At 42.8% G+C, this 65,069-nt stretch overlaps 3 protein-coding genes and 1 long non-coding RNA gene across 5 annotated transcripts; 3 read left to right on the top strand and 1 right to left on the bottom strand.

Moving 5' to 3' along the window:
• The first annotated feature begins 15,031 nt into the window (after nt 1-15,031).
• GJC3 (gap junction protein gamma 3) lies at nt 15,032-16,663 on the top strand. 2 transcript variants are annotated; one of them, XM_034669872.1, is made up of 2 exons: nt 15,032-16,214; nt 16,527-16,663. In XM_034669872.1, exons 1-2 carry the CDS (start codon nt 15,437-15,439, stop codon nt 16,532-16,534), a joined length of 786 nt encoding a protein of 261 aa, XP_034525763.1. In that variant the 5' UTR covers nt 15,032-15,436; the 3' UTR covers nt 16,535-16,663. The 2 variants fall into 2 exon arrangements, with proteins under 2 accessions (XP_034525763.1, XP_034525762.1); XM_034669871.1 differs by lacking the exon at nt 16,527-16,663 and having other exon boundaries at nt 15,032-16,272.
• Nucleotides 16,664-17,677: 1,014 nt separating this feature from the next.
• Nucleotides 17,678-21,032, bottom strand: LOC117804127. Its single transcript, XR_004628359.1, has 2 exons — nt 20,126-21,032; nt 17,678-19,476 (listed from the first exon to the last, which is right to left on the bottom strand). It is a non-coding gene; the product is annotated as an uncharacterized LOC117804127 (long non-coding RNA).
• Nucleotides 21,033-21,126: 94 nt separating this feature from the next.
• Nucleotides 21,127-42,104, top strand: TRIM4 (tripartite motif containing 4). The gene is made up of 6 exons (XM_019793766.2): nt 21,127-21,675; nt 26,912-27,007; nt 27,855-28,085; nt 32,524-32,546; nt 32,783-32,880; nt 36,829-42,104. The coding sequence occupies exons 1-6, from the start codon at nt 21,283-21,285 to the stop codon at nt 37,410-37,412; spliced, it is 1,425 nt and encodes a 474-aa protein (XP_019649325.2). The 5' UTR covers nt 21,127-21,282; the 3' UTR covers nt 37,413-42,104.
• Nucleotides 42,105-50,244: 8,140 nt separating this feature from the next.
• LOC100477114 (olfactory receptor 2AE1) lies at nt 50,245-56,995 on the top strand. The gene has a single exon (XM_034669870.1). It carries the CDS (start codon nt 55,720-55,722, stop codon nt 56,677-56,679), a length of 960 nt encoding a protein of 319 aa, XP_034525761.1. The 5' UTR covers nt 50,245-55,719; the 3' UTR covers nt 56,680-56,995.
• Nucleotides 56,996-65,069: the final 8,074 nt, after the last annotated feature.

Below are 65,069 nucleotides of genomic sequence, written 5' to 3'. Positions count from 1 at the left end.
ATCCAGCTCAACTCAGGGGACCGGCTGAAAAAGGTGTCCCCTACTCCTCCGCCATCTTAACCTCCCTCCACCTTGTCCTTTCTTTCATTAATGTAGTGTATCACCTTGATTGGTTTCTGAATGCTGAACTACCCTTGCTGCCTAGGAAAAAATCCCACTTGGTTGTGGTGAATAATCCTGTTAATGTACTGTTGGATCCCATTGGCTAGCATCTTGGTGAGGATTTTTGCATCCATATTCATCCGGGATACTGGTCTGTAGTTCTCCTTTCTGGTGGGATGTTTGTCTGGTTTTGGGATCAAGGCAATGCTAGCCTCATAGAAAGAGTATGGAAATTTCCCTTCTATGTCTATTTTTTGAAACAGTTTCAGAAGCATAGGTCTTAATTCTTCTTTAAATATTTGGTAATATTTCCCTGGGAAGCCATCCAGTCCTGGACTCTTGTTTTTTTGGGAGCTTTTGATTAGCTTCAGTGTCCTTGCTGGTTATGGGTCTGCTCAGGTTTTCTATTTCTTTCTGTTTCAATTTTGGTAATTTATACTTTTCTGGGAATGCATCCATTTCTTCCAGATTGTTTAATTTGTTGGCATAAGTTGCTCATAATATGTTCTTATAATTGTTTGTATTTCTTCGGTGTTGGTTGTGATCTCTTTTTCATTCATGATTTTATTTATTTGGGTCCTTTCTCTTTTCTTTTTGATAAGTCTGGCCAGGGGTTTATCGAGCTTATTAATTCTTTCAAAGAACCAGTTCCTAGTTTCGTTGATCTGTTCTATTGTTCTTTCAGTTTCTATTTCCTTGATCTCTGCTCTAATCTTTATTAATTCTTTTCTCCTGCTGGGTTTAGGCTTTATTTGATGTTCTTTCTCCAGCTCCTTTAGGTGTAATGTTATATTGTGTATTTGAGACCTTTCTTGTTTCTTGAGAAAGGCTTGTATTGCTACATACTTCCCCTTAGTACCACCTTTGCTGCACCCCAAAAGTTTTGAACAGTTTGTTTTCATTTTCATTTGTTTCCATGAATTTTTTTAAAAAGATTTTATTTATTTATTTGACAGAGATAGAGACAGCCAGTGAGAGAGGGAACACAAGCAGGGGGAGTGGAAGAGGAAGAAGCAGGCTCATAGTGGAGGAGCCTGACGTGGGGCTCGATCCTTTAACTCCTGGATCATGCCCTGAGCCAAAGGCAGACGCTTAACCGCTCTGCCACCCAGGCGCCCCTGTTTCCATGAATTTTTAAAATTCTTTTTTTTTTTTTTTTTAAAGATTTTTATTTATTTATTTGACAGAGATAGAGACAGCCAGTGAGAGAGGGAACACAAGCAGGGGGAGTGGAAGAGGAAGAAGCAGGCTCATAGTGGAGGAGCCTGACGTGGGGCTCGATCCTTTAACTCCTGGATCATGCCCTGAGCCAAAGGCAGACGCTTAACCGCTCTGCCACCCAGGCGCCCCTGTTTCCATGAATTTTTAAAATTCTTTTTTTTTTTTTTTTAAAGATTTTTATTTATTTATTTGACAGAGATAGAGACAGCCAGTGAGAGAGGGAACACAAGCAGGGGGAGTGGGAGAGGAAGAAGCAGGCTCACAGCAGAGGAGCCTGATGTGGGGGCTCGATCCCATAACGCCGGGATCACGCCCTGAGCCAAAGGCAGACGCTTAACCGCTGTGCCACCCAGGCGCCCCTAAAATTCTTCTTATTGTCCCGGTTGACCCATTCATCCTTTAGTAGGCTGCTCTTTAGCATCATATGAAGATTTTTAAAAAATATATTGGAAAAATTTTGGGAGATTTGCAACAATTTGAAAAAAAGTCACAGATGAACCATGTAGCCTAGAAATATTGAAAAAATTAAGTAAAATGCATGTCATATGTAGATACAATCTATTTTATAATTTACTACTATATAAAATCATGAATCCATTTTATCTTTTATTTTATTATTTTTTTAAAGATTTCATTCTTAAGTAATCTCTACACCCAACATGGGGCTTGAGGTCACAACCCTGATATCAAGAGTCACATGCTCCATTGAGTGAGCCAGCCGGGTGCCCCCACAAATCTTGTTTTGAGAAGTTAAAATTTATCGAAACTTATGCACACACTTACAGACTGGATGTGTGCTATTTGCAGTCGAGAGAAATGTAAACAAATGTAAAGATGTAGTGGTAAACCCTAACTTCACAAAATTAACTGTAGTACATATTGTACTGTAATGATTTCATAACCACTTCCTGTTGCTACTGCGGTGAGCTCAAGTGTGAGTATCTGCTTAAAACATCAGATGCTACTCATCTCCCAGTGAGCAGTTCCTCTCTCCAGTAAACTGCGTATTGCCATAAAAATATCTTGCAGTTCTATTAGTGGTTAAGTTTTTGCAGAGTCAGAAGTTATACATGGATTTTCAACTGCGCAGGGGTCAGTGTCCCTAAACCCTGCGTTGTTCGAGGGTCAAATGTCTGTTGAAAAGGCCAAGTGGACCCTTCTCCCCACAAAATTACACTAGGCCAACATAGTAAATGGAAAACAATATTACATTGTAGGAGAAACAGCAGAAATCAGTGGCATCTTCAAATAATTACGAAATGCATGGGGTGGTCTCCGTCATATTCCCACTGAATTCATCACTAATCTGGGCCCTCGAGAATGGATAACAGAATGGATGATGGTAGATGACGGTGGACCGCTGAAGAATTACCAAGTCGGAGCCCCAATTTTTCACCACTGGGTCAGAAGTAGTATATTTAGCAGAGCAAAGTAACAGCTTTTGTTATGTGGTAAGTAGCTATTGATCTGATTAGTGTACATACTGATTCAATGTTAGAAAAATGTGTAAAATCCTTATAATGAGCACTGACGTATAGCATTGTCAAATCACTATATTGTACACTTGAAACTAATATTAACACTGTATGTTAGTTTTCCTGGAATTAAAATTATATATATATATATAATGTTTAAAATCATTACTATTGATTTGTATTTCAAAAAGTTCAAATTTCTTTTCTTTTCTTTTTTAGATTTTATTTATTTGACACAGAAAGAGAGAGAAAGAGAGAGTGCACAAGCATGGGGAATGGGAGAGGGAGAAGCAGGGAGCCTGATATGGGGCTTGATCCCAGGCCCCTGGGATCATGACCTGAGCCAAACGCAGATGTTTAACTGACTGGGCCACCGAGGTGCCCCAGAACACAAATATTTTCAATATGCTTCATATGGTGGAACAAAACAAAGGGGAAACATCTAGAGAACTGTCCATCGTGATAGAAAATATTTTTTTTTAATTCTATTTTTTTTACTATGTTAGTCACCATACAGTACTTCATTAGTTTTTGATGTAGTTTTTCATGATTCATTGTTTGCATATAACACCCAGTCCTCCATGCAATACGTGCCCTCCTTAATAAAAAAAAATTCTAGCTGAAATTCATTTTTGATAATTGTAAAAGACTACAAAATGTCTATGCTAAGAGCTTGATTTTTTTTTTTGGTTATGACTTGACAACATTAATCATGAGTTTGGAAGTATACTGAGACAAAATGTATCCAAAATATTAATTGGACAGTGTCTCTTACACTGCATGATTCATCTGAGGTTGAAGAAAAGTTCTTACTATTTTTCAATTTTGATTCAGGTGATCTTTGGTATTATTGGAAAGGTCTTGAATTCTATGGGTAATTGTGTGGTGGCTTACTGATCTTAATCTTTGTTTCAGTAAATATCTAGTTTTTAGTTATTTCTTCATAATTTTGTCACAAAATTTCCATATTGAAATAATTTATTTTACCATCTCTCCATCTAAAATTGGTTTCAAAAAAAAAGTGGTTTCCTTTTGTGTGTTTGCAAGAATTCAAGCTATTTTATAGCTAGCCAAAGTTTCTAGTGCAGATCATGTTATAAATGGCTTAAAAGCTTTTGTTGAGCATGTAATTCTGATTTTATTTATTTATTTTTTAAGATTTTATTTATTTGACAGAGAGAGGGAACACAAGCAGAAGGAACACAAGCAGGGGGAGTGGGAGAGGAAGAAGCAGGCTTCCCACTGAGCAGGAAGCCTGATGCGGGGCTCGATCCCAGGACCCTGGGATCATGACCTGAGCTGAAGGCAGACGCTTAAGGACTGAGCCACCCAGGCGCCCAGTAATTCTGATTTTAGGTGGCTAATTTGTTGATACTTTTTTGACTACTGCAAGGAAATTTCCTTTCCTTTCCTTTTCTTTTTTTTAAGATTTTATTTATTTGAGAGACAGAGAGAGTGTGTGTGTGGCCAGGAGAGTGGCAGAGGGAGAGAGAGACTCCCAAGCTGACTGCCTGCTGAGCACAGAGCCCCACCTGTGGATGGATCTCAGGATGCCGAGATCATGACCTGAGCTGAAACCAAGAGTCAGATGTTTATCTGACTGTGCCATCCAGGTGCCCCACAAGGAAATTTCTTACCAAATTCACTATTTGCTGAAAGTGTCCCTTAATACAGTCAATTCTATTACCTTAATTTCTTCATTAGAACAAACGAACAGCTTTTAAATTTTGCTTCACCTCAGGGAATTCCAGCTGCCAATCATTGTGAAATTGAGACATACCTCTTTCCAGTCTTTTTCCCCTTTTCTGGTCACAATGCTAGTTTTTTTTTTACTTATTACTTATTATTATTATTATTATTATTTTACTTATTATTATTATTTTTGCTTTTACTTAAATTCCAGCTAACCAACATACAGTGTTACGTTAGTTTCAGGTGTACAATATAGTGATTTGACACCTCCATACAACACCCGGTGCCCATCCCGACAGACAAATGCGCTCTTTGATCCCCATCACCTGCTTCCCCCATCCCCCCACCTCCTCCCCTCTGGTAACCATCAGTTCATTCTCTATAATTAAGTACAATGTTAGCTAGGTTCTTTATCACCACTTGTTTCTTTTCTTTTTTTTTTTAAGATTTTATTTATTTATTTGACAGAGAGAGACAGCCAGCGAGAGAGGGAACACAAGCAGGGGGAGTGGGAGAGGAAGAAGCAGGCTCCTAGCGGAGGAGCCTGATGTGGGGCTCGATCCCAGAGCACCGGGATCACGCCCTGAGCCGAAGGCAGGTGCTTAACGACTGCTCCACCCAGGCGCCCCTATCTCCACTTGTTTCTGCATCATTAGTGTGGCTTCATTTTAAATTTAAAAATCTATCCCTATTTTTATTGATTGATTGGTTTTATTTTTAGGTAATCCCTACACCCAACGTGGGGCTCAAACTCACAATCCCAAGATTATGCTCCACGGATTGAACCAATCAGGCATCTCCTTATTTTTTTTAAACTAGTAAAATAATTTAATTATATTATAATTAAAATTAAAAAGTACTTCAATTGAATTACCACTGTAATTTACATAAGAATCACTGTAACTCATGCTATCTGCATAAAATATACAACAAATGCATTGTAATGTTACATTGGTAAGTAGGAAATTAAATCATTGAACTGAATCAATCTATTGGCGCTGGCCAGATCAGTAATGGTTTAGGTGAATTACCAGGAACAATGCAGGTGCTTGAGCTGGATACTTGCATTACAATGTAACAATAATATGTTCTGCAATGCATGGTTAAAGGCAATGGTGTCCAACTGAAGCAACAAAGTTGTCAGGATGCCTGGGTGGCTCAGTCAGATGTCTGATTCTTGATTGTGGCTTGGGTCATGCCTTTTGGGTAGTGAGACTGAGTGAGCCCTTTGGCAGGCTCTGCTCCGCCAGAAGTCTGCTTGAGATTTCTCCCTCTGCTTCTCCCCCTGCTCTCTCTCTCTCAAATAAATAAATAAACCTTTAAAAAACCCAAAAGTTGTATTTAACAGAAAAATATTTTAAGGGGTTTCAGTTTTTAAATTTAAATAAAAATTAATTATACTTAGATTAATTTAAAAATAAACTTCTTCAATTGTCCCAGCCACATTTCATGGTGCTCAATAGCCCCATTGTGGCTTATGGTTATGATATTGTATAGTACAGACTTACAGCAAAATACAAGACAATCTAGTGATCTTACAGAGGACACTGTCCTCATAATCAAAGGAAAGCATTATTTTCAAGCATAAATATGGAATATTTAAGAAAACCGAGCAATGTTAGACCATGGAGTAACAAAATTAAAGGGCTGGAACTACAGAAATTATGTTCTTTCAGACCATGATGCAATTAACATAAAGAAGATAAGAAGAAAACTCCCATACGTTTAGACATTTAAAACCGTACTTCTAGGGGCGCCTGGGTGGCACAGCGGTTAAGCGTCTGCCTTCGGCTCAGGGCGTGATCCCGGCGTTATGGGATCGAGCCCCACATCAGGCTCCTCCGCTATGAGCCTGCTTCTTCCTCTCCCACTCCCCCTGCTTGTGTTCCCTCTCTCGCTGGCTGTCTCTGTCTCTGTCAAATAAATAAATAAAATCTTTAAAAAAAAAATAAAAATAAAAAATAAAACCGTACTTCTAAACATGCTATGCAATTGAGATGAAATAATGATGGAAAATAAAAAAAATATTTTAAGCTGAATGATAAAAATTCTACACATCAAAACTATCATATCTGGATAGGAAAGAGTATTTTAAGGCAAAAAGGACACACTATTGAAGAAAAGAATTGGAAGATTTGACTGTGTGAAGAACATTTGTTATTAAAAGCCTCCGTGACAAGAGTGAAAAATCAGATCACTAACTGGGAGAAGATATAACTGACCCAAAAATATCATATACAAAACAGAAAAGCCTCCTACAAATCCTTAAGAAAAAGAAAAGCAACCCACTAAAAATCTGGGCAAGAGTCAAGAACAGGCATCATACTGGTTTCCGATCACTGCTATAACAAATTGCCACAGACTCAGTGGCTTACAATGATACAAATATATTCTCTTACAGTTCTGGAGGTCAGAAGTCTAATTCAAGGTTTTGGTTGCATTTCTTGTGAAAGCTTCAGGGAGAAGTGTTTTTCTTGCCTTTTCTATCCATTTGCATTCTTTGCCTCGTGGCCCCTTCCATGTATCACTCCAGACTCTGGCTTCTGTCCTCACATCTTCTACTGTGTACCTTTTGACCTTCTGCCTCCTTCTTATAAGGACCCCTGTCATGTCATCAGGCTCACTCAGACAATCCACGAGTGTCCCCATCACAGGATCCTTAACTTCATCACATCTGCAGAGTTCCATATCCGATATAAGGCAACATTCACAGGTTCTGGGGATTACAATATGGATAACTTGGGGGGCATTATGTGGTCTACTAGAAGCATTTCACAGAAAAGACTTATAAAACCCACTAGATAGGAGAAGGCAGTTAAATAATATTTTTAAAGTTCTGAAAGAAAATAACCATTTATCGAGAATTCTCTAACCAACTAAGTAACAATTCAAGACTGATGATAAAAATGAAAGCACTTTAAGACCAAAGAGGATGGGGGCGCCTGGGTGGCACAGCGGTTAAGCGTCTGCCTTCAGCTCAGGGCGTGATCCCGGCGTTATGGGATCGAGCCTCACATCAGGCTCTTCTGCTGTGAGCCTGCTTCTTCCTCTCCCACTCCCCCTGCTTGTGTTCCCTCTCTCGCTGGCTGTCTCTATCTCTGTCAAATAAATAAACAAATAAAATCTTAAAAAAAAAAGACCAAAGAGGATGAAAAGAGTTTACCCCCAACAGTTCCCTAGTAGAAAAACTACAGAAGGTTGTGTTTCCAGAGAAGAAAATTTGGTACACCCGTGTTCACAGCAGCACTATTCACAATCAGCAAGAGGTGAAAGCAATCCAGATTCTATCAGCGGACGAATGAATGAACAGAATTTGGTATATACATATATACAGACAATGAATATTAGTTGACCTTAAAAAGGAATAAAGCTCTGATGGATAACTACAATTTGGATGAACCCTGAAGGCATGAAACTAAGCCAGTCACAAAATGACAAATGCTGTATGATTCCACTGACATGAATTCCTGGTAACAGAAGGTAAAATAATGTCGCCAGGGGCTGAGGGGAGGGAGAAATGGTTACAAGGTTTCAGTTTTGCAAGATGACAGAGTTCCAGAGATCTGTTCCACAACGTGAGTACACTCTACACTACTGAACAGCACACTTAAAATGATTCAGATGGTTTAAAAAAAGAGGAAAACTGAACCCAGATGGAAAGTATGGGATTCAAGAAGCAACACTGAGCAAAGAAACTGGTAAATATTGTTAAATCTAATTAAGAATTGAGTTAAGTATTCTGTTTGCAATACACAGAATGAATTGGGGACAAATCAAGAAGTGGGGATACTAGGATGGTGTTGCAGTAATTCACTCTTGAACTTAAAGGCCGCCTTCTTCTTCTTTTTTTTTTTTAATTTTATTTATTTGACAGAAAGAGACAGCGAGAGAGGGAACACAAGCAGGGGGAGTGGGGGAGGGAGAAGCATGCTTCCCGCTGAGCAGGGGGCCAGATGTGCTGCTCAATCCCAGGACCCCGGGATCATGACCTGAGCCTAAGGCAGATGCTTAACGACTGAGCCACCCAGGCGCCCCTAAAAAGCCTTCTTAGTTCAGAATTGGTACCACTGGTCAGTTGAGAAGATGTTGGTCCATGAAGGAGAGGCTGTCAGTGATGACACCCCAGTTTTTGGTAGGGAATGAAGGTGGATGGTGAAGTTAGTCATTGAGGTGTAGAATACGTAAGCAGAGGATTTTAATCTTCGTGAGGGTACGAAATTACAATGGGTTTACAAAGAGAAGCTCTTTCAAAGGTGCTCATTTGAATAATGGGGAAGCTAGTCATACTGTAGCGTTTAAGGGTTTGCCATCTGCAGCCACACTGCCTGTTCAAATCCCAACTTCTCCCACTCACTAGCTGGTCAACCTTGAATAAGTTAAGTCACCTCTCTGTTCTTCACCTCTCTCCTCTGTAAAAGAGGATGATAAAAGACTTACATCATGAGGTTGTCATGGCGGATAAGTAAATTAGTAGCCTTCTAGCACTTAGAATATTTGTCATTTACTTATTAAGTACTGAATAAATGTGACTGTAACAGGATTTAAATTGGAAAACTTGGTATTTTGAGATATAATGTTTTAGAAAATACAACACGTATGACATTCTGAAGTGATTTGGTAGTCTGAGATGAAATATTTCAAGGGGGGAAAAAGCCCCAAATAAATAAATTACGGTGATGTCATTCTTAAGTCCTGTGCCCACATCTCAGTTGTATACTTAAGCACAGTTGTTGGAAATTAGAGAGAGGATATCTTTGGAAAGAGATATGCTGTTCTCCTCAAGGGCAAGGGGTGAGGGTGCCCTCCTGCATCTCAAGCTTAGAGAGGGGACTCAAACATGTTATTGACCCCTGCCTGAAATATGGAAAAGATAAGAGATAGGGTATCCAGCAGATGAATGGAAGGACATGTGGCTGCACTGGAGTTGCCCTGCATGCCCAGAGTTTTTTGGCCCTAAGGGTGCATACATACATCCTGTGGACCAGATGTGAACATGCCAAGGAGAGAGCCAGTGCCAGCTTATCTTATGTCTTGCTTCATGCAATCCCTTGGAGGAGTGAACAGGCTCCAAGAGTTAAAAAAAAAAAAAAAAGTCCATTTGGCAAACTGTCAAGAAGATCAAATCACTTAAAATGTGAAGACTATCAAGGTGGACTTAAACTTCTCCAGAACAACGTCAAATGCTGGAAGATGGTGGAATGATGCCCCGAAGGCCCACGGGGGCAGCATCTGGAACTGAGGGGCCCTCCAGCTCTCCTCCTTGAAGAGTGCAGGGTTGGCTCTGGTCAAGTGTTACTCTCTCACCTGGCACCTGCTGACCCAGCCTCGCCCCTTCCTTCCTCTGGAGGGGCTCCTGGCTCTAGCAGTGGGGACAGGAATGGGTGCAGGCAGGTGTCACAGTTCTTGCAGGGCCTGGTGGAGAGGGACTGGGCTCCCCGAGTTGCTGAGGGACATGGAGCAGATGCCCATCATGCTGAGCGGAAGCCTGTGCTATTTCTCCTAGCCAAGAACACGAACACACACACACACACACACACACACACACACACACACACCCCTTTTGTGAGTAAACTTGTGCTTTGGGTACTTTGCCCAGGAGAGTGGGGGGCCTCATAGAGATTTAAACCTATAGAAATTCTACCTGTTGATGCCTGTGAGCACTGCCCCTCCCCCCACATGCTGAGGCCATTGCTCTCCTTTCAGATGATTTCCAAAATCCCTGTTTCAGTGCTCTTAGAAGAGGTACCCCTCACCCCCAACAACAGAGGGTTATTCTCCAGAGCCCATGCTTCACTAGCTGGGCTGCCTGCTCCTCCAGCCGCCACTCTCTTACCCTTCACTAGGGCTGCCAGGAATGAAGAGGGGAGGGGGAAGATGTGGGTGGTGGCTGGAGGCAGGGCCAGGGGGAGATCTGGGACCCTGCTGGCTCCAGCCTGAGGACTCTGTCCTGCCTCTTTCCCCTGTTGTTGGTGCTCCTGCTCGGTGCTGCCAGGTGAGTGCTGGGCAGAGAGCAGTTGGGCTGGCGCAGGGCCCTGGGGGTAGTGGGGGTGGGGCTGCCCGGGTGCTAGACTGAGATTCTCTAACTCAGATGCACACGCCAGGGACCTGGGGGGTATTATTACAATTCAGATTTGATTTGCTAAGCCTGGATGCAGCCTGAGATTCTGGACTCCTGGTGATACCAGGGCGTCCAGGGATCATATTTTGGGTAAAAGAATCTAGAATGTTTTCCAGGCCAGATGGGGTGACATGGGAGCAGTGAGCCGGGTCCAGTACTGCCCTAGGGGGACACCCCTTCCTCATGTCTTACTTGGCTGAGAGGGCTTCTGACACCAATGGAATCCTGAAATTTTTCTCCCAAAGAATAGAGATGCTTGGAAAAATTCTTAGCAAAATCATGATGGAATTTAACAAACTTTTTTTTACATATTTGAAAATCCCCTCACACTCTGGGCTTTCCACCGCCCCCACCCCCCCCAATCTTGAGCTCATGGGTATTGCTTCATCAACTAAAATCTCAACAGAGTTCAGATCCTGCCAACTCCTTCCCAAAAGATTTATTTTCAAACTATTTCTCCACTCTTAGAAACAGAGTGGTGTCCCTTGAGCTGAGCTTTGAAAACAATGCTAAGCCCTCAGCTCGCCTGGCCTGACTCTAGCTTGGGGGCTCTGGCCCCGTGGGCAAAGCTGCACATGTGTTTGTGGGAGGCGGATGTGGGTCTCAAGAGAATGAAACAAGAGGGCTGGGGACGGCTGGAACAGATGGGGGAGACCACAGGCTCCCAAGAAAGCAGGGGATGAGGGTGGAGGAAGGCCTGTGTTTAGGCCGTTTTGTTTGTTTGTTTGTTTTTAAAGAAATTGCCTTTGGTCTGAAGACTTTGGGAGATGGAGCACAATTTTGCGTGAACCTTCCAGGAGGTGCTGAAATTTGTGCTGTTTTGGTGGTAATAGCCACAGGGCGGAGGATCAGAAGGGTGCTCGGAATTAGATATGGGAGCTCCACACCAAGGGGTTCTCAGGCAAGTCCTTTTGTCCTGCTTTTTCCACTCTCTCTCTCCCAAATCTCTAAAACTCTGTGGTGAGCTCTGGAGACCCCAGTTCTTAGAGCCTCTCAGGGGATGTTAGGTATCTGGCTATGGCTCTAGGGTGGGCACAGGAGAGAAACAGAGATAGGGTCTCTGAGAATTACTCAAATTCCTGGGGTGCCTGGGTGGCTTAGTTGGTAGAGCGTCTGCCTTTGGTTCAGGTCATGATCCCAGGGTTCTGGGATCTAGCCCCCCGCTGGGCTCCCTGCTCAGCAGAGAGTCTGTTTCTCCTTCTCCCTCTGACCCTCCACCTCCCCTTGCTTGTGTTCTCTCTCTCTAATAAATAAAATCTTAAAAAAAAAAAAAAGAATTACTAAAGTTCCCAACATTGGAATATGCCAAGCCTGCTGTATGTTAAATCCCAGGTCTGCGGGGAATGTGCTGGAACTGCGTTTAGAGCGTGCTGGGCCTGCACTTTGAAGTGAGGTGAGGCTGAGAGCCAGACTTGAGAATTTACCAAATTAGTCTTTCGTCTGGCAACGCTCCAGGAGAACCAGGACAGAAGCCCCCGGAGCCCAGGGCTGCCTCCCCTAAGTGCAAGGATTCAGGCAGGGAGGGGCTGCAGGCTTCCTCACAGATGGGGCGACGGGGCTTGTGGAGGGAGGATGTGCGAGCAGCCTGCAAATGGGCTGATCATCATGTCCCAGCAAATTTAAAACCCTCTGAGATGCTCCAGGACAGATGTGTTGCTTTACAGAGCTGGAGCGGTGACGGGCCAGTGCCACCGTAAGGCGGTGGTTCTCAACCAGGGGTGAATCTGACCCCAGGGAACATTCAACAGTGTCTGGAGACATGTGGGGGTTGGAGGGGAGAAGTGAGTTCCTGGCATCCAGCAGACCGAGGCCAGGAATGCCACCAAACATCTCACGACGCACCCAAACAAAATGATCAGGCCCCAGATATCACTGGTGCCAAGGCTGAGACCCGGGGCCAGCATGGGAAGCTGACCTTCCTCCTGGTCCTCTGTGGAACTCAGGATCTCTCCAAGCAAAACTTAGTGAAACCTTTATGGAGAAACTGCTCTTTCTCCCAGGCACGTCACCAAGTGTTTTCTCATCCCAATAAACAAGCTAATGATTTTGCTTTATTGTGGTCCTGATTTTTCAAATTAGGAAACAGATTTCCCTTAATCTATTTACCTTTTCTTATTTTCAATGATTCATTTTCTTCCACTGAATTCTGGAAGAATTACTTGGTGTGCTGGCCAGCACCACAATCTGATTTGCCTTCAAAGTGGATTTTTGTTGTGCTACTGGTGATCTTTCTCCCCCGTTTGTAGTGGGTTTAAACACTTAAATATCCATCTACTCTCATCTTTGAGGAGTCTCGGGAATGGTGGGATAAATCTCTATCTTCGGTCTGCCATCTTTAATCTTTAAGAGGCCAATTTTGTCTCTCTCTCTCTCTCTTTTTTTAAAGATTTTATTTATTTATTCAACAGAGATAGAGACAGCCAGCGAGAGAGGGAACACAAGCAGGGGGAGTGGGAGAGGAAGAAGCAGGCTCATAGCAGAGGAGCCTGATGTGGGGCTCGATCCCACAACACCAGGATCATGCCCTGAGCCAAAGGCACACGCTCAACCGCTGTGCCACCCAGGTGCTCCCAATTTTGTCTCTTTTTAAGGACTGAAAATAGATTTCTTTTAAAAATTTTAACCCAATTTTATGGAGAAGAGTTTCCAGTGGCCTGATAATACTTCTGATTCTTCAGTCTGTGATGGAGGTAGGGACTGAGAGGCAGGTAGGAGAGGTTCAAACTCTTGACTGCTAGTGGGTCCAAATATGGTTTCTCACAGTTGGTGGCTGGTGACATGGTTCTCTGGTCAATGAAGCTCGTTTTAACAGTCCCTTGGAAGCAACTCAATCCATCCCTTCCTACTGCACAGAAGTGACCATTCTGCCTAAGCTCTGGCATAATGGCCTGTTCTTATCTATAAGAACAGATTTGAACCCTGCTGGTCCACTTATATGTGGATTTTTTTTAAGTAATGTCTATGCCCAATGTGGGACTCAAACTCATGACCCTGAGATCAAGAGTGGCATGCTCCATGGACTTAACCAGCCAGGTGCCCCAGCGGAATTTTTTTTTTTTTTAAAGGAGTTGACAGCAGCAGCCACGAGGCATTGATTTACAACTGCCCACGCCGTCCTCACGGGATTGAACGGAAGGCTGCTGGGGTAGGAGCTGAGCCCACTGCCCCGAGTTCCCCGGGGAGGACTGCCGAGCACGTCAGTAGTTGCTGGGGACCCTGGGCTGAGCAGGGCTGCAGATCGTGGCGTGTGCTGTTGGGGTGGTCAGGTTGAACACCTGGGTCTTGGGGCTGCGACAGGGTAGCCGGGTGCCTTGGGCTCCTCCCTGCCGGGCACGGACACCCCCTCAAGGCAGCTTTCTGGAGGCGGGCACATTCGTGAGTGGCTGCAGCTGGCAGTGGCCACAGGCCTGCGGTGCACCTCCAGGCAGGTGGGGCGGCTGTCCTGTGCTTCTGGGCTGCGATGCCACCTGGCAGCTGCCTCCTTCCCTATCCTCCTGCCCATACATGGGTTTCTTTTTCAATATACATACGCTACTGTGAATGCATTTTCTCTTCCTTATGATTTTCTCAGTAACATTTTCTTTTCTGCAGTTAATTTTTCCTGTAAGAATGCAGTATATGGTAGCCATAACATAAAAAATGCATGTCAGCTGACTGTTTATGCTGTTGGTAAGGCTTTTGCTCAACAGAGGCTTAAATACTTAAGTTTTGGGGGAAGTCAAAAGTTATATGCAGAGTTTTGACTGTGGAGGGGTCAGTGCCCCAACCCCCGTGCTGTTCAAGGGTCAACTGCTGTTTATAACACGAGAGCCCATTTAAATGGCCTTTGTGCGTCTTTCTGGGTATTTTAATTGGGAAGCTGATATGAGGCAAAGTAGGCACGTCTCATTTGCTGCCATGTCAAAAAGTTAGAAATCCAGGTTATTATTACCGGAGTTGAAAGGGAGACGCCTAAGCAAGTGCAGAGAGGAAACAAGGGTGGGTAAGTCCTTGACGCAGCTGGTGGGGCCCAAGGACGCAGGTCTGGGAGGGAGAGTGGCCTCTGGGAGGGAGAGTGGCCTCGGGCAAGTGCAGTCACTTCTCTAAGATGCTACAGAAGGAAGCGGTGCAAGAGGGGGGTGCTGTGCGGTTCCCCATCAAAGAGTCTCTAGTTTCCCTGTGGAATAAAAGGTTTGCAGGATCTTCCGAGACTGAGGGGATCCAGTGTAAGAGTCTGGGCTGCACAGGGATGGTGAGAAACAGTGGCTGCGCATTGAGGAGGGCTCCCTGTTGTGACAAAGGTAAAGACGGCCCATGGGCTTGCAGCAGGATGCTCCTCTGTCCTGAGAAGTGAGGGATTTCTGAAGTCTGTTCCTGACCATGGTCACCTCTCGCCATGCAGGAGAGATGAGCCCAGGGAACAATGACAAAGCAGGGTGGAATTTTGAATTTTTATCCAGTCAGCTCTGGCTTTGGCCCCACACCTTGTGACATTCACTTAGTAGATGCTGCTGGGTTTTCGGAGGGCTCTGAACTGACTAGCCTTTGGGAAAGAGACAGAGAGAGGGAGGGAAGAGAGAGACACAGAGCCTGGGCTTCTACCACATGGGACAGAACGGGCAGAAGAGAGCGCCAGTCCCACATCCACTCACTGTTTTACAGAGACGACTCCATGACCTAGAATTAGGAGCCATCAGTCTTGGTGATAAATCAACCAGCTCCTTGGAGAGGAGCAAGACGCTTCGCTTTCTCCATCCCTGGACTGACAGTGAAGAGGTGGCCTTGCCCTCCTCCCAGAGGACAGGGAGCAACACACCCACGCTCATTATGGTCCTCTGCTCCTCACAGGATGTGTGGCAGGTTCCTGAGGCAGCTCTTGGCTGAAGAGAGCAGGCACTCCACCGCTGTGGGGCGCCTCCTGCTGCCCGTGCTCCTGGGATTCCGCCTCGTGCTGCTGGCGGCCAGTGGGACGAGGATCTACAGCGATGAGCAGAGTGAATTCGTGTGTCACACTCAGCAGGCAGGCTGCAGGGCCGCCTGCTACGATGCCTTCCACCCCTTCTCCCCGCTGCACTTCTGGGCCTTCCAGGTCATCTTGGTGGCTGTGCCCAGCACCCTCTACGTGGGTTTTACCCTGTACCACGTGATCTGGCAGTGGGAAGAATCAGGAAAGGTGAAGGAGGAGACGCCGATCCACCAAGGGGCGAAGAGCAGAGACACCGCAGGGGCGGGAAGCCCTAGGCTGCTCTGGGCCTATGTGGCTCAGCTGGGGGTGCGGCTGGTCCTTGAGGGGGCAGCCCTGGGGGTGCAGTACCATCTGTATGGGTTCAATGTGCCCAGCTCCTTTGCATGTCGTCGGGAGCCTTGCCTTGGTAGCATAACCTGTTACCCGTCCCGCCCATTCGAGAAGACCATCTTCCTAAAGACCACGTTTGGGGTCAGTGGGCTCTGCCTCTCGTTCACTCTTCTGGAGCTTGTGCTGCTGGGCCTGGGGAGATGGTGGAGGACCTGGAAGCACAAATCTCCTCCTTCTAACTCCTCCCCAACTTCAGAGGGCACCAAAAAACACAAGGAACCGACTGATCACTTCCCAGCGGCGGAAGCAAAAGAGCAGTTCCGAGAAGCAGGTGAGAAGGGCACTGATGTGCCTCCTTCTTCCTGCTTCTGATGTCTCTGTCCTCACGGTCCCCCATGGCAGGTCCCCCTACCTCTGCGAGGTGCCACTCCCACGTGTTACAAAACAGAAGACCAGGTTCTAAGCAGACGTCTTCTGACCCCTGCTCCCAGCCCATCCCCTAACCCCCAACCCCAGCAGTTTGACGATTCCTTGCAGTGCACCAGGACCAGGGCGCTCAGTCAGTTGTACCTCCTGCCTTTCCACTTAGGCCTCTTCCTACTTAGAAAACGTCTCAGCTCCAGCTCGATTCTCTCCTTTGCAGAGTTATGAAGCCACCTGCCTCACCTCTGAGGGAACCCTACGACCGGATCTTCTTCTGCACATCCAGTGAGTGGGGATTTACTTCCGTGACCAAGTAGAGGCCGTTGAAGCATCTCCAAGGGCCATGGCAGGCCATGCTGCCTGAAGCATTTCCCGGGAGCACTCCCACTTGTGCCTTCCCTCCAGAATCTTCTGGTGTCAGCAGCACACTTTTCACAGGCTTGGTTCAGCCAGCGGAGGCCTCCGTAAAACTGTGCTTCTCCCGTCCTGCACAATAAATACCACTGCGGTTGGCATTCCTGTTGCTGAATACAATCTTCCTGTCACGGTGACTCTACTTACCTCTCCTCTGTGGTTCCACATTCTCTGCTCCCCTCAGCTTCAAAGTCCTGTAACCTATGGATGTCCCAGCCCCACAGTGTTTGTCATATTCAGACTGACCTTCCATGCATCTATAACCCGATGTCCTTTAACATTCAGATTTGATTTATTCAAACACCCGGCCACATCCTTTAGGTAGAGTACTGTGAACTCGGAGGCTTATGTGCCTGGGGCCACTGCCAGCTCCGACTTCTGCTCAGTTCATGTTCTCCACTCAGCGCACAGCAGCCGTCCCCTTGTCTCCAGCCTGGCAGCAACTCACATGAAGGGCCAAATTCCTATTTTAACTCATACCCCACATTTCCACCCAGAAAAGACCGGAGAGTTTTGCTGGTTCAAGGGTAACAGGAAGAGAGTATGATCACGTCACAGTATGATTTGGCAAGTAATTTAAAGCTAAATATCAAGCTTCTCTGTTGAGTCTCGCCGTCTCACCTGAGGGTGTCTCAGCCCCCCACCTTCCTGCAGAAACATCTTCCCCCCTCAGTTCTTCCTTGCCCTCAAATTTACAACAAACAGCAACTACCCGATTTTGTCTTCTCCTTCTGAATCCCAAATTATCCCAGGGTAAATCAGGATGGCTCGTTCCTAAGGAAAGACATTTGGTCTTCCAAGGCACCAACAACTAGAAAATCAATAATTTTTCTTTTTGCTACACAAGTGTTTTTATAAAGAATCCCTCATCTACTGTAACCAGAGAGAGTCCAGCCAAGCGACCAAGGATTAAAAAAAAAAAAAAAGCAAATGTCATCATTCAGAATTCCCTCTTGATAATCCTTTTAAAACAGCTTTATTGAGATACAGTTCACATCGCATAATTCACCCAATAAAAGCATACTATTCTCACAGAGTTGTGCATTTGTTAATATAATCAGGACATTTTCATCAACTTAAAAGAAGCCCTACAACCCTTAGTTTTTACCCCCAAACCTCTGTGCCCCCCCAAACATAAGCAACCATTGATGACATACTTTCTCTTTCTATATTTCTCTTTACATAGATTTTCCTATTCTGGACCTTTCATATAAATGGAATCAATCATGCAATATGTAGTCTTTGTGACTGGCTTCTTTCTTGTAGCATAATGTTTTTGAAGTTTATGTTGTAGCACATATCAGGACTTCATTCCTATTTATGGTTTAATGATTTCATTGTATGGCTCACTACACATTTTGGTCCATTTCTCAGTTAATGGACATTTGGACTGTTTCTACTTGTTGGCTATTATGAAAAATGGTGCTATGAACATTCAGACACTAGTTTTTGTGTGGATATGTGTCTTTAACTCTCTTGTGTAAATATCATTATGAGTGGAATTGCTGGGGCATATAGTAACTCTTTTTAACTGTTTTCCGCAGTAGCTGTACTATTTACATTCCCAGCAGCAACGTATAAATGGGTTCCAATTTATCCACATCCTTGCCAACACTTGGTTACCTCCTTCCTACTTTCCTTTTCTCTTTTCTTTCTTCTTTTCTTCCTTCCTTTTTTTTTAAATTGAGGCCATCCTAGTGGAGTGAAGTGGTATCTCACTGTGGTATGATTCACATTTCCCTAATGATGTTGAGTATCTTTTCATGTGCTTATTAACTACTGCTATATTGTCTTTGCAAAAATGGCTACTAAGATCTTTTGCCCATTTTTTAATTGGGTTGTTTGTACCTTTGTTGTTGAGTTCTTTACATATTCTGGTTCTAGGTCCTTATCCAATATATGATTTTCAAATATTTTCACCCATTCAGTGGGTTTCTTTCACTTCACTGATTGCGTCCTTTGATGCACAAGTTTTTATTTTGAGGAAATTCAATTTACCAATTTTTCTTTTGCTGCTTGTGATTTTGGTGTTATATTTAAGCAAGTGACACCTAATCCATGGCGGTGAAGATTGACACATATGTTTCCTTTTAAGAGTTTTATGGTTTCAGCTTTACATTTAGGTCTAATTGATTTTGAATTAATTTTTATGTTATAAGGGTTCAACTTCATTCTTGTGCATGTGGATTACCTAGTTGTCCCAACACCATTTGCTGAAAAGCCCATTTTTCTTCCATAGAATGATTTTCGGCATCCTTGTTGCAAATTCATTGCCTGTCAATGTATAGCACTATTTCTGGACTCTCAATTCTATTCCATCCATCTATATGTTTATCCCTACCCCAGTACCACGTTTTGATTGCTGAAGCTTTGTAATAAGGTTTGAAATTGGGAAGTGTGAATCCTCTTACTTTGTTCTTCTTTCTCAAGGTTTGGCTATTTGGGGCCTCTTGAAATTCCATATGAATAAAATGGGGACTTAGCAGTTCTCAATATTTTCAGTGAAGAAGGAAGTTCATCTCAGGAGTATGGCAGGATAGAAACCATAAGGACTTTAAGGTGTCATGGGACCTTATGTTTGCCACTCAATACATAGGCAGACATACAGACACATACATGCTTGCATCACATTCATGGCAAAAATCAGTAACTGATGACAGTACTTCTTCCTGCTTGGTCCATATTAAGACTCAGATTCCTTCTCAATACGGCATTCCAAGTTTCAAAGAAAATGCATTTCTTCGTTGTATAAACATCTAAAAATGTAGATATTCTGTCAAACTTTTGTCAAAAACCCCAACACAGAGATCACAGGAACCCCCTTTTCAAGTCATTTAATCGGACATTCAGTAACTACTTACTGAGCATATGATGGGAAAGGCAGTATCTGATATTGGGACACAAGAAGAATTTAAAATTTTCATTAATAAGTAAAGGAGTAAAGTGAGAAGTTAATAAAATGAAAAAATCCAATGAAGGGAAACAGATAATTTCCTGAAATAGACAAGCATATTGTTTGCTGAAAGTCTCAATGGATGTTTCTTGAGATAGCAAAATGGTTGCTGTTCAAGTTGGGTACCAAAAAGGATGTACCCATGCTTCCGAATCTTAACCCCACTTAAAAAAACTGATTTCCGGGGCGCCTGGGTGGCACAGCGGTTAAGCATCTGCCTTCGGCTCAGGGCGTGATCCCGGCGTTCTGGGATCGAGCCCCACGTCGGGCTCTTCTGCTGTGAGCCTGCTTCTTCCTCTCCCACTTCCCCTGCTTGTGTTCCCTCTCTCGCTGGCTGTCTCTATCTCTGTCAAATAAATAAAAAAAAAAAAAAACAAAAAAAACCTGATTTCCTTTCCACCCACTCTCTGGTCCCATCAGATTATTCATAATATCCTCCTTCAGACACTTACGGCTCCATTCTCCAGGCTTTGTTCTGGTCTCGACTCCTCAGGTAGGAGGGTCAGGAACTGCTCCAGCAGCTGGGGCTGAAGCTGCAGGATATGCTCCTTTCTAGCATCTTAGATAATAGCCATTCAGTAGATCACCCCGAGCTGGCTTAGAGCATCCCATACCCACAGACCTCCCGCGAGCTGAACCACCTAAGACACTGGTGGAAAGTCTCCTATCCAGGTAAGATCATTTAACCCTAGATTAACTTTACCCTGACGTAACTGTTAGAAAGCCCTATCTGCGCTGGGTGAGTATGACCCATGCTCTAAGAACGAACTTCTTTTACGTCTGTCTCCTGTGTTTGGAAAGAAAGAGAGGGAAATCAAGGTGGCAGGGTGAACAGCCATCTCCCCACTACCTCGTGGGAGCTAAACACTCCCTTTCCTGCTCGCCTCTCCGAATACTGGCTCTTCAATTCACCCAGCTCCTCCGACACCAGAATACGGGGGCGAAGTAAAAATCCTACTTTTCCAAGAACTCAACTAGCCCTTGGGGTTGAAGGCTGAATGAAAAGAACGGACTTAGGGAGAGCAAGCTTAACACGCCCAGCGCCTTCTTTGCCCCCCACCCCAGGCCCAGCTGCACAGTCCCTCTAGTCCTCCTGGTCGTCCAGGCCCTGGGGCCGCTGCAGGCCCAGAACGCCCGCCCCGGTTGCAGCTCGCCGAGGCCCGCCGAACTTAAGTAGCCCCGACCCGCGAGCGGACGCGGACCTCACCTCCCCCGCGTGAAGGACAAGCCGGACTCGTTAGCGCCTACCCGCTTTGCTCCTCCAGGGGCGGCTGGCGAGGGCTCCTCGCGTCCTCTCTAGGCGTCCCGGAGAAAGTTCCGCATCTCTATTGTTGGCCCGAAGGGCAGTCCGCGTCCCGTCGTGCCCCGCGGCCAGGTCCGGGCCGCCTCGCCACGCCCTCGCGTCGCGGAAATCCTGCGGCTGCCCGGCGCGCGCTCAGGCTCCCGCAGCGCGCGCACGAGGGAGGGCCGCCGCCCGGACGGCGCGTGCGCGCGGACTCGGTTCCGAGCCCCCGGGGGAGGGGCCGTACTTTCCCCTACCGGCCGCGGGTAGTGAGCCGGCCGCGCCTGCGCCTCGCGTCCGACCCCGACCCCTGCTCAGAGAAGCACCATGGAAGCCGAGGACCTGCAGGAGGACCTGACCTGCTCTATCTGCCTGGACTATTTCGACGACCCGGTGTCCATCGAGTGTGGCCACAACTTCTGCCGCGGCTGCCTGCACCGCAGCTGGGCGCCGGGCGGCGGCTCGTTCCCCTGCCCCGAGTGCCGGCAGCCGTCGCCGCTCGCTGCGCTGCGGCCCAACTGGGCCCTGGCCCGGCTGACGGAGAGGATGAGGCTCCGGCGCCAGGGCCGCGTGCCCCCCAGCCAGTGCGACCGCCACCGGGAAGCGCTGCGGCTCTTCTGCGAGGACGACCAGCGGCCCGTGTGCTTGGTGTGCAGGGAGTCCCGGGAGCACCAGGCGCACACCATGACACCCATCGACGAGGCCTTCTACAGCTACCGGGTGAGCTGGCCGGGCCGGGGCTGCAGTTCTTCCCCGGAACGCGTACACTTTACCTCATTCTCGTGAAATTCCCACGAGGTGGCTGCTAGTCCCACTGAAAGTACGACCCCCCGGCCCCCAGATGCAAAGAAGTTAAGCGTCACACCGATCTCAGAGCTGGGCTTAAAACTGGGATGGGGAGGGTCTGCATAGAATTTTCAAAGTACTGGCCCCTAGGAGCTCCTAGTTTAAGACAGTCATGCCGAGAGGGTGTATACTAGTGTTGTTCAATAGAAACAGGATGCGGCCCACGTAAATAATAAAACTTTCCTAGTGGTAAAAAGAAACGGTGATGCTAATTTATAAAACTATATTTTATCGAACCCAGTTATCCAAACTATTATCATTTGAGAGTAAATCTCTATGAAAAGTTATCAGTGAGATGCTTTACTTTTTCATATGATAGGCCTTCGACATCTGTGTTTACGTGTACGGCACGTGTCAGTTGAGACCATCCACATTTTGGGTGCTCACCTGGATAATGGGTGCTGTATTGGACAGTGCAGGTGTATACCTACAGGTGTAACAGACAACTGATGATTTGGGAAAAGCCAGGCTTGGAGTGATGAAGCTGGGGTTTGTTGCCAGCTTCCTCCATCAGTTGGGGAAAATTGGTTAATGTTTTAATTTGGAGATTATCTGTCCTGCCTATGTTGTGGGTTAAGGAGTTTCAGTTGAATAAATCAGTTTATCTCACTCTGCTCCAGCCACACTACCTTCTTGCTTTTGTTTCAAGCCTGTTCTCTTTCTCTACCCCCACCTTCCATCCTTTACATCTTTTTAGCTTTTAGCTTGAAGACCTTCCTTGATCATCCTTTCCAGAGTAGTCCTACCCCCTTCTATGGTGTAACTCCAGTGGTCTCCAACAGAATTGGTTTTCTAGTAAGTACTGGTTGAATACACGAGTTTAATGATACAAGTTAAAGTGTTTTGTAAACTATAAAATGCTGTACAGTTTTATCCATTGATCACAAACAGGAGTTATGCAAAGTGGCGCTACAAAGCATACATCCTCCACCCAGTAACTCGGTACTGTATGCCAGGCACTGTTCTAGGATCTGGACATAAACGAATAAGAAAGACATAAGCCTTGTCTTGTAGGGCACATAAGTATGTAGACCAGAAATTTCAGTGTGTGAGTGAATTATCCAGGTTTGTATGGAGTACATCGAAGGGCTCAGGTCCATCAGTGAGGAGTGAGAAATGGTTTCACGGAGTTGAATGTGAACTCAGTCTTGAAGGCTGAGCACAATAGGCAGGGAGAGGATATTCAGGCCAGGGGAACAGCATATTCCGCGGTGTGGTGGCTTGGCATGGCATGTGATAAATGTAAGAGGACTGGAAGTTGCTCAATACTTCTGGAGTGCAGAGGGCAGAGGGAGGAAGGACGCTGGGAATAGGGTTGAAGAACTGCTTGGTGTTGCCCTCCTGCCCTCTGGTGGCAGTTTCTGTTATTGCAGGGAGCGAGTTTTCTAATGTCCCCAGAGTTCCCATTTTTATTCAAGGGCCCCCATTCCGGGCCCTATTCAGAGTCCAACTATGGCAGGATTCCAAAAGACTTAGGTAGAGTCTTGGCATAGAACCAACGAAACAGGATATTTCATGCATACTGGAATTGTTAAGGGCTTTTAAAAAATAGAAAATTCTACTTAAAAGATTATTATTTTTTCATTATTAAGCAAAAGTGAAAACTTAAAATCTTGGTCTCATTCAGAACAGTTACTTATCTGATTACAGGCCTCCCATATACATCTAATTTGACAGTGATCACAAAGCAGCAGTTATATAATTGATAAAGGAATACAGTTACTTGAAATAGCTCCCCAGGTAGCATGATTATGTACCTATTTAAGTTAACAATTAGGGGTAATAAATAGATTACATAATGTTAGACAACAGCGTATTAGAAAGAAAATAGCACAGGTGATTTTGTGATGTACAACCTAATTTCATCCCCCCCAACATTTTAATATGTAATTTCCAAGCAAACATGAAAGTTGGAAGACTTTTGTAATAACAGCAGTATACCCTCATCTAGATTCTGCCATTAGCATTTTACTCTATTTATCACCTACCTAGCCATCTTTTCTCTTCATCTACCAATTCTTACTTCCTTTTGAGGCATTTAACGTTAACCGCAGACTTCCTCCTATACTTTAGCATGCAAACCATCAGTCACACTTAACACTTGTGTATATTTTTTGAAGTAACATTTGATACAATTAAATATGCACATCTTTAGTGTACATTTGCTGAGGTTTGACAAATGCGTACACCTGGGCACCCTAAGCCCTTCATAAGATAAGCAGCATTACCGGGGCGCCTGGCTGGCTCAGTCAGTGGAGCGTGCGACTCTTGATCTCGGAGTTGCAAGTTCAAGCCCCACATTGGGTGTGGAGATTACCTAAAAATAAAATCTTAAAAAAAAAAGAAAAAAAGAACATTATCATCACCCCAGAAAGTTCCTCCACCCTCTTTCTCAGTTAAGCTCTGCTCCCTCCCCCCACCCCACCACTGTTCTAATTTTTGCCCACTGAAGATTAGTTTTGCCTGTCCTGGAACTTCATATAAACAGAATCATACAGTCTGTACTCCTCTATACAGGCCCCTTTTGCTCAGCATATTTTGAGATCCACCCATTTTGTACGTATCAGTAGCCCGTTCCTTTTTACTGCTGCGTCGTGTTCTTTTCTGTGAACACACCGCAGTTTTTTTCTCCATCTGTCACTGCATACCTGGGCTGTGTCCAGTTTTTGGCTCTTATGGATAAAATGGATGTATTCTCATACAGGTCTTTCTGTGGACGCACGTCTAGGAGTAGAACCGCTGGGCCTGGGATTGACGTATGTTTAGTTTGATGCCAGATCTTTTCCCAGAGTGGTGGGTGCCCTTCACGCAGCTACCGGCATCATATGAGAGCTCTGCTTCCGGGCTGTCACTCTCGTCAGTGATCTCGCTTTGTTTTAGCCATTGTCATTTGTAAATGGCCAGAACAGTGATACCTACTAGTTTTCATTATTCTCCTGGGGAAGAAAAAAAAAAGCTTGCCATGCTTATTTTTTTTTTTTAAGATTTTATTTATTTATTGGACAGAGATAGAGACAGCCAGGGAGAGAGGTTCTGTTCATTTCTTTTTCTTTTAGCTTTTTATTTTGACATATGTTCACACTTAGGAAAGCTGCCCTAGGCCACTCTTCAGCATTTGACAGTCTTCACCAGTTTTTATTTAAATTTTCTCTTGCTTTGGTGTAGAAGAAACCATGCTCTCTTGGTTTTTCACCAGCCACCACTCATCTTAGCTTCTTGGCAGGATTTTCATCCTCTGCACACCCCTTAAATGCAGTTGTTCCCAGTTCCAGCCTGGATCCCCTCCTTGATAGACTCTTACTGGGGGATTTTACTCACACCCTGGCTTCACCTGCTGCCAGTGCTCTAACCCCCCAGTCTGCTTCTGCAGCTCAGATCTCTTTCTTTTCTTTTTTTAAAAGATTTTATTTATTTGAGAGAGAGCAGCATGTGTGCACAAGGGTGGGGGGAGGGACAGAGGGAGAGAGAGAAGCAGACTACCCCTCTGAGCCGGGAGCCTGACGCCGGCTCAATGCCAGGACCTTGAGATCATGACCTGAGCCAAAGGCAGACGCCTCACAGACTGAGCCACCCCAGTGCCCCTTAGATCTCTTTCTTGACCCTTAACTGCTAACTGTACCCATTGGGATGTCCCCCACACAGCTCAAACTAAATTTATTCAAGTTAAATATAATTTCCCACCTATCATTTACATACCACTCATTTCCCTGTATTTCCGAATTTTGTAAATAGCCCACAGCCTTTCTAGTTGTCAAGCCAGAACCCAGGGGCTAAATCTGGACTCCTTCCTCCTGTAGCTATTTGGTTACCAGTTTCTGCTGGTTTTCCTTTTTTTTTTTTTTTTAAGATTTTATTTATTTATTTGAGAGAGAGAGTGAGAGCATGAATGCGGGTGGGGGGTGGGTGGGAGAGGGAGAAGCCGACTCCCCACCGAGCAGGGAGCCCAATGCAGGGCTCCATCCAAGGACTCTGGGATCGTGACCTAAGCCCAAGGCTGACGCCTAACCCACTGAGTCACCCAGGCCCCCCATCGTTTAGGATTTTAAATTACAAAATGATAATATGCCTTTTGTAGAAAATCAAACAAAACAGAAATTTATAAAATTTTAGTCCTCCCTGCCCCAACTTCTATTCCCCAGAAATAACCAGTGTTAATACTTAGGTATATATTCTTCAAATTTTTCTTCTATTTAAATACAGACACACACACAGCGGCACCTGGGTGGCTCAGTTGGTTGAGTGTCCAGCTCTTGATTTCAAGTCACGGTCTTGGGGTGGTGGGATTGAGCCTGGTGGGGGGCTGTGCGCTCAGTGGGGCATCTGCTCGCTATTCTTTCCCTCTGCTCCTCCCCCTGCTCACGCATGCCTGCTCTCTCTCTCTTTCTCTAAAACAAATGAATCTTAAAAGAAAATACAAACACACACAAATACATACACATTTATTCTTTTCAAAACAGAAATATACTCTCGTCTTACTGCTCAGTGTTTTTTTTACTTAATATAACATGTCAGTATACCGAGAGCTACCTGAGATTGGTATAGAGTAGCAATACACCATAATTTATTTAGAAATTCCCCACTTATGGATAATGAATCATCTGCAGTGAACATTACTTTATGTATTATTTTTGCCAGTGTTTCAAGTGCACAGATTATGGGAAGTAGGATTATACACGTTTTAAATGGTTCTAAATCCTTTCAGTTGCCCTTCAGAAAGATGGCACCTTTTTTTTGTTTTGTTTTTTTCTTGCACGAGAATGTATTTTTAAATTTATTATTTTTTATTACTAATGATGTACTGTATGTTGGCTGACTGAACTGAACATGGCACCTTTTTACAAAAATCTCTTACTGTTGCAGTGTCAGAGGCCTCGTTTACCAGTTGTAGGTATTCCTTAATCCTTTAACAGTTTTCGTTTTTTACCAACTCAGTAGGCAGACTCTACATAGTGTTATGAAGAGTTCAGACCAGAATGCTTTGTATACCGAGGTCTGTAACTGTCTTCAGCATTTTCTTAACCTCATTCCCTGTTTGGATTAGATGACTTAGCTCTCGAGCAAGCAGGACGCTGGGGGAGAGGGTTTCTCTGATGTGTGTTTCTGCCGGCAGGAGAAGCTTCTAAAGGCTCAGTGTAGTCTGAAGGACAAGATGAAGAAAGCCATATACTTTCAGGACATGGAAGTGAAGAATGCTACCGAGTGGAAGGTAATAGCAGAAGCCGTGGGGCATTTCTTTTCTTTTCTTTTTTTTTTTTTTTAAAGATTTTATTTGTTTATTTGACAGAGATAGAGACAGACAGCGAGGGAGGGAACACAAGCAGGGGGAGTGGGAGAGGAAGAAGCAGGCTCATAGCGGAAGAGCCTGATGTGGGGCGATCCCATAACGCCGGGATCACGCCCTGAGCCGAAGGCAGACGCTTCACCGCTGTGCCACCCAGGCGCCCCGCGTGGGGCATTTCTTGCCCTTGAGGCCCTTTGGTGTTGTTGGGAAGAGTTGTCAGACTCCTTGCAGATAAGGTGATAGAACAGGACGTGTCTCTACTGACCTGTGGTTTTGGGGGATGGGAGTTTCAGAAATTTTATCGCCATATCTCTAAGGTAGCGCCCCCCTCCTTCCCACTTTTTCCTAAATACACTCCCCAGGTTGTCGTTGGTTTGGGTCCATGGCACTGTGGAAAGTAAACGGGCTTTGCTTTCAGAGATGCTAGTTTCGTTGGGAGGCATGATGCGCACGCGTACACACCTAAAGGTTTAACTCAACGAAACTGCAGGTGTTCTGGAGGCGAAACTAAATAATAAATGTGAACGTGTATTTTAGTTTCAAAAGTATACAAACAAGGCGTTGCCATCAGTGGTGGGGACTCAGACGTTACAAGAAGGAACTAATACTATAGGCTAAACAGTTGAGCAGAAATCTGTGCAGGGTGGGCAGGCGCTTTCTGGAGGCAGTGATTAGGAGGGAAGCACCGTGGGCTGTTGGGGGGTCGCGTGCACGGGACGGAGGAGCAGGGGCCACGCAGAACGAGGACTGAGCAAATCCCCTCTGGCTCTAGGAGAAGATGAAGAATCAGCGAATAAGATTCAGTGCAGAGTTTGCAAAGCTGCACCGATTTTTGGAGGAGGAAGAAAAACTGTTTCTTCAGAGCCTGAGCGAAGAAGAAGAAGAGCTGAAGAAGAAACAGAATGAGAACACTTTAAAGCTCCACCAGAAGATCACTTCCTTGAAGCAGCTCATCTCAGAGGTCCGGGAGAAGAGCGAGAGCCCCACCCTGGAGCTGCTTCAGGTGGGCCGGCCGGGGAGGGGGCGGTTAGCACCCCTCACTGACCTTCGCTTGTCTTTACAACTACATGTCTTTCCTGGGGAGCGGGTTTCATAGAAGAAATGTTTTCTTTCTGTTGATAATTATGTGACTACTATCATTAAAGAATGAGAGATTCACCTTTCAAAGGAAATTAATGTGAAAGTTAGGTATGCTGAGCTCAGGTATTATGAGATACCTAGGTTAACTTGGTCTAATAGTTCGCCTAGGATCTGAAGCACATCTAAGACTTTTCCATTCATCTTATTTGTACATTTATAATTCTTTGTTAAAATAGTAAAACAAAGCAAACCTAAAATCACAAAGTAGATAACTCTATCAACAGTTTTTAAGATAAATTTATCTTTCTTACTAATTTTTAAAATATATTTTATTATCGTTTTTTAAAGGTTTTTATTTATTTATTTGACTGAGAGAGAGAGACAGCACAAGGAGGCAGAGCGGCAGGGAGAGGGAGAAGAGCTCAATGCCGGGCTTGATCTCAGGACCCTGGGATCATGACCTGAGCTGAAGGCAGAGGCCACCTGGGTGCCCTCTTACTAATTTTTAATCATTACAATCATAGCTTGGTAATAACTTTGCTCTTAGATCCAGATTTTGATTGGTACATTCATTTATCTTTTTAAAAGAATTTTTTATTTATTCATTTGAGATAGATACCAGGAGCAGTGGTGAGTGGCAGGGGAAGAGGGAGAAGCAGACTCCTCGCTGAGCAGGGAGCCTGACGTGGGGCTGGATCCCAGGATCCGGAGGTCATGACCTGAGCCACCCAGGCGCCCCTGGTACATTCATTTAAATAGTTTCTAATACCCAGCAACCTGAGTGTCTGGCTGGCTCAGTCAGTAGAGCATATGACTTTTGATCTTAGGGTTGAGTTCAAGCCCCACATTGGGCGTGGAGTCTACTAAAAAAGAAAGTAGAAAAGTAATTCATTAGCACTTAGATTTGGGACTTCTAAGCCAGGTTATTATCAGTAGTCCTTCCTTGGAGTTAACCTTTACCTTCATATCCTCAGCAGGTAAGTGTCCTTGGAGCTATTTCAGTTTTTGGATAGGATCCAGCATTTGTGACTGTCTTTTTTTTCTGCTGAGATAATTCACCTTTGGTCTTAGGTCCCTCAGAACCTCTCTTCCATATGTGGAAGAAATGTGGAAGATGTGACTGAAGAGGAAAGAACCATAGAAGGGGCCCTTCAGTCTATGATTACTTTTTTTTCCCTCATCGGGAGACAACATTCTCTTCTACCTTTAAGGAAGAGAGACACTGGAACCGACTCGCCAGTTATTTTTGGCAGGAAATTGCTAGCCGTGAAGTTCCAGTTACATATCCAAATGTATACTCTAGCAGAATCTTTGAAATAACACATTCAAACAGTTTTTCAATATAGGTTTAATATCTACTCAGAATCTGAAACCTTAAAGGTACACATGAGCGACAGGCAGAATGCTTAAAAAAGAGTGTATCAGCCAAGGGGCGCCTGGGTGGCACGGTGGTTAAGCGTCTGCCTTCGGCTCAGGGCGTGATCCCGGCGTTATGGGATCGAGCCCCACATCAGGCTCCTCTGCTATGAGCCTGCTTCTTCCTCTCCCACTCCCCCTGCTTGTGTTCCCTCTCGCTCTGTCTGTCTCTATCTCTGTCAAATAAATAAATAAAATCTTAAAAAAAAAAAAAAAGAGTGTATCAGCCAATATAAGGGCAAGGGTAGGTAAACATTTAAAGAAGATAGAACCGGCTCAGAGAATATCAGGGCCTAAGAGAACTTATTTTACTGATCTGTTCACGTCCATCTATTTTTTCCTTTATTCCTTCATTTTTAGCCCGTAAGTCACTTCCATTCTTAGAACTATAGACACATTAAAAAAAAAAAAAAAAGAAACTATAGGAACATCAAAAAAATACTGTTGTTCCTAATTTTCACCTTTTTATTTGCATGTATTCTTGCATAATACACAGTATTGCTTTGGTTTATGTATTTTNAAGAACTGTAGGAACATCAAAAAAATACTGTTGTTCCTAATTTTCACCTTTTTATTTGCATGTATTCTTGCATAATACACAGTATTGCTTTGGTTTATGTATTTTTAATTTATGCAGCGATTTAATCTTGTGCATTCTGTCTCTTGCACTGTTTTTAAGATCCATTCCTGTTGCCATATATACGTTGGACCCATGTGTCCATCTACCATTTTGCCAGTTCCTTCTTCCAGTGACGGAAATCCAGGTCACCCTAACAGCGTTAGCACTACAAATTATGCTGTAGTGACATCACAAGTATCTGCTCTCGTTTTTGTTACTAGGTCTTGAGTTTGCTCCGTAGCCCCAGCTCTTTCTCAGCCTCTGGAGCTGGCATGCTTAGCTCATCTACATTGATCCTTTCTTTCGCTGGTGAATGTTTTTAAGCTATAGTTTCACCTTTAAGTATTATTTGTGTCCATGGATTCAGACAGCATCATTTTTATTGTCATAATGCAATAAACATGTTTAAAAACATTGTAAGGATAATGTCCCTGCAGAAAAATGTATAAATCATAAACTTGACAGATCATCACCAAGGGACCCATCCCTGAAACCACCAGCCAAGTCAGGTAATGGAATATGAGTAGCCTCCCAGACACCCTCTGTGTGGCCCAGTTAGGACCCCTTCCCTTTTCTGTGAGGCTGTTCTCCCTCCAGACTTGTCACATAGTCTCATCTTGCCTGTTTTTGAATATGTGCTGCTTTTGCTCAACATTATATTGTGAGATTAACCCATGTCTCTGTAAATGCAGTTTGTTCCCATCACTGCATAGCCCTTCCCAACCTGGGGTGAGTTTGCTCCCCCAGGGGCAGTGTTGGACACCTTTTGGTTGTCACAACTTGGGGGTGGCTCCTACCAGCATCTAGTGGGCGGAGGCCATGGATGCTTCCGAACATCCCATAATGGCTGGAACATGGCTCACGTCTGCTCCCAGCAAAGACTCGTCCAGCCCCCAATGCTCATAGTGCTGAGGTTGGAAAACCCTGCGGTAGAGAATTCCGGTGTATTAATAAGCCAAAACATACTACTCACTGTACTGTTAGCACAATTGGGGTTTCTAGTTTTTACTGTTGTAAAAAAACAGTTATGAGCCTGTCTTCTTTGGTGCCCTTATGTCTACCTCTCTGTCAGTTGTGAATCTGTGAAAGCAATAAGCAGTTTCTAGTCACACGGCGTGCGTTGGCTCCTCCACAGTAGACGATTCCAAACTATTTTCCAAAGGGGCTGCTTCCGTTGCCGCTGTTACTCGCAGTGTGGGAGTGACCCGGTGGCGCTGTAAGCTCGGCAGTACTTCGCCTGGTGAGGGCTTCAGCCTCAGCCGTCTCGGGTGGTACAGAGTGTTACCTCAGCCCCTCAGTCAGCACCCCTGCCCTCCTCCCAAAAGATGGATGCATTTCCCTAATGACTCATGAGGTTGAGTACTTTTTCATGTGGCAATGAACCATTTTGATGCTCTTTTTTTTTTTTTAACTTTCTTGAGATATAATGTACATCTTATAATTTACCCTCTTAAGTGTGCATTTTATAACTAAGTGATTTTTTTTACAATTTTACCAAGTGTGGAAACCTTACCGAAGTCCAGTTTCAGAGCATTTCCATCACTGCAGTAAGATCATTTGTGCTTGTTTATAGTTCATCTCTGTTCCTGCTTCCAGCCCCAGACAACCTACTTTCTGACTTCGTAGATTTCCCTTTTCTAAATATATCTATAAACAGTCATACAGTATGTGATCTTTTGTGCCCAGAATCTTTCATTTATAATGTTTTTGAGGTACATTCATGTTGTAACATTCATTAGTATTGTATTTGTAATCCTTTTTAAATTCCGGAATAGTATTTCATTATAGAATATGTCACAGTTTATCAGTTCACCAATTGATGGACATTTGGGTTATTTCCTCCTTGTGGCTCTTAGGAATGATGCTGATGTGAACATTTGCCTGCCATCCTTTGTCTGGACATACACTTTCTTTTCTCTTGGGTAGATGGTAGGAGCAGAATTGCTGGGCTGTATCGTATATTTATATTAAATTTTTTAAAAACTGCCAAACTGTTTTCCAAAGTGGCTGAACCATTTGGTATTCCCACCGCATCCTCACCAGCACTTGTTATTGTCTGGGGGTGAAAGAGAATAGATGGAGAAGTAGGCAAAAAGCCAGGAGAAAGAGTATGGTTTCAAGAAAGGGATTGTTAATATTGCCAAACGGTGCAGAGGGGTCATGTGAAGAAAGAGACACCGTGTGTTCAATCCATTGGCTTTGGCAGTATGAGATCATATGTGACATTAACAAGCACGGCCAACAGAGAAACGCCTGCTTGCAAAGATGAATAGCAGGTCTTGGGCGGAGGGGGCGTAACTTGCTTCTGTTTCTCTTCTCTTCACAGAATCCAAAGGATGTGTTGACCAGGTATGAGCTGCTGCTTTTCATGGGAGCCTGAGCAGAGGGGAAACAGGCCTAGGCTCCAGAGAATAGTCTGGGCACACCCTGAGAGTCTGTGGAGGAGGAATTCCACTGCTCACTTTCGCAAAGGGGAATGGGCAAGCAGTGGTCTCAGCTTTGGGCTTGGAAGCTTCAGTGGGAGTTGGGGGCCTTGGCTGTCCGAGTTGCCTCCTAAGGAGAGCAGCATTCTGTACTTTCCTTAGGAGTGACAGCCAGGATGTGAACTATTCTCCTGAAATTCTAACGATGAAGACTGTATGCCAGATACCGATGATGAAGGAAATGCTGAAGCGATTCCAAGGTAAGCAAGAAATCTTTAAAATAAGAGAATAGGGGCGCCTGGGTGGCACAGCGGTTAAGCGTCTGCCTTCGGCTCAGGGCGTGATCCCGGCGTTGTGGGATCGAGCCCCACGTCAGGCTCCTCTGCTGTGAGCCTGCTTCTTCCTCTCCCACTCCCCCTGCTTGTGTTCCCTCTCTCGCTGGCTGTCTCTATCTCTGTCAAATAAATAAATAAAAATCTTTAAAAAAAAAAATAAAATAAAATAAGAGAATAAACACTGAGAAAAGTCTGGAAAGGAAAGAGGAAACGGAACATGCAGCTAGCCCGAGGGTCAGGAGAAATGGTGATAACTAGAATACATGCACATATGCTTCGTTTAACAAGCATTCACTTAATACGTACCACGTATTATCAGGTGCTAGTGATACAGAAAGAAAACACCTATTTCTAGGAATTTAAGTAAACTGGAGAGACAGACCCCTATTACTTACTGTAACATAGTGCGATCTACTGTTTATCATGGCATAAGTAAAATATTATGGAAAGTCAGAGAAAGAGCTCTGTTGGGGGTGAAGTGGGAAGTTTTCACACAGAGGTGACATTGTTCTGAGATTTGAGGGATGAATAGGAGTTTGCCAAGTGGAAAATGGAGGTATACTCGTGTAAGCAGAGGGAGCAGCATGAGCTAAGCTGTGGAGAAAATGGAGGGGATGGTGTCCAATGTGACTAAACCCATAAGGTACATTGTGGGGAAAGGCAGGAGCTGAGGTGGACGTGAATGTAGGAAAGTCTGAAGATCAACTTACTGGATCTCCAGGGAAGTGCCAAGGCATGTAGGTGTTATAAACGCTACACAGGCAGCTCTCTTGTGCACATCCCTGATGAGGAACCACGTGCTGGATGTCTGCTTCCGGCTAAGATGAAGTAATGGGGACTGGATTTACTCTTCAGCCTGAAACTTAGCTAACTAGAAAACTAAAATAAAACAGGCACAGTATATGAAATAACCGTCTTCCCAACGCTGGATATAGGCAGTACAGGACAAGGAAATGTGAAACAAATGAGGTGAGCTCTAAGATGGCTCCAGCCTCCAGCCTTAAAAGAGCTTCCAGGCCATTGTGGCGGCTTGGGGGAGGGTAGTGGAGGTGGAGCCAGGTGAAGGAAGGAGCTGAATCCAGGGAGGACAAAGCAGTGAGAGCTTGCAGAGTACTGGACAGAGCACTGGCAAGGAGAGAGCCATCCGAGGGTGATGGTCTACAGAGGTGCCCCCCAAGTATTCAGCACAGTACTGGCCAGCAAGTGCTTGCGAGAAACTACCTGAGGCCAATGAAGGACGTGTCCAAAACGATTAGCAGGAACAGTTCCTGGTGCACCCACAGGGCCCAAACAATGCCTGTTCCTAGCAGACAGACTAGAAAACTCTTAATTCCTGGGAAAATCTTGCCTCATTAGTGGGGAATAATTAACCCTACATGAAGCACTGCTTTGGACCCACCTTATAAATCATGAACACCAGATCCAAAGGATCACATTATTTCCAGGTTACTGAATCCCAGAGCAAAGCTCAAGAAGATTTTAAAAAATGAGTACGTAACTGTCAATTCACAATGTCTGGCATCCAATCAAAGATGACCAGGTATGCAAAAAGGTAGGAAAGCATGACCCATAATGAGAATAATTGATTGAAACTGATTCACGATTGACCCAGATGTTAGAATAAGCACAGAAGGACTTTAATACAGTTATTATAACTAGACGTGAAAGATCAAAATCCCAGATCAAACCTCTGGAGATAAAATTACAGTGATTGAGAGGAATACACTGGTTGGGATTAATAGATGATTAGATGTTGCAGAAAAAAAGATTAGCGAATTTGAAGATGCAGAAGTGGAAACTACAAAATGAAACACACAGGAAAAAGCCTTAAACTATGAAAAGAGCCTTAAACTATGAAAAGAGCTGGGGGACAATCTCATGCAGTCTTATGTGTGGTAAGTGGGACTCTTGAGGAGATGAATACGATGGGGATGAGACAGGAAAATACCTGAAGGAATAATGGCCCTGGGGTGCCAGTGTGGCTCATTTGGTTAAGTGGTTGCCTTCAGCTCAGGTCATGATCTCAGGGTCCTGGGATCAAGCCCCGTGTTGGGCTCCCTGCTCAGCGTGGAGTCTGCTTTTCCCTCTGCTCCGCCCTCCCCCACCCATTTTCTCTCTCTCTCTCTCTCAAATAAAATCTTTTAAAAAGTCCCGAAATTTTTCAAATTTGGTGAAGACTGTTAAGTCCACAGATCCAATAAGCTCAACAACCCCTAAGCACAAGAAATATGAAGGGCACTACACCAAAACCAGTGTAAAGAGAACATTTTTGATACAAGAAGAGAAAAAGGACATGTTACTTAAAATGAGAAAAAAAAGATGATGTCCCACTTCTCTGAATTTACCAAACATTTAAGAAATAAATCTCCATTCTACATGAACTCTTAACAAAAAACTGAAGAGGGAACAAGGCCCAGTTGATTCTACGCAGCCTGCATTATCATGATACCCAAATCAGACAAAGACATTACAAGAGAAAAGGGCTATAGATCAGTGTCCTTCATGGACACAGAAGAATTCTGAAGATAATTTTAGCAAATTGAACCTAACAATGTATTTTATTTATTATTTATTTATTTATTTCAAGATTTTATTTATTTATGTGACAGAGAGACAGCCAGCGAGAGAGGGAACACAGCAGGGGAGAGGGAGAGGAAGAAGCAGGCTCCCAGCCGAGGAGCCGGATGTGGGACTCGATCCCGGAACGCCGGGATCATGTCCTGAGCCGAAGTCAGATGCTTAACGACTGTGCTACCCAGGCGCCCCCTAAGAACGTATTTTAGATAATGCATCACAACCAACTGGGTTTTATTCTAGAAAAGCAGGGTTGGCTTAACATTTGAAAAATCAGTGTAATTCACCATATTAGCAAACTAAAAAAAGGAAAACTATATGATCACTTCAGTAGATGCAGAAAAAGCATTTGTCAAAACCTAACATCCATTCTTGATTTAAAAAATACTGGGTGTTATATGCAAATGATGAATTGTTGAACACTACATCAAAAACTAGTGATGTACTGTATGTTGGCTAACTGAATGTAACGAAGAAAAATACGCCTCGACAAACTAGAGAGACATGGAGAGTCGGAGGAAGAGGATTGGGAATCGGGGAGGCCAGGGAGAAAGCCGGACAGTTGAAGTGGGGGATGCCAGAGTTCTGAATGAAGATAGTGGCAGTGGGATGCAGAAGAGGCAAAGAACCCAAGTGGTATTTCAGAGGTGGACTTGGTAGGACTTGGTGACGAATAACCCATCCAGGGTCAGAGGGAGAGAGGAGTCAGATAACCTTAAGTTTTCAAGGCGTGAATGTTTGGGTAGAAGTAGTGCTCGTACAGCTCAGAGAACACAGAAGACAAGATGTCTGCATGGGAAGGGGCAGGAGTCCCAAGAGGATAGAAGGGGACTTGGGATAGTGAGTTGCATTTTGAGTGATCTGTCAGGGGCCTGTGGAGGTGCCCAGTGAACAACTGGAACCAGTGAAGAGAAAACGTGTTAATGGCGCTACCTCTGTGTCCCAGTGCAGAGCACCAGCCTGTCCGCCATCTTGGTCTGGTCCTGATTCAACAAGTCAGAATCTGGTAATGTTTCTCCCAATTTGATGCTGGTTGTGAAGACTTGGGGCCACGAGAAATAATGAGCTCCCTGTTTTTAGATCTTAGTCGTTTAGAGCAGAAGGGAAATGAAGATTTCACTGTGCTTACGGCTGTTCCATGGCCTGCCAGGCCCAGCCAGGCTCCGGTGAGAGGCAGTGGGGGAGTCTCATCCCTAACAGTTCTTGTTAGGAGACACCTGGAACTGAAGCTGGAGAAGAGGGGAGTTTCTGGAGGAGGGCTGGTGGTAAGCTATAAATCACCTCTCATTTTCTCTGCAGTGGCTGTAAGTGTGGTTGAAGACACGGCTCATCCCAAGCTTGTCTTTTCCCAAGGTGGGAGATATGTGAAAAATGGAGCATCAGCCAGTTCTTGGCCGTTGTTTTCCTCAGCATGGAGCTACGTTAGTGGATGGAGGAACTCTCAGAACACACAGTTTGTGGGAAGATTTCAGCACTTACCCTGTGTTTTGGGAAAAAACATTTTCACTTCAGGGAAACATTACTGGGAAGTTGAGAACCGAGATAGCCTGGAGATTGCCGTGGGGGTGTGTCGGGGGGACGTCATGGGGCTTGCTGATGGTTCAGAAATGTGCCCCCACATGGGCATTTGGGCCCTCAGTTGGGGTTCCACTGGCTATCGGCCCCTGACCAGCTCTCCTGTAAGTCCCACCAAGCAAGAGCCTGCTCTTCAGCGGGTGGGAGTTTTCCTAGATTCTGATGCTGGGGACATCTCCTTCTACAGTGCTGTGGATGGCACACATCTACACACCTTCTCTTGTCCTCTCGCCTCCCGCCTCCGGCCGTTTTTTTGGTTGAGTCCATTAGCATCTTTAGTCATCCCGGCAGTGACGGCTAGGAAATGAGGCTGTTCTTCCCCGGCCCAGGGACGTGCATCCCTGGGCCCCCTTCCCTCACTTCATGCATGCTGGTCCAGGTAGCACATCCGTACCGTCCATGCAGATTTCAGTTTCACGTTTTGTTCGGCTCCCTGCGCATGCTGTGCACAGACAGGGATGGCAGACCCCGTTGGGTGCCTTTCCAGCAGCCACTTGTTCCACTTCCCTCCTTCTCTTCTGGTCCTTCCTAAAGGAACTGTGCAGTGAGCACCCTCCCTGCACTTCAGAAGAGGCAGACCCATGTGAGGCAGTGCTGGCCAGTGAGCTGGGGTGAGACATTTTCTCAGGTGCTTCTGGGGAAAGATTCTGTAGCTTTAAAAAAGAGGTGTTTGAGGAGACAAAGCCCCTCTTCTGATGTTAGCAGCTGTCTTGGAACTGAGGAGAGCACAATAACAGTGGAGAGGAAGAAGAAACAAGTCCTTCGTTGGCATCGTTGGACTGTTGGAATTTCCTTAATCTGAAATTTCCTATTATAGAAGATGATTGCTCCCTTACCCTATAAGGCAATTCAGGTTGCCTTTTGGTATAGGATTGTCTCACTTTCCCTGAAATTGGACATCTTTTGTGGACTCTCTTTCTGTTCAATCAGGTAGTTCCTCTTCTCTCCAGGAAGTACTGATAACCTCTCACTTTTCTGGACCAGAGAGGTGAGGAAATCTTCCCTTATTCTGCCTGCGCAGTTACTCCTCTTCACCTGACCATGCCTGTGCCCTCAAGTGTTCATTTTGTTATCCGCCTGTCAGATTCTTACATTGTATATACAAGGTATTAACGTCACGCCTAAAATGTTGGGAGACACTTGCTAAGTACTCAGATCGTGCTGCCGGCATCCTTGGTAGTGCTCTCCTACGACTCCTGCAGAAGCTTGGTGGGAGAGGGAAATTCAAATCCTCTTTCTGCAAGTGAGAAAACAGAACTTTGGAGTAACTCAGTAATGTGTAGCTGGCAGATGGGAGTGCTGGGACTAAATCCAGATCTGTGTGAGCTAAAAGCCTGTGCTCTTTTCTAGTCTATGTTTATTTGTAAGCATCTGTTGAATGCTGATTGTCGGTCAGCATCACCTTTGTTTCAGGTTTTTTTTTTACATGTTTTTATCTGTATATATACTTTCCCCCATTTTACCTTCTCTAGATTATAAGCTCTCAGCGGATTGTAACAGGTGCTGGGTAGTTATTTTAAAAATAATGATTGTTTTCTCTCTGGTTGTAAAAGTCATGCACTTACAATAGAAAATTTGGAACATACAAAAAGTGTAAAGAAGCTGGAAGTTATTGATAATCTTACCACTTCTAACATTGTAATGTGTTTCCGCCCAGACTTTCAGTAAAGTTTCTGGCAGTGATTTAACCAGGCTTCTTATGAAACTTCCGGTAGCCTCCCTGACCCCTCCTCCTCTCCTATGTCCCTGCCCATCCTGGCTTGTCATCTTCTTCAGCCTGAGCAACCCCCTCATTCAGTGATTTCTGGTGAGTTCTCCTTAACTTCCCAAGGTGCTTGCTGTCAGGAGTTGAACTGTGTCCTCCAAAAAGATATGATGAAATCCTGCCTGTGACAATGACCTTATTTGGAAATTAAGATAGGTCATTAGGGTGGGCCCTAATGCAATATGTCTGGCACCCTGATAATTAGAGGGCAATCTGTGGATATACATGGAAATGCCATGTGAAGACACAGAGGGAAGTTGGCTGTGGGAGAGACTGGAGTTATGCTTCCACAAGCCAAAGAATACCTGAGGCTGCTACAAGTTGGAAAAGGCAAGGAAGAACCCTTCCCTAGAAGCTTCCGAAGGAGCATGGTCCTGCCAACACCTTGATTTTAGACTTCCAGCCTCTAGAACTGTGAGATAATAAACTTCTGTTATGTCAAGCCACCCAGTTTGTGGCTTGTTACAGAGTCTTAGGAAACCAGTACGCTTGTCCATCAGGACTTCCTCCAGGATCTGCCTTGCTCATTTCCAGTCCTTGGGAAACTCATCACTACCTTTCCTCCAGCCTCCTTTGGGGCTGTTGAGCCAGGTCGACTGGTTCTGTTACAGAGTCTTCCTCTCTAACTTCAGGTGGGTTCTTTGAGCTGCTTGGTGAACACACTTTTTATTTTTTCATCCCCTGACTTCCTTTTACATCTCTGGTGGCAGTGATTCCAAACCATTTCCTCCTTTCTCAAGGCTTCATGAGCCCACCTTCATACTACTGTGGGGGAGGCAAACTTTACCCCTACCAGTCTTAGGTTTTCAGCTGGGACTCTAACAAAAAGTCAGGTTAAGAAGAGAAAAACAGTTTATTAACACATGCAGCACAAACCATGCAGGAAAAACCTCAAATGAGGAGTAACTCAAAGTGGAGGCTTAGAATTCTGGCTTACGTAGTATCTTTAACAAAGACCCATACCCTTGTGGAGAAATGACAGGACAAAGGAAAAACAGTCTTAGCCTTCCAAGGGTGGCAGACTGTGGGAAGGTAAATGCATGTGAGGAAACTAATGGAGTAAATGTTTGTTTGCAGGTTCCTGGTTGGTGTGGTTGCCAGCAAAAGGACAATTTATATCCTGCCGTTTGGCAGAAAAGGGGGAGCTTTTTCTGGGTTTGCTGCTCTTAATTGCCTTCAGCTCAAAATGATTTTTATGTCAAAGAGACATATTTTGGGCTGACACATTCTGGTTTCCTTCATTATTATTAAAGAACCTGCATCTTTTACTGAGAAAAATACTCTTCTCTTACTCTACCTATTTTATTAACTTTCTTTTTCTTTCTTTCTTTTCTTTCTCTCTTTCTTTCTTTCTTTCTTTCTTTCTTTTCTTTTTCTTTTTTTTTCTTTTTCTTTTTCTTTTTTTTTGCTTCTTGGGAGTCTTGATATTGGCCCCTCTCAGGAATGGGATGGGACACAGGTATCATATTTACTAAAAATGAAATAAACTCTTACGATGCTTCTGATATACAAACAGGATTGAGAATGAGCTTGTAATAGTTTTCAGTGTTACTTAGGGATTTCTTTGAGTCTTTACTATGTTAATACATTATGACTTACTGGAAGAGGTACTTATTACACAGGATTTCTCAAGCTTATTTCACTACAGAAACTAGCTCAGGGAGCAGCAACTGAGACTTCCCAGAATACAGTTTGGCAACGACTATTTATCCTACACTTTCTCCAGATGATCTTGACTATCTCCGATTTCAACCCACACAGTAGGTATGCTGTGTGACCATGGATAAGGCTCTGCTAACATCTCCCCTGGAAACTAGGCTCTTGTTATGTAAAGCATTCTGGGCACATTTTTCAATGATTTCTATTCCTTCTCCTGCCAGAGCCAGGAGGGCATCTTTCTCAACTTTTCATCCTAAGAATTTGGTGGGGTTCCTGGAGGTAAACCCACGAATATATGCTCTCCACCCCTTCAACACTGCAGCTCCCAGAAATTTCTTACCCTTAAGCTAGCCCACACTCAACCTCCAGCAAGTCATCAAAATTATTATTTCAGTATTCCTACAAGTTTATGGTTCCAGTGGATTTTGCTTCAGGTAAGGAGATCTCAGCTTTGACTCTGGATTTGCCTGTCTATTCAGACCTTGGGGTAGCAGTTTGCCATGCAACCTCAGTTCTCTGGTGGGTCCAAGGAAAGCCATTGATTTCCAGTTTTCTTATCTTTTTCTTGTAAGGATATGAGTTATGACTTGTAGAAGCTGAAGCTGCAAGTCTATCAGAATAGGCTTCTTGTAGACCTCTGTTGTGGTTGTGTCCATTTTTCTAAGGGGTCTTAGCTGGTAAAACATTTCTGGGTATATTTGTGAAGGTGTTTCCAGGAAAGATTAATTAACATTTGAACTGATAGACTGAGTAAAAAAGATCCTTTTCACTGAAGTGGGTAGACATCATCCAATCAATTGAGAGCCTGAATAGAACAAAAAGGCAGCAGAAGGGCAAGTTGGTCCTCTGCTTGAGATGGGACATCCATCTTCTGCCCTGGGACATTGGTACTCCTGGTTCTTGGTCCTTCAGACTTGGACTTGGACTTAGACCATTGCCACCCAATTTTTGAGCCTTTGGACCCCAACTGGAACTTACACCATTAGTTTCCCTAGTTTCAGGTCTTTGGACTCGGACTGAGTTATACCACCAGCTTCCCTGGTTCTCTAGCTTGCAAACAGCAGACTGTGGAACTTCTTGGCCTCCATGATCATGTGAACCAATGGCCATTGATCCATCCTATTGGTTCTGTTTTTCTGGAGAACTACTGGCTTTTTTTTTTCTCCTTTAAATCATCTAGTTTTTCCATTCTTAATTGTTAAACTATTCACCTTCAAAGTTACTGTTTCTGGGGTACCTGCACCCTGATATTTATAGCAGCATTATCAACAATAGGCAAACTATGGAGTGAGCCCAATGTCTAGTGACTGATGAATGGATAAAGAAGATGTGGGGTGTGCATGCAAAGCTGTCTGGGCCAAAGGAATAAAGAATATTATTCTATACCATACCCATTTGTTGTTTAAAAAACATACTGAGGATGCAGATTCACCAAACAAGCTCTATATATTATTTACCTGCGTACCTGTCATGACTTTCAAAAATCTACAGTTAATGTGGATGAGAGCTAACCTCTGATTGTCAGATAAAGGTATAAAACTGCAAAAAAAAAAAGTTACTGTTTGATATAATTGGATAAAATATATTGTTTTGCGGGGCGCCTGGGTGGCAGAGCGGTTAAGCGTCTGCCTTCGGCTCAGGGCGTGATCCCGGCGTTATGGGATCGAGCCCCACATCAGGCTCCTCTGCTATGAGCCTGCTTCTTCCTCTCCCGCTCCCCCTGCTTGTGTTCCCTCTCTCTCGCTGGCTGTCTCTATCTCTGCCTTATAAATAAATAAAAAATCTTTAAAAAAAATATATTGTTTTGCTAGTTCTTTTATATTAGTTTCATTTTTTCTAAGTTTATTTTTTCCTTTTTCTGCCTCCTCTAGTTTTATTATGTGTTTTAAAAATAAAATTTTATTTCCACTATTTATACTTTTTTAAAGAAGGTTTTTAGTCATTACCATAGGGTTTACAGTGTACATTTTTGAAAAATGTGAATCAATCCTGAAGGAACAGGTCATTTAATGTGTGATGAAAGACTTTATAACAGTAGACCTTGTTTTCCAGTCCTTGTGCCATTGTTATCATACATTTCACTTTTACATAGGCAATAAATACCCCAATACATTGTTATTTTTAATGCTTTAAACACTTACTTGCTTTAAACATCTTCTGGTATGTTGAAAGTGTAAGGAGGTATGTACTGACTAATAATAATAATAATAATAATAATAATAATAATAATAATAATAAAAGGTGGAAAGGAGACACAATGAAGAAACCCAGGTAACTGAAGACTCATAAGAGATTGTGGGAAAAAGACATAGTAGCAACAGACTACATCCCTGGGGCCAAGAGAGACCCCCAGGAAAGACAGAAAATCACAACTCCTCTGGAGTCTGGATATTGACAGTTTACTCTTCAGTTCTTCATGACCTGGCCTCCTTTCAGGGCTAAAAGAAAGAACGCAGAAGATAGGTAATTCTGAAATAGAAAAGATTTCCAGAGTCAAAGGGATCAGGGTCCTTTGAAAAAACTTGAATGTACAGTTTATCTGACTTTCCTCAGTTCTACCATTATCAGTGCCATGGTGTACATATATGGAATGCTTGTTGACAGACCATCCCAGTTTCAGTTTCTCATTTAGCATGATATACACTTTCAGTCTTGCTTCTTTACCCATTGTAAAAATCTCTGGCTTTTAATTGAACTGTTTAGTCCACTTATACTTAATGAAATTACTGTTGTAGTTGAGTTTAAATATATCGACTTGTTTTAATATTCCCCTCTTTGCTTTTTTCTCTGTTACTCTTTTTGTGCCTTCTTTTGAGCTAATAAAATATTTAAAAATTTTATTTCATTTCAGCTTTTGGATCTCTTTAGAGCTATACTTCTATTTAAAAAAATGGAAGATTTTAAATTTGACATTCTGGTCAATTGTTCTTCAACAAGGGTGCCAAGAATACAGAATGGGGAAATTATAGGCTCTTGAATAAGTGGTTTTTGGGAAATTGGACCCTTACACAAAAAAACTTAAAATGGCTTAAAGAATTAAATGTAAGATCTGAAACTGTAAAACCTCTAGGATAAAACAAAGGAAAATCTTGATATTGGCCTTGGCAATGATTTCTTAGATATGATACCAAAAGCACAGGCCGCAAAAGCAAAAATAAACAAATGGGAGGGGAGTGGGGGGATGGCGTAACGGTGATGGGTACTAAGGAGAGCATGTGTTGTGATGAGCCCTTGGTGGTATACGCAACTAATGAATCATTGAACACCACATCAAAAACTACTGGTGTACTATACAGTGGCTAACTGAGCATAATATTTTAAAAAACCCAAAAACAAATGGGATTACATCAAACTAAAACATTGCACAGCAAGGCAAATAAACAAAATGAAAAGGCAACCTATGGAATGGGAGAAAATACTTGCAAATCATGATCTGATAAAGGGTTAATAACCAAAATATGTAAGGAATTTCTACAACTCAATACCAAAAACCAAATAACCCTATTAAAAAAGGGCAAAGTGCATGGGTAGACATTTTTCCAAAGAAGACATGAATGGCCAACAGGTACATGGAAAAAGTGCTCAACATGACTAATCATCAGGGAAATGCAAATCAAAACTGCAATGAGATACTGCCTCACATTTATTTGGATGGCTATTATCAAGAAAGCCAAAGATTATGGGAAAGAGTATGGAGGTTCCTTAAAAAATTTAAAATGGAACTACCATATGAGCTACAAATCCCACTTGAAACTATATATCCCAAAGACTTGAAATCAGTATCTCAGATATCTGCATTCCCATGTTTATTGCAGCATTATTCACAATAGCCAAGGCATGGAAGCAGACCTAAATGTCCATCAGATCATGGATATCGTGATGAATGGATAAAGAAGCTGTGATATGTACATACAATGAAATATTATTTGCCTTTTAAAACAGTTTTTTTTAAGAGAGGGAGAGAGAATCCTAAGCAGGCTCCATGCCCAGTGCAGAGCCTGACATGAAGCTTGATCCCATGACCCTGAGGTCATGACCTCAGCTGGAATCAAGAGTTGGACACCTAACTGACTGAGTCACCCAGGCGCCCGATGGTCCTGCCATTTTTGACAACAAGGATGAATCTGGAGGACTTAGCTAAGTGAAATAAGTCAGACACAAAAGGACAAATGCTACATGATATCACTTATACGTATAAGGAATCTAAACTAGTTAAATTCATAGAAGCAGAGATTAGAGGGTAGGGGGAGAAATGGGGACGTATTAGTGAAAGGGTGTAAAGTTTCAGTTAGACAAGAGGAATAAGTCCTAGAGATGTGCTGCATGGCATAGCTCCTATAGTTAACGATACTGTATTGTACACTTAAAATTTTGCTGGCATAGATTATAGTGATGGTTTCATGTATGTACATTTATCCAAACTCATCAAGTTTTTTTTTTAAGATTTTATTTATTTATTTGACAGAGACAGCAAGAGAGGGAACACAAGCAAAGGGAGTGGGAGAGGGAGAAGCTTCCCACCGAGCAGGGAGCCCGATGTGAGGCTTGATCCCAGGACTCTGAGATCATGCTCTGAGTCGAAGGCAGACGCTTAACGGCTGAGCCACCCAGGTGCCCTGAAACTCATCAAGTTTTATTCATTAAATACATACAGGTTTTTGTATGTCAGCCATATCTCAATAAAGTGGTTTGAACACAGCAAAATATTTACTTATTTCTCTTCTGATTTCTCCTTTGATATGCAGTAGTTATGCTATTTAGTTAATATTTGAGGTTTTTCTGGAAATCTTTCTGATTTCTAATTGTGATCTGAAAAAATACTTTGTATAACTTAAATTCTTTAAAAATTTACTGATGCTTTTATTATGACCCAGAAAATCGTCTTTCTTGATAAATGTTCCATATGCACTTGAAAGATGTGTACTATTCTTTTGTTGAATGGGGTGTTCTACAAGTGTCAATCAGGTCTATTTAGCTCACAGTGTTTTTATTATTTCCTCAAATATTTTTTCTATCCCTTCTGTCTCTGCTCTTTCAGGACTCCAATTGTATGTATATTAGGCTGTTTAAGGTTGTCCTAAAGCTCACAGATGCTCTCTTCATTATTTTTTAGACTTTTTTTCTGTCTCATTTCATTTTGAATAGTTTTTATTGCTACGTCTTCATACACCAGTATTTTCTTTTGCAATGTCCAATTTGCTAATTACTCTGAACTGTTTTTCATTATAGACACTGTAGTTTTCTTCACTAGAAATGCGTGTTTGTGTTTTATATTTCTTGTCTCTACTAACATGCCTAATCTTTCCTTTCACATTTTGAACAGATGGAATACAGTTGTAATAAGTGCAATGTCTGCTAGTTCTGTCTGATCTAAACAACGTAATCAGTAAGATACCTCAAATTGGTATATTGAGTATCAGTTTTGAGTTGGTTTCAAGTCACAGATTTTCTCTTTATTATGAGTAATATTTCCCCATTTCTTTGCATGCTTGTTAATTTTTTATTGGATGCTGGACATTGTGAATTTTACCTTGTCGTGTTCTGGATATTTTTGTATTCCTACAAATATTCTTAAGATTTGTTCTGGAATGCAGTTAGGGTATTGGGAATCAAATCCTTTTGGATCTTGCTTTTTAGGATTTGTTAGGCAGAACCATAGCAGGGTGTAGTCTATGTCTAATTATTCCTTAAGACCCTTATGCATATTACACCAATACTCTGAAACTGGTTTTCTGGTTTGGTGGTGGGAACAGGCACTTTCCTGGGCTGGTGCAGGTCCAAGTACTGTTTCAAGTCTTGGGTAGTTGCATCAAGCACATATGCTGGTCAATACTCTGTTAAAGGGGTGCCTGGGTGGCGCAGTCATTAAGCATCTGCCTTTGGCTCAGGGCGTGATACCAGTGCTCTGGGATCGAGCCCCACATCAGGCTCCTCCCCTGGGAGCCTGCTTCTTCCTCTCCCACTCCCCCTGCTTGTGTTCCCTCTCTCTCTGGCTGTCTCTCTCTGTCAAATAAATAAATAAATAAAATCTTTTTAAAAATACTCTGCTAAATACCCAAGGGAAAGCTCCTGCACATCTCTGGGTTTCAGTCTCTGTGCAGTTTCCCCCTCTCTAGCATTCTCTACAAATTCCAGTAAGCTTGGAATTTCCAGACTATCAACTCTTATCTTCTCAGCTCAGGGAGTTGGTTTCTTCTAGCACTGAAGCCTGAAACTCTTAAGGTAGGGATCACTGTCCTTTTTTAAAAATCTGATGTCCAGTGTTTTAAATTGTGGTCTCATATATTTTGTGCAGTTTTTAAAGTTATTTCAGGTAGAAAGGAAAATCTCACCCACGTTACTCCATCTTCAGAAGCAGAAGTCCCTACAAGTATGTTTTAAGCAATGAGAAAAGAATTTTTCACATGCTTGAACCATCTCTTTCCCTTTTGTTCTGATTCTATTTTCCCTAGACAACAGGTTTTACTTAATTGGAATTCTTGAGTACTTTAATACTTGTCATATTCTAATTAAATTGTATAACTTGAATGTGTAATATACATGATCATAAAGTAATGCAGCTATTTGAGCAGAGAAATTCAAACAGATATGTTAAATGTCTGGCTTTTTTCCTAATCACTCTTGGTAATGTGGTTATATAAAATTATCTGTGGTCATAAAACTCAAATTCTGTTTTAGGTACTGAAAATACATCAATGAAGAAAAGAGATCATTGCCCTCATAGAGCTTACGTTCATTATTCTCACACAGTAACATAGTGCTTACTATGTAATAGGCACATGACACTATTCGGTGTGTTTTAGACATATTAACTTACTAAATTCTCATAAAACTCTGTGAAGTATATATTTTTACCATTTTTGAAGAGGAAATAAGCACAGTTGCTGAATAACTTGCCTGAGACCACATAGCCAGTAAGTAGTAGGACTGGGATTTGAACTCAGGGTCTCTGGCCCTATAATCCTCTGCATAATCACTGCACCGCACAGTTTCTCTCAGCAGACTGATGAGAGCTCTCTTCTTATATTGGTTAAGTATCTCTTTTTCTTTAGTCTTGACTTATGTCTTTGTCCTCCTAATCTTTCTTAGACCAAGAGGTGGAATAAAGTCTTCTTCCTCCAGTGACTCTCTGTATCTCCTTGTAGTTCTTATAATTTGCTTTATTAAGTGTTGTTGCTTACATTTCATAACTGCTGTATTTTCATTATAGCTTGCACCCATTTTTACAGTCTCTCACAGATTTTAAGTTTTGGTGTTAAATACACTTCAGAGAATACCCTTTAACATCACAGTGTTTTCTTTGTCTTTCATGCCTTTGGAATTGAATTCCAATTTTTCAGATGGTAAGATCAGAATCTTTAGTTTTTAAAATTTTCATTTAGCTCTGCCCCTCCTTTTATTTTTAGCTTTATGAACTACTTTTTTTAAGAATTACATTAAAAAATATTGCATAGAGTTCAATTTTCCTTTATGACCTAATTTGAAAATCCTTTCTTGTGAATAACTGGGGAAGTCCATTTACATTTATTATAGCCCAGCTATCTTTGTCCTGAATTCTGCTACACTGTATTCATATGTTTTCTGCTCTCATTTTTTAAATCTTTATACATATATCTACTTTTTTTGCTTTTTAAATAGTTCTGAAATTTAAGAAAGTTGTATATTTTTGTCCTAGCAGTTTCCCTCTTTAATAATTTTACATGATACCCTTAAACCTCCATTTTAAAAAGCAGTTTTATTAGTCTTCTATCATGAGAGTCCCTTATGCTCAACTCCCACGTTAAATAAATCATCAAGTTATATTAATGGCACCCTCCTAAAATATCTTGAAATTATTCCCTGCTACAATCTTAGCCCAAAGCACTATTGCTTCTCCTTGGAATAGAGCGAAAATCTCATAAATGGCCACCTGCCTCTGTCCTTATCCACCAGCATATGTCCACTCTTATGCATCATCTAGTGTGAACTTTAAAACATGTAAGTTCTATCTTATTACTCCCTTGCTTAGCAGCTTTCTAAAAACTCTGAATAAAATCTTCTAGGTCTTGCTTTTTCTCTTTTTGGACTCATGCTTATTTCCCTGATGTCATTTCCTACCTCTCTCCTCACTGTAGCTCCTGTCACTTTGGCTTCCTTTCAACTCCTCAGGTACGCCATGAATTTTCTCAACTCATGGATTTTACACAGGTCTTTGCCTTCATCTGGACGTCTTTTTGTTTTTGATTACCTGGTTAACCCTTACCCTGATTTAGAGATCTTAGCTTAAGGGCAACTTCTTTATTTTTTCTTAAAATGATTAACGTATTTAAAAAAGAGAAAGAGAGAAAGGGAGAGAGAGAGAGAGAGTGCGCGTGCTCACGCATGAGTGGGGGGAGAGGCAGAGGGAGAGAGAATCTCAAGCAGACGCCCTGGGGCTGGATCTCACGATCCATAAGACCACGACCTGAGTCAAAATCACAAGTTGGGTGCTTAACCGACTGAGCCACCCAGGCGGCCCTGATGTTTCCTCTTTAAAGAGGCTTTCCCTTATGACTCAATCTAATATAGTGGCCTCCCTGCTATGCTGGAGTGAATACTTCTTTATCAAACTTTAGTAGGGGGCATGCTCTGTTTTGTCCTTTATGGCCTCTTTCCCTACTTGTGTTAAAGTCACATCTTCACAACTGCAGTTTCTTTGTGATACCACTTTGCTCCAGATCCATGTGATTTTGGTCGTTCTGTTACCACCCTACTTCTCTGACTCTTGCAAGAGATGGGCACCTGTCCCAGGTAAGTCCATTATTTTACTTCAGGCTCTGGCACCCAGTGATTGCTCCAAGGGGTGGCCACCAGGCCAAACTGTTGAACAGATTTTTCCCTGGAGTTTTCTGAATTGGAGGTAGTGGAGCATTGGATGTGAAGCCATAAGTATGGCATCAGAGGGGCGCCTGGGTGGCACAGCGGTTAAGCGTCTGCCTTCGGCTCAGGGCGTGATCCCGGCGTTATGGGATCGAGCCCCACATCAGGCTCTTCAGCTATGAGCCTGCTTCTTCCTCTCCCACTCCCCCTGCTTGTGTTCCCTCTCTCTCTGGCTGTCTCTATCTCTGTCGAATAAATAAATAAAAATCTTTAAAAAAAAAAAAAAGTATGGCATCAGAGCTTCCAGCTGTATGTATACCCTTTATATAAAAATGCCTGAGAGAATATCAATACAGAGACCCAAGCCAAGATGAAAGATGGGAAAAGAAGACACTCAGATTATTCATGTTACTGAATCTAGCTGATTCTGAGATCAGTTCTATCCCATTCATCACTATGATTCCATGCCCTTCCCTTAAGATAGTATAAGTTTTGTTTTATGTCACCTGAGTATTATCACAAGAGTAAGAGCAAACTCTTAATCCAACATGATATATTTATTTTGCTTTATCTGTAAGTCCCATGGGGGAAGGGACTATGCTTGCATGTTAATCACTACACACATGCTACCCAATACAGTGCTTGGGACTCAGCAGATACTCACCAAATATTTTTCTTTTTCTTTTTTTTTTTTTAAGATTTTATTTATTTATTTGACAGAGATAGAGACAGCCAGCGAGAGAGGGAACACAAGCAGGGGGAGGGGGAGAGGAAGAAGCAGGCTCCCAGCAGAAGAGCCTGACGTGGGGGCTCGATCCCATAACGCCGGGATCACGCCCTGAGCCGAAGGCAGACGCTTAACCACTGTGCCACCCAGGCGCCCCTCACCAAATATTTTTCAAATAGATTAATGAATTATATAAATGGCAGAGCTGCCTTAATTAGGGAGAGATTACATTCTGGTGAGTGAGAGCACCAGGTAAAAGTATTAGACTTTTAGTAGGTCTTTAAAAAGAATTTTATTTTTAAATAATCTCACACCCAATGTGGGGCTCAAATTTACAACCCTGAGACCAAGAGTCACATGCTCTACTGACTGAGCCAGCCAGGTGCCCTGACAGTAGGTTTTGAAGAAAGTAATGATACAATGAATCTACTCAAAGAATAAACAGCAAGCTAAACTTGGTGAAGTAAGACATTTTAGTGTCTAGTTGCGATAGAGAAACAAAGAATAGCTCAACATATCCCTATAAGGGAGAGGAAGGGCAGGGTATGAGAATGCGATGGTAGTAAATAAAAAGATGTACAGATATGTCATTTTCTTTTTTAACTTTTGTATCTGAAATCTTTCCACATATTAATGTAGTCTATAAAATTGGAGTTTGGCCCACAGTCAGGGTGGGAAAGACTAGTGGTAATTGCCTGCCTCCATTCCTTGACTTCTTTTCTATGATACAGCACATGGGGAAACCCTCTAAAGTGTGTTACGGCCCCTTTCCATCCAACACTTTTGAGAGCATGGTCTGGGAAAGATCTGGGTTCTAAGATAAAAAACAAGCCGGGACTCTAGGGATTATTTGACTCCATGGTTAATTGGCCCTTGGAGAAGATATTCCCATGTTATCTTCAGACTTAACACTCCTCAAATAGCTCATTCCCCTGACCCCTACAAGTAAACTTCAAGCAAAGCCCTTTGGGAATGCTTATCTCAGTGCATATGGCAAGTCTAATTGGCATCTAGAGTAATGGTTTCCAGAAGAGATTCAGGATGTGTCCCCTGGGTTGAGATCCCTGATGCCATATATTTAGTGTCCTCAGTTTGCCTCAGCTGACATCATAGGTCATCTGGGTTAGGGGATGTTATATTTCTCACAGAAGGGTGCTCAAGATTGGTTCATGTCAGGTCAAGTTTATCTTATTCTAACCCCTATGATTCCTGCTGAGGAATCATTCATGCAGTTAAGAAGGGGCTTATTCTGAAAAAGCCAGTGCTAGGAAAAAAAAGTCTTATTTTATTAATCAGGAAAGAAGGTATAATGCTAAGAAGAGAGTGCCTTGAATAATTAAAAATAGGAGAAAATCCAAAACAGATTTTCTTTTGACTCTGGACTCACTGATGATTAAGCTAGTGTTTAATGTAGCTTCTTAATCAGGTCACATTAATGCAAATTCTTATTGCCCAAGCTTGCATTGCCATTTTGGGATGAGCAGTGGCTCAGATACACGTTTAGAGGCAGAGGAAGCATATGCATGATTCAAAGGCCCAACTGGTAAAGGTTAAAGAAGTGTATTGTGTTAGGTGGAAGAGTAACTTGATCTGTCCTGATGTGTACTACTGGAGTTCAAAATCTGAGCACAGGTGGCAAGAGCATTACAGAATTACAGTTACTGTTGCTCCTTGTGATACTCTGTCACTAGGATAATTAGTGTCAACAATGGTGACTGTGTAGGAAAATATCTTCTATGCCATTCCACCAGTAAATGGAGATTTTCGGGATTAGATAAGGAAGTCTGATGAGCACCTCAGGAAAGATCTGTCTGAATGATCAGTAGCCAGCAGGTGAGTCAGTGTGGACCTATTCAGCCCTTCCATTCTACTCCTATACTTGTTCTGCCCACAAGCCTCTGCAGAGGGAATTCCAGGTAAGGTAATGCTGGGGCTCGAGCTGTCTAGGAAAACTTTATTAGAAGCTAGGGGCATCCTCTGGCATTGTCAGCTTCTTTCCTCAACTCTTTAGTCAGAGGGTGATATTTGGTTAGTCCATGAAGAAAGTTGCCAGAGAAGGCAGAAGAAAAAGTCATGTGAGGGCTACAAATCAGAATGGGAAATTATTAGGAAATTTGCCTAAGAGAGGAAGAAAGACATGAATGAGGTGATGGAAAAGCTTACACTATGGAACCTTATAGAGAAAGATGGAAACTGAGGAGGAAGGTGGTGGGGGAGAGTATCGATACCTAAGTAAAAGTGAAATATGTGGATGTTTTGACTGGGTTGGAGTGATTGGAGGGAGCATGGAGAGAGTTGGGCTCTTAGTCCATAAGAGGCTAAGTTTGAAATAACAATGTGAGCTGGTGGCCAAAAAGATAGCCTAGGCTGCATTAATACAGAGAGAGAGAATAATAAATGGGACCTCTTTCTTACTGGTCAGATTATACTCCGAAAAAAACTTGAGTTCTGAGTTATCTGCTTTAAAATGTAAGCAGATAATCTGGAGTGCATGAAAATCTAGGGGAATGTTCAGGAGGAAAAACACAAAGAGGGATGGTGTGGATATTCTGGGGATCATTTGGACTATTATTCTTTTGAGTTGGGCTTCACCATGGAAACCAAGCTATCATATGATCAGTATTCATGTAAAAATTAGATAAAGGGCTGACTGGAAAATCGGTGGATTAAATGTTATAATCCTAGTTTTATCAGCCTGATTTGAAGGCTCTCAGGTCTACCCAGGACATACCTCCTTTCTGTGTTCAGGTACATAAATATGGTGGCTTTGTTATGTGTCCACTTGGCACCCATGCACAACTCTTTAAACCATACTTAATCTCCAAATAAAGACAATACCACATTACTCTTCCACCTAACAAGATACACCTATCCCATGTATAACCAAAGGCATGTTAACTTTTTCCTAAGAAGAGGTTATAAAACACACCAAGCATTTCCCCATAAGAGGATACAAAATCCCCTTTTTACCTTTAGATGAAATTCATTCTACTGTCATTTATACTCCCCCCTTCATATCGTATAATTTAAGTACTGAGATATGAAGTTAACTATATTAATATATCTTATGTTAGAAAAAGGGATGACCAAGGGGAAGAAAACCAAAATATGGGTAATATACATATGCAAAATGTTCATATCAAAATAAGGAAGAAATGTCTATAACTATTACACTTTTTGTTTCTGCAGCTGCTCTCATGGTCATGGCAGTTGTTTATAACCATCTTCTTTTACTTCCCGTTCCATATTCCCTTTGTCCACAGTTGGTCATGTTTTCTTGTCTGTGGAGTGACCCAAACCTTCATTCCTGAAGAATCTGAGCCATTAGCAGTCCTGTCTGAATTGGGTTGTTGTAGTTTTCCACTGACTTTTATCACAGGACATTTGAGTCCAGAGAGGCACCCTAGAAAATATCCTACATCCTGACATGCTCCTTCTTACCCCATGGTATAGTAGCAACTCAGTTTCTCCTTACTAGCCAGGCTCAATCACACCAAACCAGGAGAATAACCTCCTTTGCTTGTTGATTCAGTGATATGACAAGCCCAAAGAGGCAGGGTGGCAGTCTCAACTCTCAGTAAATGGAATCATTGTTGTGTTACCTCGTGGAAGAATTTCTCCCTATGGAACCAAGACCTCTAAACCAGCTTAGGCTAAAAGTGCAAGGACAGGAAGCAAAAATTTTGCTGGTGGATCATAGTTATAGACATTATATAGTGAGAGGACTCACTCCCATTTCCACCTCTTGATTCCTGGTCCTGTGAATCCTTGTGATGGGAGGAACTGCACCATACGCTGGATGCAGTTTTAGAGCCTGCAGCACATCCTGGAGGACATTGCTCCAGCTATGGGAGGTGTTGACAACTAGCTGTTGCTGTAACTAAGTCTTCAAAAGGCTGTTCTACTGTTCTATCAAGCCAGTTGTTTCAGGGTGCCGGAGAATGTGGTAAGACTATTAGATTCCATGAGCATGGGCCCAATCCCACACTTCAGGTGTTGTGAAATGAGTTCCTTAGTCAGAAGCAATGCTTCCTGGAATGCCATTATGCTGACTAAAGCATTCTGTAAGTCCACAGATGGTAGCTGTGGCAGTAACACTGTAGGCAAGGAAGGCAAAACCAGATCCAAAGTAAGTGTCTGTTCCAGTAAGAACAAAGTACTGTCCCTCTCACAATGGAAGCAGTCCAGCATAATTTCTGCCACCAAGTAGTTGGCTGATGCCCCTGGCGAATGCTGCCGTATCAGGGACTCCGTGTTGGTCTCTGTTGTCGGCTGACTGGGCACCCAGCAGCGGCTGTAGCTAGACTGGTCTTGGTGAGTGGAGGTCCATGTTGCTGAGCTCATGCGTAGCCTCCATCCCCGCTGCTCTGGCCACTTTGCTTGTGAGTCCACTGGCATGAACAGGAGTACTGAAAGAGTGCTAACTGATGTCCACAGAATGTGCCGGCACTTAGATAGGATGACTTATTTTGTGTAATGGGTATTTCTTGTTTTATAGGAATATTATGTTTTATATGAACATTTCCATGAATATTATATTTTATATGAATATCATATGAATATTTTGCACATTTTGGGTTGTACGCAGGATAGCTATGTTAGGCAGAAGGATGATGTTGTTGTGCTCCCTGGATTAAGGAGATGTGTATGAATGTCAGACCAACAGGGGTTGGGCTCTGGTGGTCTTGTAATGTGTCAGCTTGGCTAGGGTGAACTACATTTCTCAGAATTCCCATTTTTGTGCATTTCTGGAGAAAATCAGCCATAGGAGAGATTCCAAAGAAGATTTAGAGGGCGGAAAGGAAGCAGCCATTTTGTAGTTTACGTATGTCGTTGCTGACCTGCTGACTTATCTCACTGGTGTGAAGCAGCAACTGGGCCTGCGGCTACTCTACCTCCTCCTGGCTCCTCCTTTAGCTTTTCTGACTTCTGGGCCAGGTGTGCGTGGTGAGCTTCGCCAGGAAGAGCCCCAGCTTCTGCAAAATAACCGTACCCCCAATTCCAGAGGCAACAAGACCTAACATGGGTTTTAGTTTGCCTTTGTGGGGTTATTACAGCTCATGCTTGTGGGTTCCAGCCTGTCCTTGATCTGACACAGTTTATAACCATTTTCCTTTCCTTACCACTTGTCCTATGGACTTCAAGTTCCACTGTCAGACACAAAGGTGGAGAGCCTTATATAGACTGCTTAACCAGCTTTCACAATTGTGTAAGACCAAATTTCTGAACAACCCATTAAGTGTATATGTATATACATTTATACTTACAAAAATTATACATATCTATACTTACAAAATAGTATATATCTAATATATATAAAATTTAGTGTATATATATTTCTTCCTTAATGAGGAGAGACTCTTGTTTTGAAGTTTGGCACTTAATAGAATCTAGATATTCTGGAATTTCACAGTGATCGTGTTTGTGCAGAGAGATTTGAAGTTTTTTTTTTTAAAGGTTATTTCAATAATTAGAGCTGCTGAAGAATCAGAAATAGAAAAATATTCTCTTCACAAATTCTGTGGTAGATCAAAAGGTGCTTACTGTCAGGTGTGCCGAACCCCAGTATTTCTGATATCACATTTCATCTCTTCTTCCTCCTTCCCCAGAGACTGAGAATGGGGAGATGTGGCAGAGGAATCAGACCTCTCTGGCAGACTTCATCCTTGAAGGCCTCTTTGACGACTCTCTCGTCCACCTTTTCCTTTTCTCCTTAACCATAGGGGTCTTCCTTATTGCAGTGAGTGGCAACACGCTCACTATTCCCCTCATCTGTGCTGATGCCCGGCTTCATACACCCATGTACTTCCTGCTCAGCCAGCTCTCCCTCATGGATCTGATGCATGTCTCCACAACCATCCCGAAAATGGCTACCAACTACCTATCTGGCAAGAAGACCATCTCCTTTGTGGGCTGTGCTACCCAGCACTTCCTCTATTTGTCTCTGGGTGGTGCTGAGTGTCTTCTCTTAGCTCTCATGTCCTATGACCGCTATGTTGCCATTTGTCATCCACTTCGTTATACTGTTCTCCTGAGCAGAAAGGTGGGACTGATGATGGCTGTCATGTCCTGGTTGGGAGCATCCATAAACTCTCTAATTCACACAACGATCTTGATGCACCTGCCTTTCTGTGCGTCTCGAAAAATCCACCACTTCTACTGTGAGTTTCCAGCTGTTGTGAAGTTGGTGTGTGGAGACATCACTGCTTATGAGACCACAGTGTATATCAGCAGCATCCTACTTCTCCTCCTCCCCATTTTCCTGGTTTCTACATCCTATGCCTTTATCCTCCATGGTGTCCTTCAGATGCGTTCAGCTGGCAGTAAGAGAAATGCCTTTGCTACTTGTAGCTCTCACCTCATAGTGGTTTCCTTCTGGTTTGGTGCCTGTATCTTCTCATACATGAGGCCCAGGCCCCAGCACACTCCATTGCAAAATAAAGTTGGTTCTGTGTTCTATAGCATCATGACTCCCACACTGAATCCTTTGATTTATACTCTCCGGAATAAGGATGTAGCTAAGGCTCTGAGAAGAGTGCTGGGGAGAGATATCCTCACTCAGAGACAGCAATTGCCATTGCCCTGAATATAAGAATGGAATGGGATAGGCTTCTTAAGTTGATCTGCATAAACCTCTAAGAATTTTCAAGAGTTCAGATCCCTGATGACTACTACAAAGTGGTTAACACATAATTTCAGTATTCTAACTTGCTCTCAGGCATCTAAGTACCATAGAACATTGTCTTAGTCCATTTGCGCTGCTCTAACAAAAATACCATAGACTAGGTGGCTTAAACAATAAACATTTTATTTTCTCACAGTTCTGGAGGCTGAGAAGTCCAAGACCATTCTTTAAAATTGCTAGACACTCTCTCATTTCCTTTTGATTTCTTTTTTTTTTTTTAAAGATTTTATTTATTTATTCAACAGAGATAGAGACAGCCAGTGAGAGAGGACACAAGCAGGGGGAGTGGGAGAGGAAGAAGCAGGCTCATAGCGGAGGAGCCTGATGTGGGGCTCGATCCCATAACGCTGGGATCACGCCCTGAGCCGAAGGCAGACGCTTAACCGCTGTGCCACCCAGGCGCCCCTAGTAGTCCTTTTTATTTTCATAAAGTCCGCAGTAATCTCCTTCACTTCTGATCATAGTAATTGAAATCTCTCCTCCTTTTTGCTTGGCCAATCTAGCCAAAGGTCTTTTGAAAGAATCAACTTTGCTTTCTTTGAAGTTTCTCTTGTTTTTTATTCTCTATTTCCTAAATTTCTGCTGTTGTCTGTATTATGTGGTTCCTTCTGCTTGCTTTTGGTTTGGTGTGCTCTTGTATTTTTGGCATCTTTTTGACAGAAAGCTGGGTCATTGATTTGAAATCTTGGCTCTTTTTAAAGGTAGGCATATATAATGAAAAACTTCTTTCTGGTCATTGCTTTTGCTACATCCCATGAGTTTTGGTATGCGGTTTCTTCATTTTTGTATTCTCCAAGTAACTCTAAAGTGCCCTTTTGATTTCTTTCCTGCCAACTGGCTGTATAGGAACGTATTGTGTAATTTCCACAGATTTGTGGGTTTTCCATGTTGTTTGTGTTCTTGTTTTTTAATTTTATTCCATTGTAATTGAAGGTCATACTATGTCTTATTTCCATCCTTTTTTTTTCCAATGATTTTTTACTGAATTATGTTAGTCACCATACAGTATTATTTCCATCCTGACACAATTTCTTAAACAGCATGATTAATTAAAGTAGCACGTTATGGTCTGGTGTTTCCAAAGAGGCTCTCGTCCAAAAATAAAAGGCTAAGAGATCCAGGAATGTAATCCTGTTCCTTTGGTCACTTCAAAGATGTGCCAGGAGACACTGATCTGACTGCTCTAGTGGTGGCCCGTATGTGTGACTTGCTCTGGCTCAGCCATTGGCTTGAAAGTTCGAGTAAAGGTCATGGAGGGAATAACTCCTGATATGAATGAATCCTGGTGTCTTTTAGTCCTCAGGTTGGTAGACCAAATTATAATTGCTCCCAGGAAATTTTGCATTTCACTGTTATTTCATTGTTTTTTTTAATTTTTCCTTACAGTACTGTTTCCATTCCTTACTCCAGTTTTTGAAATATTAAATATCTGGCTATTTCCAAAAAAAGTTACTGATTTTTTCACAAAATCTGTAAAAAGGATGAAGGAAAGTCGCCTCAAAGATAAACAAAAGGTAAATCCGGCGGTGGTTACATGTGCGTGTTCACTTCTGATCTTTCATTGAGCTGTATACATCTGACGTGCACACTTCTAAGTATGATTTTATGGTAGGTAGGGAACTCTAGGGTTTAGAGCAGGAGACTTCTAACATTTCAGAGAGAATGAAGAAGGTGGAGGTCAGGGAAGGAGATAAGAAGATGAGTCAGAGAGACAATGTTTAAAATTTAAGAATAAGCATGCCAATGAGTATGTCAGTGCATAAACTTTGGTAAGAGAAAAACTGCCACTTCCCTTCAGTAAGTTGTCAAAACATAAAAATTACTGTGTAAAATCATTTTCGTGGTAGTATGATTTTGGCAGATATTACACTGGCAAAGGATCCCTTCAATTCTAAGCCTCTTTTCTTATACATTTGCTCGTGGAATTTCCCCTCAGGCACCTGGTCATGTTACATTTGAGCCTGTCATAGTCTAGAGTGTGCAGGTGTCTTCTTTGGGTAAGCCAGCTTCACCTTCCTGAGGGCTGGCAGCCAGCACAAGGATGTGTGTATGACAGGGAGACAGGGCTGGGTACCCCAGAATGTCACTGAAAACTGTGCAGAGCTCTGGGAGGGTGGGGCATTGGAAGATGCTAACATAGAAGCTGCCCATGGACTCTGCAGTGGTTATGGGATTGGTCGATATGGCCATTCATTAAGAATTAAGTCTGGAGGGGCACCTGGGTGGCGCAGTCTTTAGGCGTCTGCCTTCGGCTCAGGTCATGATCCCAGGGTCCTGGGATCGAGCCCCACATCAGGCTCCCTGCTCACTGGGAAGCCTGCTTCTCCCTCTTCCACTCCCCCTGCTTGTGTTCCCTCTCTTGCTGTGTCTCTCTCTGTCAAATAAATAAAATCTTTAAAAAATAATAATAAGTCTGGAGAAAAAAAGGACTGAAGTCAGGAACTTTCTCCTGAGTTAGCAAGCATGATAGGAGAGGGAGTATACAACACTTTGATCTGAAAGCTGTGTTCAAAATCCAGAGAAACTCAGAATCAAGGGAGCAAGAACCAAAAAGCAGTAGGACACAATAGTTGGATTCCTGTCAGGAAAACATCCGGCTGCAAGATTTGTAGCTGGATGTTTTTGTCACTGACAAGTCAGACTTCTGGACTTAAAAGAACCATATTCTCATAAAAAAAAAAAAAAGTTAAGTCCTGCATTCCTAATTTATTTCTGACTTCACAAGTGATGTTTTATTGTTGAAATTATTCTTTCTGCTTGCAGCACCGAGTGGATTTTCTCCAACTGATGATTAACTCCCAGAATTCCAAAGAAATGAATACCCACAAAGGTAAGTAAGGAGAGCTTCAGAGAGCCAGTGATGGGGAGTTTCTGATGAAGGGGGTGGTTCTGAGATGTGGAGGAAGATTTTTAGCAGATGGAATTTCTGCAAATTAAAGAAAGACATGTGTTTGGATACAAATGGTAGTGGAAGCACTTTCCAGAAGCACCCAGCCATAAGTTTGTTCAAAGCCTGAATGACAAACATAGACAAGGCAATCAGTGGTTCACAGATCACCTACATCAGAACCTCTGGGGAGCTTGTTTCCCATGTCAATCCTCTGGCCTAATCCAGACCCAGTGAATTTGAACCTGGAAATTCACATCAAGGCTTCATCACCTCAGAAAGCACATGGCCCTAGTGTTGGTGACCTGGAACGCTTGGTTAAAATTGTATTCACTGGCTTCATGTACTATAAAGTTTTACTTTCCATTTTGTAATTAAGAAGTAGCTGGCTCAAGATGACTTTTCGACTGTGAAATACTATGTTTCTCTTCAAACTTTTACCTACTACTTTTATTGTCCACGGATGGTATTTGACTGAACCATTATTACTACGGTGTCTCCAAAATGGTGACTTTCTAATCCCATTAATTCTTCCATGTTGATGAGTGATCATCCATTGTTAGGGAGCTTTTCATTCTCTCTCTCTGTAATTTATTTATTTATGTTAGTATGATTTCATATATTACTAATTTAGTCTCTTACATCATTCTTTATTTTTTTTAAGGTTTTATTTATTTATTTGAGAGACAGAGAGAGAGAGAGAGCACAAGTAGGGTGAAGGGCAGAGGGAGAAGTAAACTCCCCACTCAGCAAGGAGCCCAACTCGGGGCTCGATCTCAGGACCCCGGGATCATGACCTGAGCCGAAGGCAGCCGCTTAACCAGCTGAGCCAGCACCCCATCATTCTTTATTTAGATCCTCAATTATCTCAGATTTGTCTTCTGGCAGCCCTTTCAAGTGGGCTCCTGTGTTATTATTTTTTTCTTTCTTCCTCTTTTTTTATGTTTTCAATAGACTTTATTTTTTATAGAAGTTTTAGGTCATTGCAAAAGTTAGTGAAAGACACAAAGATTTCCCATAGTCCCCCTGCCCCACCTACACACAGCATCCTCCACTATCAAAATCCCTCACCATGTGGTACATTTATTACAATCAATGTCCCTCCAGTGACACATTATTACCACCCAAAATCCATAGTTTACATTACAGTTCACCCTTGGTGTTGTACATTCTATGGGTTTTGACAAAGGTATAATGATATCTATCCACCATTGCAGAACAGAGTATTCTGTATCTTTTCCCATATTATTTTCTGAGCATTTGCTTGCATTCTAGTGTGAGACATTCCAGGTTTCTCTTCTGCCTCCCCTGATGAGCCCCAGAATCAGCCATTCCTCCAGAAGCTTTGTTTCCTTTTAGTGAGAAATGGTATTTAGAAACCAGAATCTGGGATGTAGGAGTGCTCGCTGCTATAGAGTTTCTTTGCTTCTATTTCCTCTCAGTGGGCCAAGTTAAGAATGTCAAATATATTTACATAGGACTGATAAACATAAACATTTCTATATCTATCCATCACCCAGTGATGTAATTATGGTATCTGTGTCTGAAAGAAAAAAAGAGCCTTGATTTATAGTTTGCTTCTATGACAGAAATATTCCCATCATGGTTAATTTCACGTTAAATATTGTTTGACAATCATCTCCCAAAATTCTTGAATATTTAACAATTGATTCTAGAGAATAAGGATGGGCTTACTCCATCACACCACTAAAATATATGTATACCTATGTATACATCTACTATCTATCTATCTATCTATCATCTATCTATCTATCTAGTTCTACTAATTCTGTGATGAAGAAAATATTCTATATATGGCCAGTTCAATACAGAACCACTACACACACATGGTTAGTTGAACACTTGATATGTGGCTAGTGTCACTGAAGAACTAATCTTATATTGTTTTAAATGTAATTAATTAACATTTAAGTATAAATAGGCACATCTGGTAAGTGGCTACCATACCAGACAGCAGAGCTATGAAATTTGATTATTATGGGGTTCATGGCAATTGGGGGAAAGACTCTGATAGTTAAATTTATCCAAGCAGCATCACAGAAAGTATGACTGGGAAATCAGAATTCTGTAGACCTTTCTTACACTCACTTTGTCTTTTTTTAGTTGTGAATTTAATGTCTGTGGCAAGTACCATGTTAATTTCAGTGCTCTAAGTATTATCTAATTCAGTTCTGATCAAATAGATTAGAGTGTGACCATGCTTAGTTTCTACTACAAGAAACTCAAAAGAGAGGCCAACTTATATTCAGAGTGGGGCCATTTACTAAGGAAGGCAACATTCAGGCCATGATTGAATAAGCACTGCTAGTTCCACTGACTGGATTCTGTTTGTCTATAATTCATGCTGGCCAATGTCCTTTTATTTATCATTGTTTCTTTTGCTGTTTTATGCAGCTGATTAGACTAACATCATTCACCACTCTTCTAACATTTTTTCTGTATCATAGTTTCTATACATATCTGAGATCATCCATGTGAAGAATGTGCCCCAGGTCTTCTCTTACCTGAAACCTCTCAAGGGTATAATCCATGTTTCTCAAGCTAGGTTGTGCACACAAATCACCACATCTCAGGAAGCTCAGATTTTTATTCAATAGTTCTAGGGTAAGATTTGAGAGTCTGCATTTCTAATAAGATCTCAGGTGCTGCAGATGCTGCTGGTCCATGTGCCACACTTTGAGTAGCAAGAGTTTATCTATAGCTCAATATTATCTACATAAATTCCTGCAAATAATGTTTAGATGAAAAATCATTCAATTTTCCTGATAATTAAGCCTTACCACTGCATACTCTCTCAAAAAATTTAAGCTGTATTTTAGATGGAAGAAATTATATTTTTCCTGAGGGAGGATGCTAGCCCATGTAACTTAGGGCAGAAGTACTTTTACGATTCTCCAAAGGACGATACTTATAACTCTGTGTATGTTAGACAGAAATACCATCTTCTGAAATTACCCACCTGTGCTGGTGGGGAGGGTGGCATAACCAGTAACAGGTGTCCAAGAATAATATGGACCTTCAGAATAACCAGATCAGGACAACTTTTTTCCTCTTTCTGGCTCTACAAGATAGACATTAGAGTGAAACCACTCCCACTTTGATTCTGAATTGCTTTTACATTTTCCACCAGGGATTTGGGGGTTTCAAATGGATTTGTCACCATCTAATCTGTGATGTTTTATATTCACCTTCTTTAGCTAAAATGTCATTCCTCTCCTTTTAGCTCTGTCTGATCTGGAGCTCGTGGCCCAATCTATTATCTTTATTTTTGCTGGTTATGAGACCACTAGCACTTCTCTTTCCTTCCTTGTGTATGAATTGGCCACTCACCCTGATGTCCAGCAGAAACTGCAGGAGGAGATTGATGCCACTTTCCCCAATAAGGTGAGTGGTCATACCTGAGGAGGGAGTCAGAATAAGCTCGCTTATGTCTCAGTAACAGATTAGCCCTCAAACTGAGTGGATTTTCGTAAAAAGGTTTACTTCTAATTCACATTTGCATGTCCACTGTGGGCGTTAGTGGAGGATGGGGGTGAGTCTCTGCTTCATATAGTCATTTGGTGATACTGGGGAAAGAGGTTCCACTTTCTTACACCTGCATTATCTGGAACTTGGGGACTAATTATTGGCTGGGGAACAAGGAATTAGAGTGTTACTCACTTGCTTTTCAAATGGCCCTGAACTGACACACATCCCATCAATTCACAGCCCATTTGCAAAGTAGTTTCCCCTAAGTTCACTTGGGCTGAAATCTATGGGGGTCTTCATGGATATTGGGTGAGCAGAGAGTGTCTCTGCCACACACCCTATGTGTGTCAGTTCTAATTATCTCCATGTAACAAGTCAGGGAACTGAGCTACAGAGAGACAACATAACGATCTTAGACTCATACATAACTAGTGGTGAAGAAGCCAAGCAAGGATCCAGGGTTCCAGGGTCCTTACTGAACTCTTAACCTGTACAATGTTGGCTCTTAAATATAACACCAAGTGATAGGCACATATTGCCCACACTGTTTAGAGATCCCTGCCCAACCTGGAGTTCCCTACTTATGAAGAGACCTGGCCTCTGGGGCTGGAGTGGCCTATTGGGCAAACGGTGAAACCCCAGACCAACAATGAGGAGACCTTTCCAGCAACAGAGGGTGGGGCTGAGTATAGGGTTCTGATCCCCTATAGAATGTGCCATAGAACTGAAATTGTGTGTCCACATTTGGTAGCATCCAATCCTACCCTTCTCTTGCCCTATTTGTGTTGAGAGGAACTAGCGTCTCCCCCAATTATTTATAGTTTTTATATAGTATAGTGTTTCTCTCTAAATATGGTAAATATAATTGAAAAGATAGGAAGCAGGATATTTCAACTAGAAGAATTTGTGAGGCAGAGGGGATATTTCCTGTTGTATGTTCTTCTTCCATGGTGTGCATGTGTGACCTCTGTTTTGAAAGGAAATGGTGTTTTCAACATATTTCACTTAAGACTAAGGGTCATAGGGAAGGAAATATAAAATAAGATAAAAACAGAGAGGGAGGCAAACCATAAGAGACTCTAAAGTGCAGAAAACGCAAGTAANTAGGAAACAAACTGAGGGTTGCTGGAGGGGAGGGGATGGGGTTAATTGGGTGATGGTCATTAAGGAGGAGACCTGATGTAATGAGCACTGGGTGTTATATGCAACTAATGAATCCTTAAATTCTACCCCTGAAACTCATAATATACTATATGTTAACTAAATTGAATTAAAAAAAAAAGATTAAGGGTCACAGTCTTAGTCACTTTTGTTCACATGGGGAAGAAAAAACACTACCTGGGAAGGATTTCAGGCCCCGTTTAGGGGATTGTCCCAGCAGTTTCCACTTGTCATTACTAGTACACACATGTCAGTGGGCCATCGAGCAGGTTAAAGGACATGGTAGACATTAAAATGTCCATAAATGCCTGTTAACAAAATACATGATTCTTAGGTGTTCCTAAGACTTCAGTAGTAGTGTATAGAGTGAGTCGGACGTTGATCCCAAATCTCAATGTATCAAAATCTGTTTCTTTCCTTCCAGGCACTGCCCACTTACAATGCCCTTGCACAGATGGAATATCTGGACATGGTGTTGAATGAAACTCTCAGGTTATACCCAATCGGTGGTAGACTTGAGAGGGTGTGTAAGAAAGATGTGGAAATCAGTGGTGTGTTNAAGTGGTGTGTTCATTCCCAAAGGTACAGTGGTGATGGTGCCAGTCTTTACTCTTCACCGAGACCAGGATCTCTGGCCAGAGCCCGAGGAGTTCCGTCCTGAAAGGTATAGAGAACCCTGGAAAGGGGAACCCACCCTCATATTGGAGGATATTCTGATATTTCCTTAGTATAGATGACAAGCATGTGGTTGTAC

Source organism: Ailuropoda melanoleuca, chromosome 10 (genome assembly GCF_002007445.2).
Source record: "Ailuropoda melanoleuca isolate Jingjing chromosome 10, ASM200744v2, whole genome shotgun sequence".
Lineage (NCBI taxonomy): Eukaryota > Metazoa > Chordata > Mammalia > Carnivora > Ursidae > Ailuropoda > Ailuropoda melanoleuca.
This window is presented reverse-complemented; position numbering and strand designations above follow the sequence as displayed.

Bases quoted from the DNA above. Each gene is read 5' to 3' on its own strand.
- GJC3 (XM_034669871.1), top strand. From the start codon at position 15,437: ATGTGTGGCAGGTTCCTGAGGCAGCTCTTGGCTGAAGAGAGCAGGCAC.
- TRIM4 (XM_019793766.2), top strand. From the start codon at position 21,283: ATGGAAGCCGAGGACCTGCAGGAGGACCTGACCTGCTCTATCTGCCTG. The intron at 21,676-26,911 runs GTGAGCTGGCCG...TTCTGCCGGCAG, and splicing joins AGGCCTTCTACAGCTACCGG to GAGAAGCTTCTAAAGGCTCA. The intron at 28,086-32,523 runs GTGGGCCGGCCG...TTCTCTTCACAG, and splicing joins CCACCCTGGAGCTGCTTCAG to AATCCAAAGGATGTGTTGAC.
- LOC100477114 (XM_034669870.1), top strand. From the start codon at position 55,720: ATGTGGCAGAGGAATCAGACCTCTCTGGCAGACTTCATCCTTGAAGGC.